Raw genomic sequence first — 55,606 nt, forward strand, 5'->3', positions numbered from 1 at the left:
TAATAGAAGAGTTTGGCAGAGTCTCAGGTTATAAGAAAAACATACAAAAATCACTTGGATTGCTCTACATCAACAAAAAGAACATCGAAGAGGAAATAACCAAATCAATACCATTCACAGTAGCCACCAAGAAGATAAAATACTTAGGAATAAATCTTACCAAAGATGTGAAAGACCTATACAAAGAAAACTACAAAGTACTACTACAAGAAACTAAAAAGGACCTACTTAAGCGGAAAAACATACCTTGCTCATGGATAGGAAGACTTAACATAGTAAAAATGTCTATTCTACCAAAAGCCATCTATACATACAATGCACTTCCGATCCAAATTCCAATCTCATTTTTTAATGTGATGGAAAAACAAATCACCAACTTCATATGGAAGAGAAAGAAGCCTGGATAAGCAAAGCATTACTGAAAAAGAAGAAGAAAATGGGAGGCCTCACTCTACCTGATTTCAGAACCTATTATACAGCCACAGTAGTCAAAACAGCCTGGTACTGGTACAACAACAGACACATAGACCAATAGAACAGAATTGAGAACCCAGATATAAATCCATCCACATATGAGCAGCTGATATTTGACAAGGGCCCAGTGTCAGTTAATTGGGGAAAAGACAGTCTTTTTAACAAATGGTGCTGGCATAACTGGATATCCATTTGCAAAAAAATGAAACAGGACCCATACCTCACACCATACACAAAAACTAACTCCAAGTGGATCAAAGACCTAAACATAAAGACTAAAACGATAAAGATCATGGAAGAAAAAATAGGGACAACCTTAGAAGCCCTAATACAAGGCATAAACAGAATACAAAACATTATCAAAAATGACGAAGAGAAACCAGATAACTGGGAGCTCCTAAAAATCAAACACCTATGCTCATGTTTAAGACTTCACCAAAAGAGTAAAAAGACCACCTACAGACTGGGAAAGAATTTTCAGCTATGACATCTCCGACCAGTGCCTGATCTTTAAAATCTATATGATTCTGTCAAAACTCAACCACAAAAAGACAAACAACCCAATCAAGAAGTGTGCAAAGGATATGAACACGCACTTCACTAAAGATATTCAGGCAGCTAACAGATACATGAGAAAATGCTCTCGATCATTAGCCATTAGAGAAATGCAAATTAAAACTACCATGAGATTCCATCTCACACCAACAAGGTTGGCATTAATCCAAAAAACACAAAATAATAAATGTTGGAGAGGCTGTGGAGAGATTGGAACTCTTATACACTGCTGGTGGGAATGTAAAATGATACAACCACTTTGGAAATCTATCTGGCGTTATCTTAAACAGTTAAAAATAGAACTGCCATACAACCCAGAAATCCCACTCCTCGGAATATACCCTGGAGAAATAAGAGCCTTCACACAAACAGATATAAGCACAATCATGTTTACTGCAGCTCTGTTTACAATAGCAAAAAGCTGGAAGCAACCAAGGTGTCCATCAACGGATGAATGGTTAAATAAATTGTGGTATATTCACACAATGGAATATTATGCATCGATAAAGAACAGTGATGAATCTGTGAAACATTTCATAACATGGAGGAACCTGGAAGGCATTATGCTGAGTGAAATTAGTCAGAGGCAAAAGGACAAATATTGTATAAGACCACTATTATAAGATCTTGAGAAATTGTATAAACTGAGAAGAACACATACTTTTGTGGTTACGAGGGGGGTGGGGGGGTGGGAGAGGTTTATTCACTGATTAGTTAGTAGATAAGAACTACTTTAGGTGAAGGAAAGGACAATACTCAATACACGGAAGGTCAGCTCAGCTGGACTGGACCAAAAGCAAAGAAGTTTCTGGGATAAACTGAATGCTTCAAAGGTCAGCGGAGCAAGCGAGGGGGTTTGTGGACTATGGCTTAAGGGGGCTTCTAAGTCAATTGGAAAAATAATTCTATTCTGAAAACATTCTGCATCCCACTTTGAAATGTGGCGTCTGGGGTCTTAAATGCTAACAAGCGGCCATCCAAGATGCATCAATTGGTCTCAACCCACCTGGAGCAAAGGAGAACGAAGAACACCGAGGTCACACGATAACTATGAGCCCAAGAGACAGAAAGGGCCACAGGAACCAGAGACTTACATCATCCTGAGACCAGAAAAACTAGATGGCGCCTGGCCATAACCGATGACTGCCCTGACAGGGAGCTCAACAGAGAACCCCTGAGGGAGCAGAAGATCAGTGGGATGCAGACCCCAAATTCTCATAAAAAGACCATACTTAATGGTCTGACTGAGACTAGAGGAATCCCGGCGGTCATGGTCCCCAAACCTTCTGTTGGCCCAGGACAGGAACCATTCCCGAAGACAACTCATCAGACATGGAAGGGACTGGACAATGGGTTGGAGAGAGATGCTGATGAAGAGTGAGCTACTTGTATCAGGTGAACACTTGAAACTGTGTTGGCATCTCCTGTCTGGAGGGGAGATAGGAGGGTAGAGAGGGTTAGAAACTGGCAAAATTGTCACGAAAGGAGAGACTGGAAGGGCTGACTCATTAGGGGGAGAGTAAGTGGGAGTATGGAGTAAGGTGCATATAAGCTTATATGTGACAGACTGACTTGATTTGTAAACGTTCACTTAAAGCTCAATAAAAATTATTTAAAAAAAAAAAAAAGACCATGTTCACGAGTTCACTGACCTGGATCCCAAGAGCCCTAAAATGCCCAAATGGTCAATACAATCTTTATAGGACAACGTGCCCCCACTATTAAAAAGAAAGCTTCAGAAAGTAGAAAGAGACAGAGGGTTAAAAATCTCTCTGCTAGTGGAATTGGCCTGCAAAGTTTACTCTAACCAAAATAAAGACCAAGAAAGAAAAAAAGTTGCAGACCAAAGCACCAGGCAGCCTCCCTAGCTGCTGCCTTGCAGGCTGAAGGCCACGCCCTGAGAGAACAAAAAAAAAAGAGGGAGACCAAAGCCACAGGAGCCAAGAAGGCCCCGCACCCCTTTGAAAAGAAAGCAGGGCAGCTGGTGTAAAAAGAAAGGACATTAAAAGTGAGCGTGTACAAAATAGCAAGTAAAGGAAGTAAAAAAGAGAGGTGACCCAGTGCCTGGTCATACTACCAGAAGGTAAGTCAGAGTGAGGGACGCTGGAGATAAGTCCTTCACCCAAGCCTTTAGTTATAATGAAGGTGGAGAGAAAACCTGTAAAGTTTCTGATAGATACTGGAGCAACCCACTCACTTCTGACCCCCTCTGCCCCAGAAAAAATAAAAAAGTTACCCCAGTGAGGCAGGCAGTGTCCATTGTGAGAATATGAGGAAAAGAGCACCCTCCCTTCCTACAACCTTTAGCCTCTTCTACACAAGAAAAATCTATAACACACTCCTTCCTTTATGAAAAACAGGTGACAGTTATAAATGGCCCTCACTACCGGGCCACCAACTAACTACAGGAAAGAAGTATGTTACCAAGGGTGAGTTGATCTAGATATCAGAGGTGCAGTAGTACCATAGGTGTGGGCCAACGAAATACTAGGGAGAGCGAGAATGTTCCTCTCGTTGTCATTGAATTGTTACATGGTATAGTTCCCTAAGGCTTAAGCAGTATCCCATCTGAGCTGAAGCCTGACAGGCACTGGGCAAAATCATCACCAGATACCTGAAAATTGGACTGCTCAGACTGTGTCGGCCACAGTTCAACACCCCTATCCTGCTGGTAAAGGAGAAAAAAACAGAGAATACCATTTTGTTCAGGATCTGTAAGCTGTCAACCAGGTAACCATCATAGTCAACCCTGTAGTCCCCAACTCCTATACTCTGCTGTCAACGTTGTCGTCCACCTTTTCCAGGTTTACTGTGCTAGACCTGAAGGATGCCTTCTTTTGCTTCTGAGTGGAGGAGAAAAGTCAAGAAATCTTCGCCTTCAAGTGGGAGGACCCAAGAACAGGAAAAACACAGCAGTTGTGTTGGCAAGTCCTGCCACAGGACTTTAAAAACAGTCCTACTCTTTTTGGAGCAGCTGTGGCTCAAGAACTGAGACAACTGACCTTAACCAATGGTGTCCTCCTCCAATACATAGAGGAACTACTCATTGCCAGTCGCAGCCTTGAACCGTTCATTGTTGGAAGCAGTTGCATGGAACAAGGAAAAAGAAACGCTAAATATGCAGTGGCCACTTTAGAAGAGGTTCTAGAGGCTAATGCGCTTACCCCAGGTACCTCTGCCAAGAAGTCTGAGCTCATTCCCATGTTGCAGGCCCTTAGAATTGCCAAAAGTAAGCGAGCAACTATTTATATTAATTCCACGTACATACTTGAGATATTGCACGCACATGGGGAAATCTGGAAAAAAAGAGGACTCCTGACAGCAGGAGGTAAAGACATTAAATATTCTCAAAAGATCTTACAACTTTTGACTCCATCAGCCTGAGACCAGAAGAACTAGATGGCGCCCAGCTACCACCAAATGACTGCCCTTACAGGAAATACAATACAGAGTCCCTGACAGAGCAGGAGAAAAGTGGGGTGCAGAACTCAAATTCTACGAAACACATCAGACTTAATGGTCTAAGAGTGAAGGGACCCCAGAACACATGCCCCCTAGACTCTCTGTTAGCCCAAACTAAAACCATTTCTGAAGCCAACTCTTCAGACAAATATTAGACTGGACTGTAAGACTTAAAATGATACTCATAAAGACTGTGCTTCTTAGTTCAAGTAGATACATGAGACTAAAAGGGCAGCTCCTGTCCAGAGGCGAGATGAGAAGGCAGAGGGGGACAGGAGCTGGGTGAATGGACACAGGAAATCTGGTGTGGAAAGGAGTGTGCTGTCACATTACAGGGATAGCAACTAGAGTCACATCACAATGTGTGTATAAATTTTTGTATGAGAAACTAACTTGAACTATTAACTTTCACTTAACGTACAAAAAAGATCTTGTAACTTTTACAAGCCATTTTCCTACCCACCCAAGTAGCAGCATCAAAAATGAAAATCCACGGTGACCAAGGGTAATTACAAGGCAAATACAACAGCAAAAAAAGTTGTAATGGAACAGAAACCTATCATAGCAGCCCTGCTAATTCCCCATTTAGAGTTACTGCCACCTGACCTCTATCCAGACTATTTCCAAAAAAATAAAGACATTGCCAAGCCCGGGGCGGGGGGGGGGGGGGCACTCTAACAAAGATAGATAGCTGTACACCCCCACGGAAAGATTTTCATTCTGTCAATACTCATATACCCTATCCTACAGAGAGCCCACCAGTCCACCCATCGCAGATGTGATGGACTGTAAGACCGGCTTAAGAGACATTTAATTAGAGCAAAGATCCACACTACTATTCCAGCAGTGGTAAGGAGCTGCCCCACCTGTTCAAAACATAATCCCAAGAACGCTACTAAAGAGCCCCCAGGGGTCCAGCAAACCGAGGGAATGCCTGGAAACGACCGACAAATAGATTTTACTGAGATGCCTTGAACTGCCAAGAATTACGAGTATCTGCTAGTCTCTATCGACATCTTCACTAACTAGGTTGAAGCTTTTCTTTACAGGACTAAGAATGCACTGAGGTTGTAAAGCACCTCCTGAACAAAACCATCCCTCGTTTCAGGCTTCCTGTCTCCACTCGCAATGGTGGCGCTATGGTGGCAACTGCCCTGGACATTAATTGGAGCTTATGCACAGCCTGGAGACCCCAGGCTAGTGATAAAATAGAACAGGCTAACCAGACCCTAAAAAGACAGCTAACAAAGCTGTGCCGAGACCAAGCTGGTATGGACAAAGCCACTGTCTATGGCCCTCTTGAGAATTCAGTCCAACCCTAGAGACAAACTAACACTTAGCCCATTTGAGCTATTAAATGAGCGTCCTTTATTAGAGAGCCCCAATATGACCAACACAGCTCGCCTTAACAGTGACCAACTTCCCTCCCTCCACAAAGTTGAAAATGTTCGAGTTACTAAATACTTACAGTCCTTTGGGCAACTCTGTCTTCTCTCCACAGGTCTGCACACCTAAAGATCCCACCTAAATCAGAAGTACCCCTGTACCCAGTCTGGTAATTAGGCCTTCCTAAAAAGCTTGGAAGTTAGAGCCTCTCCAGCAAAAGTGGACTGGTTCTTTTGAGGTGATACTAACAACTCCGACCTCCATTAAGCTTACTGGTCTCAAAGCTTAGATCCACTGCACCTGAGTAAAGAAAACTGTTCTACCAAACATCGAGAGACAAACTTGTCAAAACTGTGAAAACTGGACTTACAAACCTATTAAAGACCTAAGTATCTGTTTGCAAAACAGCCACCTGCATCGATCCAATCCCAAACTATCTTGTTCATTGTATTATATACACTGTTTGCCTTTTTCTTTCTTTATGCTGTGTTTAAACAAGTCAAACTGATATGAAGTTGAGAGCCCTCTAGCCACCATAAAAAATAGTAATGATTGTCGCATCCTTCTCCAAGAGATTCTCGTAGCCCAAGCTAAGTAAAAACAAACAAACAACTAATTTACTCAACTTTCCAACCTCGTTTCCCAGACAGATAATCTGAACTGTTGGATCTGCCATCCGCTCCCCACCTCCTCTGCTAATTTAAAAGTTCCCTAGAAGAGCACTCTGGAAACCCTGGTGGTGTAGTGGTTAAGTGCTACGGCTGCTAATCAAGAGGTCAGCAGTTTGAATCCTCCAGGCGCTCCTTGGAAACTATGCAGCAGTTCTACTCTGTTCTATAGAGTCGCTATGAGTCAAAATCGACTTGACGGCAATGGGTTCGGTTTGGTTTTTTGGCAGAAGAGTCCTCTCCCCTTATAAGACACATCAGACTTGGTTCACAATTGCCCAAAAGTGTAGAGTGGGCATTGGGCATAAGTGACCAACGCCCAAAGAAAAGGAGGGAATTTGGCAGGCAACCTCAGAGCCCGGCCCTTCTAAGGAACACCTGCTCTGGCTTATCCTCCTACACCAAGCAGAATAAGCTGCCCTTTCTTCTGAAATTGACCTTGACAAGATAACCACAGAACAAGCCATAGATGGCTTCAACACCCCTCTGGGTACAGACTTAACATCCTAATAAAAAGAAATCAGCCTCTTTCTCCATCCTGAGAAATGAAACCGTTGCCTATAAAAAAATGCATAGTCATTCTCAAGCTCTGAGCACCTGCATGAAGGTCAATCCTGAATATTCATAATGAATTTACATTACCTTGTCTGCTCTCTGTAAAAGCCCACCTCCCCAAGCTACCTGTGAGCTGTCTTGGAGAGAACAGTCCCAATTGCTCCTTTCCTTGTATAACGAAACAAAGGTATCTTTCTGGCTGTAACAAGTCATGCTAAGCAAAACCTGCGTCTTTCACCTGGCAACAACAATAGCAAAGCAAAAAAAGCACAAATAGTATTTTTTTCTTCAAGGGAAAAGAGTGAATTTTATTGTTGTGGTTAGGTGCTGTGGAGTCAATTCCTACTCATAGCAACCCTACACACAACAGAATGAAACAGTGCCTGGTCCTTCGCCATCCTCGCAATTGTTATGCTTGAGCCCATTGTTGCAGCCAGAGTGTCAATCCGTTTCATTGAGGGGCTTCCTCTTTTTCCCTGATGCTCTACTTTACCAAGCATGATATCCTTCTCCAGGGTCTGGTCCCTCCCGGAAACATGTCCAAATTACGTGAGATGAAGTCTTCCCATCCTCACTTTTAAAGAACATTCTGGCTGTACTTCTTCCAAGACAGCGTGTTGTTCGTTCTTTTGGCAGTCTATGGTATATTCAATATTCTTCACCAACACCGTAATTCAAAGGTGTCAATTCTTTGGTCCCCTATTCGTTGTCCAGCTTTCACATGCATATGAGGTGACTGAAAACACCACTTGGGTCAGGAGCACTTTAGTCTTCAAGGTGACATCTTTGCTTTTTAACACTTTAAACAGGTCTCTTGCAGATGAGATTTCAAATGATTGGCTACTCAGAGCAAATCCCATCATGGAAGTGATCACATTACATCAAATCTCATCGTGGAATTGATCACAAGATCATACGACTGCCAAACCACTTAGAATCGTAGCCCAGCCAAGGTGACAAACAACCTTAACCATCACAGTCCACCCCTTGTCAACGAGGCACTTGTACACATCTCCTTAAAGCATACATAATCTCTGAGCAAAGACACTTACAAAGTCATACTTGTGCCTAACATGATACAAAGACCACACATACACCCAAAAATGCACTAGCTCTGTTTATATATTTTATAAGTGAACAAAACAAATACTTGCTACACACACAAAACAGAAATACTCATGGTAATTACAGTCCTTTCTATTACTGCTATTCTTACTTCACAGATGAGGAAACGGATTTTAGAAACTTTCAAATGAGTTGTAACCACTTTCCATTTACTGCATTCACCAAGAGGTATCAGCCAGATACAACGGAATTCAGACCGAAGTGCGAGAGAATGTCGTCCGGCACGCCAACCCTCCGAGCTCCGAAGCTGAAGGCGACGGGGGAGCACTTCGGCACCTCGCCCCGGCCTCGCTTTCCCCGTCTAAGATGCAAGGCAACGGCAGCGCCCACCTCCTAAGGCCGACGCCTGGATAAACGGCAGGATGCAGGTAAAGAACTGCAGCCGCCTCACACTCCAGACGCAGTCCTAGCTGCCGGACGCCCAGCGGCGGGGACACAGGGCGCCTTCCGGGGAGAGCTGGTCGCCTGGCAACGCGCTGGCACTCCGCTCGGTCCGCAAGCTGTGGGGTGGAAGTGCGCCTGCGCAAACTCGGGGAGTGCTGGAACTATAATTCCCAGAATGCTCTACGAACTAACCGTAGTCTCCCCTAGCGGCTAAACACAAACAAAAACCTTACCCCACCGCCTCTCACGTGCCTTTCCTCGCCTTAACAAAAGGAATGCAGTTCTGGTGTAGAAAATGCTTTTCCGTGTATGTAAACTTTTCCACTTATATTGTGCTTCTCAATACCTTGGGACATCTTGCTGAACTACCAAGCGAGGCTACTAAGCAAGCCGATTAGGGCGCGCAGGACCCTGGGAAATGTAGTTCTGCGCGTACACTTCCGCGGTCGGGCAGCGTCCCCCTCGGCGCTGCGGGGCCGGCGGTGACTTCTGCGTCCGCACGAGTCCCGCGGTGACCCCGGCGATCGCCCCGACCCTCTCCAGGGCCTGGTCCAAGGGATGCCGGCGAGAGTTGCCTCGTAGTGCACGCGCCGTCTCCGGGCCTGGTAGGGTGACCTGGAGCCGAGTGAGAGGGACCGGGGGCTGCGAGATGCGGCGCGGCGGGCGAGTGGGCGGGGCCGGGCCGTGGGGTTCTGTGGGAGTGGGTGACGAGGGGGCTGTGGAGGTGGCTGTGAGACTGATTAACCTGGGGACACCTGAGGGACAGTTATTTGAGTGTCTGTAGAAATTAGTAATTTGGGGCTTGGCAGGGCCTGAGTGGTTGTGGGGCCAGTGTGGGGAATTGGTTGATTGGGGACTTCTAGGGTGGATCATTGGAAGGGGCCTTTGGGGGTCAGTTTTGAAGTCTTGTGGAGTTTAGCAATCGAGTGTTGGAGATGGGGCGGGCAGAGATTGGGAGTGAGGGAGTCACTGCATGCAGGCTGCCCTTGGTGAGTGAGGTGCGTGGATCAGGAGCCTTGGAGGTGAGTGTAGGTCATGGTGAGGGTTTGTATGAGTAACTAGGATTCTGGTGACCAACGAATTGGATATCTTTGCGTTAATAACTGGAGGCCATTGTGTATGAGTGACTGGGATGGCCAGAAATGAGTGGTCAAGGATCCTTTCTAGGCCACGTTTGGGGGCTTGAAATTGAGGCATCAGAGATTGGGGAACTGTGGGTCAGGGCAAGGGGGTCTCTATATAAACGGCAGGTCTGTTGGCGGTGGTGATTGTGAGGATGTGGAATAGTAATTGCAGGCCTTTTGTTGGGAGTCATTGCAGGGGGTGCCTGAGATGTCAGTATTTGTGGACAGTGGGAAGCCCTTTCAGAATGACAATTAGAAAGCCATATGGGAGTGTCAGTGGATGATGAGTGAGCATGGGGTGCATCAGAGAATGGGGTGTCACGTGGGGTGAATGCTTGGAGGCCCTGTGGGATAAGGGATTGTTTGGGGTTTAGTGATGGGGCTACTTTACGCAGCTTGTGGTGATAAGAAACAGTGAAATGTCAATAATGGGGGTTTTGCGAGAGCAGCGACTGGGTACCTGTTAAGGTGAGCGAGTGGATGTCTGTAGGAGAGAGTGACTGGAGTTCTGGGGGTGGGGTCCTTTGGTATGCAGCGTTTGGGGCACATTTGCGGTCAATGAATAGACAATCTGTGGAGATTATTAAATGGGGGCACTAGGGGGAGTCAGTGGGGTGTCTTAGGATCAGAGTTTAGAAGGTAGGCTCTTCATCTTTCTGAGCTCAGCTGAACATTACCTCCTCTGAGAGGCCTTCTGTGGCTGTACTGAAGGAATACTTTTCCTCCAGAGGCGGCGGTGGTTGTTAGTTGCGTGGAGTCAACTCTGACTCGTGGTGCCCCCACATGTGCACAGTAGAACCGCCCCACAGGGTTTTCAAGACTGATCTTTGAGAAGTAGATCGCCAGGCCTCTAAAGGTGCCTCTAAACCCACTGCCATCGAGTCGATTCCGGCTCATAGCGATCCTGTAAGACAGAGTAGGACTGCCCCACAGGGTTTCCAAAGAATGCCTGGTGGATTTGAATTGCCGACCCTTTGGTTGGCAGCCGAACTCTTAACCGCTGTGCCACCAGGGCTGGGTGGTTCAAACTGCCAACCTTTTGGCCCGTAGTTGAGCACTTAGCTGTTTGTGCCACCCAGGGACTCCATCCACACATTACTCTGTCACGTTATTCTTCTGAGCACTCTCACAGTTTGAAATTATCTTATTTACTTTGTTTCCCACTCTTGAATGTATTTCCTAGAGGACAGGGAAGTCCCACCCCTGTGCCCAGAACAGTGCCTAGTGCATAACAGGCACTCAGCAGCAGCTGCTTCCTTGACCAATAAATGAGTCTTTGGGAATGTGTGTATGTTTGTGTGAGTGTGTGCATGTGTGTGAGTGTATGTGAAACTTGGTGTGATTGAGAGTTAGGTGTATGTCGGGATACTGAAAGAGGAAGCCTTGGTGACTGCTTTTGGATGTTAGTAGAAATAGGCACTCACTCCCTTTCCCAGGAGAAATAGCAGATTTCTGAGGGGAAGGGCAGGCAGTATTTGTCCCAAGGTGGGGTGAGGAAGAAGCAACAGAAAAGCTTTCCTTAGACTTCTCGGTGCCTCTCTGGCTGCAAGTGTTCTAGGCTGCAGCCAAACCCTGCTTAGCCCCAAACCCACGCTTAGGCAGTTAGCTTCACCACAGCTGCAGTCTCACCTGGGGTCTCTGTTTCCTCTTATTACTGTTACTTCCTCCGATCTATGCTTTCCTTTTGCCCCAGGGCTGATTTGGGGGAAGGAAACCAGCACCCCAGGCTAATCCACCACTTTCATTTTGATCTTTACCCCTTTTTTGTTTACCATCTTGTCTAGAAGTGAGTTGAACTTTACTCCATAGCATCCTTGAAAATAATGTATTTCATTTAAGTGTCCCTAGGAAATATTGCTGGAGAATGAGTGAGCCATCATTGTATTTCCAGAATTTCTTGATGTCCTTGCAGAGCGGTTTGGTGTGGTGGTGCTGCCCAGTGCGGGTGTTTGCTGGAACCAGTGAGTTGGGTGGTTTCATTCTCGTGTGTATGGGTGAGACCCACTGTTGCTAAGTGAGATGCATGGGGTAGACCTGGCCCAGATGCCGGTCACACTCCATTGAGATCCACCAGTTGCTCACATTCCATCCTATTTCCTTCCCCACCACCGCTTATTTCAGTCTACAGACATTTGATCTGAGGCTTTAGATATGAGTTACCAACAAGACGAAGACAAGATGTAGGACCCCAAATTAGTTACATCATCCAAAATAAATTTCCACTGAGTCCACAGGCCATGGCACTCAGGAACAAGACAGTTTGCATGAGATAAGAGAGAAGAGGCCTCAGGACCAGGAATGCATTCTCAGCGTACAGACCTTTGAACAGAGGCTCTCCACGGAACGACAGGACGGAGAAGTCACAGCACACAGCAAGGACCCCAGGAGCAGCAGAAAATGATCAAGTCACAGGTGAGTTATTGGCTGACCCTTGGCAGTGGATGTGAGGAGGCTTAGCAGAATCACTATAACAAACATATTTAGAGAAAAAATAAAATCGTAGAAGATTGTCAGGAAAAGCACAAAGTGGAATAGGACCACACTAGAGTCTTAAATGTGGAACACAGATGTTTAAGATACAAGGTCCTTCACTGTTAGAGTTAAGCTGCAAGCTTTTCTTAGATATTCTAAGCAGCAGTGACACAAAGGGAAACAGGAGTAGCTACACGGTTTCTTCTGTCAAAAAGAAAAAAGGGAGCATTTACTCAGGAGAAATGATATTTCCTTACACATTGTTTTGATAGCTGTTTATATAGGCTATAGCAGACAAAGTCCTAAATAGCAACCCTAGAAAAAATGCAATAGAATATTTCCTAGGACTTTTTCTTAAAGAGGCCCTCAGAATAAGCTAAGGGGATAATTCTGAAGGACAACTCATTACACAGTTTGTCAGGATGCAACAGCATGCCTTGGGTATACAGTCGAGCTATATTCTAGTTTCAGGAACCTCGAAGAGAACTAAGTTATCTGGTATAATTGATTACTGCCAAGTCTTCAGGGGTACCCATAAAGATTGTATCAGTTGGAATTTTGGTACATTTTTTGTAGAAGGCAGTTCAGTGTTTTATATATTTTTTGCCCTTTGGGGTTCCAGCTTTATAAGGGAAGTGTTATGGATTGAATTGTGTCTTCCAAAAAATGGGTGTTACAAATCCTAACCCCTATACTTGTGGTTATAATCCCATTTGGAAGTAAGTGTTATAAATCCTAACTCCTATACTTGTGGTTATAATCCCATTTGGAAATAAGTGGCCATATCAGTGTAGGGTGTGTTTTAAGCCAGTCACCTTTGAGATAAAAAGAGCAGATTAGGCACGGAGTAGCAAGCAGAGTTGGGGAAGACAGATGCCACGCCACATGAAGATCACCAGAGAACCAAGAAGCAAGGACCTCCCCCAAAGCCAACAGAAAAAGCCTTGAATTCAGATTTCTCGCCTCCTAAACTGTGAGAAAACAAATTTGTTTGTTAAAGCCCCCACCTGTGCATTTCTGTTGTAGCAGCACTAGAGAACTGAGACAGGAAATATCCTATTAGAGTTCCATTCTTGGACTTGCCAGAAACCTCTTTCCTCTCTTCTGTGTCTTTTGTAGCTGTTGAGAGGAGAATGCTCAGATTTACCTGTGTTCAGGTGAAAGCCGTCCAGAGTGCTCCACTTACCTCTCTAGATTCCAGCTTCCACTTTATAAAAGGGCCTGGGATTGTTTCCATGCTCTCCCACCCTGCGTTATGTTATTGAGCTCTTTACAGTCACTCAGATGAACTGTGCTTGTTTTTTTATGAGTCGGAATGGACTCGACGGCAACAGTTGGTTTTTTTTTTTTTTTTTTTTGCTCATGCTACTACCTCTGGAATGTCCTTTCCTCCACAGCCCTGTGTAACCCGTTCGTGCTTTCCTAAGACCCTTTGTAAGCTTTACCCTCTTCTTATTGCCTAAATTAATGTCCACAAGGAGGCCTGGTGGTGCAGTGGATAAGAATTTGACCGCTAACCAAAAGGTCGCCAATTGGAATCCAACAGCCACTCCTTGAAAATCCTACAGGGCAGTTCTACTCTGTCCTATAGAGTCACTATGAGTCGGAATCAACTTGATGGCAACGGGTTTGGTGTTTTTTTTCTTTTAATGTCCACAAATCACTGCTTTTATGCCTCTTTTGTCCCTGTACTCTGTATATTCTTCTCTAACTCTGTATATTCTTCTCTAATAGCCACTCTGAAACCTTACTGCCTTTGCACGGGTAGACTGTTGGCCTGAAAAGACTAAGAAGTATTTGAAAGTATGAATTTTTTCTGCTCATCTTTGTATTTCTAGCACCTATTACAGTTCCTGGGACCCTAACTGCTTACCATATGTGTTCTAGAAGATATCTAAAAGAACTAGACAGTTCCTGTTGGGGAGCAGAAGCGCCCCACTGAGGGAGGAGAGTGTTTTCAGTATGTGGATGTGCCTACGTACCTGCTGTCTGTTAGTGGGTAGAGGCCAGGTCTGCATACAGTGCCTGGGGCAGTCCTGCTCAGCAAAGAATTGTTCCAAAGACAACCTATTCCAATTTCTTACTCAATGGATTGGTGCGGGGATGAATTCACAATGATAAATATTTTAATAGCAATTTAGTTTATCCCTCAAAGTATAATTCCAGATGAGTGTGTGTTATGGATTGAATTGTGTCCTCCAGAAATAGGTGTTGTAAATCCTAGCCTCTATGCCTATGGTTATTCCCATTTGGGAATGGCTTGTCTTTGTTTTGTTAATGGACAGGATTAGTGTAGGGTATGTCTTTTCTTTTTTTTTTTTTTATTGTGCTTTAAGTGAAAGTTTACAAACCAAGTCAGTCTCTCATACAAACACTTATATACACCTTGCTATATACTCCTAGTTGCTCTCCCTCTAATGAGATATCACACTCTTTTCATGTCCATCTGGCCAGCTTCTGCCCCCTTCTGCCCTCTCATCTCCCCTCCAGACAGGAGCAGCCTACATAGTTTCATGTATCTACTTGATCCAAGGAGCTCACTCTTCACCAGTATCATTTTCTATCCCATAGTCCAGTCCAATCCCTGTCTGAAGAGTTGCCTTTGGGAATGGTTCCTGTCTTGGGCTAACAGAATGTCTGGGGACCATGACCTCTGGGGTCCTTCTAGTCTCAGTCAGACCATTAAGTCTGGTCTTTTTACAAGAATTTGGGGTCTGCATCCCACTGCTCCCTTGCTCCCTCAGGGGTTCTCTGTTGTGTTCCCTGTCAGGCCAGTCATCGGTTGTAGCTGGGCACCATCTAGTTCTTCTGGTCTCAGGCTGATGTAGTCTCTGGTTTATGTGGCCTTTTCTGTCTCTTGGGCTCATAATTACCTTGCGTCTTTGGTGTTCTTCATTCTCTTTTGCTCCAGGTGGGTTGAGACCAATTGATGCATCTTAGATGGCCGCTTGCTGCCATTTAAGACACCAGATGCCACTCTCCAAATGTGGGGTATATCTTGAGTCATTGACTTTTGAGATACGAAAGAGATTGAACTAGCAAGTGAGAGAAGCAGACATAGAAAAAGACTGATGCCAAGCCACATGGAGATCTCCAAGGAACCAGGAAATAGAAGCTGAAGAGACAAGGAACTTCCCCCAGAGCTGACAGAGAGAGAAAGCCTTCCCCTAGAGCTGGTGCCCTGAATTTGGACATCTAGCCTCCTAAACTTTGAGAAAATAAATTTCTGTTCGTTAAAGCCACCACTTGTGGTATTTCTGTTACAGCAGCACAAGATAACTAAGACACCGTGTAACAAATTATCACAGACCTGAGAAGCTGAAAACAACAAACATCTCATCATTTCTGTGTGTTAGGACTCCGGCAGCAGATTACCCAGGTGTTTCTGGTTCAGGCTCTCTTACGAAGCTGTAATCAACATGTTGGACAGGGCTGAGTCCTCTCGAGGCACAATGAGGAGGTGATCCCCTTCCAAAGTCACTCACACAACTGTCGGCAGGCCTCAAGATTCCCCTTCCATGCTTATGTATGTGGGTGTTAGCAGGCCTCCATTCCTGGCTACTGTGCCTCTTCACAGGAGTGCCTAACAACACGGTGGCTGGCTTCCCCCAGAGAGCATGCCCAAGACAGAACCACAGCCTTTTTATAACCTGATCCTGGAAGTGACAGCCCATTACTTCTGCCCTATTGTAGTCATTCAAAGCAAGTTAGTAGTCCTGCTGACACTCAGGTGGGAAGGACTGCACAAAAGCATGATGATAGGAGTCAGAGATCATTGGGGCATCTTACAGGCTACCCACCACAAACAGAAAGAAAGCCTGTCTTCTACAAGATCTAATGATAATCACTATGGATCTAACAGGGATTGTGCTTTGCAGGTATCATTTGAGGATGTGGCTGTGGATTTCACATTGGAGGAATGGCAGCTGCTTAATCCTTCTCAAAAGAACTTATACAGAGATGTGATGCTGGAGAACTACAGCAATATAGTTTTCTTGGGTAAGAACACTCACCGTATGTAACTTATTATGTACCCAGTAACTGGCCTCTGAAGTGATTTTGGATTTAAGTTTCAGATATCAAAGATTCTTTAATTTCTGCACTCACCTGAAAGATTTTTATTCATTTGCTTTATCTAGTAGTCTTTTTTTTTTTTTCTTATTGTGCTTTAGGTGAAAGTTTATAGCTCATATTAGTTTCTCATATAAAAATTTATACACACTTTGTTATGTCACCCTAGTTGCTATCCCTATAATGTGACAGCACACTTCCCCTTCCCACCCCGGATTTCCCATGTCCATTCAACCAGTTCCTGTCCCCTTCTGGCTTCTCATCTCGCCTCTGGACAGGAGCTGCCCATTTAGTCTTATGTATGTACTTCAACAAAGAAGCACACTTTTCACGAGTATCATTTTGTCTTATAGTCCAGTCTAATCTTTTGTCTGAAGAGTTGGCTTCAGGAATGGTTTTAGTTCTGGGTTAACAGAGAGTCTGGAGGCCATGTCTTCTGGGGTTCCTCTAGTCTCAATCAGATCATTAAGTCTGGTCTTTTTACTAGAATTTGAGTTCTGCACCTCATTTTTCTCCTGCCCTGTCAGGGACTGTCTGTTGTGTTCCTTATCAGAGTGATCGTTGGTGGTAGCCAGGCACCATCTAGTTCTGGTCTCAGGCTGATGAAGTCTGTCATTTATGTGGCCCTTTCTGTTCCTTGGGCTCATATTTTCCTTGTGTCTTTGGTATTCTTCATTCTCCTTTGCTCCAGGTGAGTTGGGACCAGTTGATGCATATTAGATGGCTGCTTGCTAGCTTTTAAGACCGCAGATGCCACTTAACCAAAGTGGGATGCAGAACATTTTCTTTATAAACTTTGTTATGCCAGTTGACCTAGATGTACCCCAAAAACCATGGTCTCCAGACCCCCGCCCCCGCTGCTCTGTCCCTCGAAGCATTTGGTTGTGTTCAGGAAACTTCTTAGCTTTTGGTGTAGTCCGGTTGTGCTGACTTCCCCCATATTGTGTGTTGTCCTTCCCTTTACCTAAGATAATTCTTGTCTACTATCTAGTTAGTGAATTCTCCTCTCCCTCCCTCCCCACCCTAGTAACCATCAAAGAATGTTTTCTTCTGTGTTTAAACCTTTTCTTGAGTTCTTATGATAGTGGTCTCGTACAATATTTGTCCTCTTGCAACTGACTAATTTCACTCAGCACAATGCCTTCCAGATTAATCCATGTCATATTTCCTGGATTCACCATTGTTCTTTATCATTGCATAGTATTCATTGTGCAAATATACCATAATTTGTTTATCCATTCATCCATTGATAAGCACCTAGGTTGTTTCCATCTTTTGCTATTATCTTGGAGTTTTTTTAGTAAAACACTTTTCATATTCAAGAGTCCTTCAACTGAAACAGTTGGGTTCAGGTCCTCTGTATTTCCAATTAACAGGGTATCAAATTATCAAACCAAATGCAATTTTCAAGATGGAACAAGGAGAGGAACCATGGATAGTACATGAAGAAATGATAAGTCAAAACTTTTCAGGTGAGAAAGAACCAGGCTGTATGGGATGCAAAAAAAAAAAAAAAAAACCATTGCTGTCAAATCGGTTCTGACTCTTAATGACCCTATAGGACAGAGTAGAACTGCCCCATGGGGTTTCCAGGGAGCAGCTGGTGGATTCGAACTGCCAACCTTTTGGTTAGCAGCCAAGTTCTTAATCACTGCACCACCAGGGCTCTGTATGGGATGCAATGAAAGCTAAATCTCAGTTTTTTGGATGACAGGTTGGCACTTTTGAAAGGTTGTTTGCAAAACTGTATATAAAGTTTCTAAATTTGGGGACATGAGTTCTTCATGGTTTTAAATTAATACACTGTATGTCTGGTCTCCACATTAGGACTTGCCTTCTCTGTGTGGATTTACAATGAGATGTGCCTTCTCCAACCACACAGTGGAATGGATTGATGGCTGGTTATTTAGGACCTTACTTTCTGGGATAGGGTTCTTCTCCCTAGCTTCTCTGTCTCTTTTTCCTTTTTCTCCCCTGCCCTCCAATCCAGTCTTCTCTTCTTCAAGAATTCCTCAATTTTTCCTCATTTTAGTTGTCCCTGATTCCCTTCTAGTTGCCTTTAGTAATTTTTTTTTCCTTCCTCAAACTTTGTCAGATTTCTATCTTAACTCATAGAGGAAACAAAAGGTGACTCCATGGATATAGAATAAACATCTAACACTTAAACAGGGGAAGGAGATTCTGCCTCTCCCCTACTGCTACGCAGACTGGGGGCTTCTAGTGCATCTTTCTGGGGCATCTGATGCTTAGCTTCTCTAAGTCTTCTCATGCATTCTGTCCAATAGTCTGACAGGCTGAAGTCCTCCATGACCTGCTATGTGATATTTAAACTCATTTTATGTTAAAGAACCTCATAGTATGGCAACATCTTACCTACCTAGTTCTTTTTCTATACCCAAAGTCATGGTTAACTCTGTTTAAGCTAGGTTCTTCCTTAATGTCATTCCTACATTTTTCTCTGCCATCTGGGCCTTTGATTATAGTATGCTTTCCCCATTAACACTATCCTTTTCTTCATTTTGAGTTCTTTTGTCACCTCCAGTGAATATTCCTTGACTCCCAGTCTTTTCTGAAATTTCTGCTCAGCATTTGTATGATGGGAACTCAGGCCTGATCAGACCTTAATCAATCCAGAATTCATTAATAAGAGTCTAAGGTTTTTTTTCCCCACACAGAGAGATGGCTAGTAACGTATTCTTTTCTGCTCTCTATGGAATTTACATTGTATATTAAGTATTTTGCTAATTGATTGTTGTGGAGCCAGATGAGGACAGACTCTTATTCATCAAATATTTCTTTAATACAAAGGTTTTCATCTAAACCTTGTATCAGTTTACTCTGGAAATATGTGAAATTATAGATGTGGAGGCACCATCCATATGGTTCATTAGGTCTGGGTATGTGTAGTTTGGTAAATCTGTGTAGACAGTTTTTATGCCCCCCCCATTAATTGAGAACCACTGCAGTTGTGTTCAGTGAAAGGACTGAGAGGAAATAAGAGCCATGAAATACCTTATGGGAACCTAGAATTTCATTTCAGAATATGAAACCATATAAGACACTCAATTGAACATGAAGTATTTGTGTTAAAATTCAAAGTTGATTAGTAAGACTAATGATAAAGAAAGGTACTACTATACAAGTTCACCAATAGGTCAAAATGCCTATCCTACATGTATGAGGACTTGTTATGTGCGATGCAGTGGGGTGTGTACGTTTTGAAAAGCACAGACCTGTTCCCTGTCCTCATGGAATTTACATTCTAGTAGGAGAGAAAAGTAAAATAATTACCTATTTGATAAGTTATATGAAGGAAATAAGCAGGGTTTTTGTTAGTAAACCATCAAATGATGTTTAGACTTGAATGAGCTAGAAATTCCAGATAAAAGGAACAGCAGATGCAGAGGTCCTAAGGGTGAAAAGGTCTTTGTGGCCAAAGTAACAGAAAGGAATCCATTGTGGCTGAGGAGTAGAGAGTGATGAGAGATGAAGCTGAAGAGGTTGAAAGACACCGCCCGGTTACACCGGGCCGTGATAAACCATGACAAGAAGTCTGGATTTATTCCAAGTGTTTTTAAGGAGAGGAGTTTTGGCTGATATATGGAGACTAGTTTTGGACAGGAAGCAGGGATATCAGTGTGGAGAAGTGGAGTGAAATGAAGGCAGCAGGATACACCAGGAAAATGGGATTCACCTGTTTTCCTAAAAACATTTTATTTTTCAAGGATTTTTGATACAGTTGAATATCTAAACTTTTAAATCTGTAAATGAACTACTCCATTGTACTTTGATATCATTTATTATTTTGATAAATATATTAATTTTATTTAAAATTATTTTTCTTTTTATTCACATTTCATAAAACAATTTTTAACTCTTAAACAGATCTCATGCTATACATATCTACATATTACTCTTGCTTTTAATCTCCAAACCTGTTATTTCTATATTCTTTATCATCTCAATGAATAGCATTATCATCTTCACTCACTTAAGTCCCAAATGCTGAGTCCTTTTATTCCTCTATATTAGCAGCTTTAGTTGGTTCTTCCTTTGAAATTCTGATTATGTCTGACGATTAGGTGAGGCTTTTTTTTCCCCCCTAAAAAATTTACCCATCATAAAAGAAGTAGTTGCCTTGTACTTAAGACCTTACCAAATCTTTCATGTTGCAGAATACTTCCTGGGAATATTACCTCAAAATTGCTAATAAAGGATACCATCATAAAGTAAACAAACCTTTAAATGATCGCTTAAAAATATTCAATAAGTAGTAACATTGTGGAAATCACAAACAATTGTGCTTATAGGGTGAAAAAAAATCTGTCCTAATATTTTGCAAATAGATACTTGCTATTTCTAGTGATAAAAAAAAAATTAATATATATACACGCATATATGTGTTTTCATTGTATAGATTATTGGTTCAATTAAAAATGGTTGATTGTCAAAAAAACTAAGGGTCATGATGCTGAGCTCTGGAGAACTCTTGGATAATTCCAAAAAGTACCTCTAGTGATGATGAAGTAAATGATATCAATGAATCAGGTGATGATCTTGAATGTTTTTAAAATATACAGTTAATACAGAAAAATAATGTTTCTCATCTTTCAGGTCTAAAGTTGGTGTCCTACATTTACTCTGCATCATATCCAGTATTTCTCCTTTTATAGCATTCTACAGTGTATACTAATTGTGCTCTTTTGTTTACTTATTATTCTCAGTCTTCTTTACTGTACTGTAAGCCCTGTGATGGTAGGGTACTTCCTGTTTTCCTCCCGTATCTTCTGCTGCTAACAGTTCTGAACCATAATAGATCATCAGTATATTTTTGTACAAGAAGTAAATTAACCACCCCAGTACTCAATTAGAAATTGCTCCAGACTCCTTAATCTCACATTCACTGTTTGTTGAGTATATTTCATCTCTTATTTTACAAGTTTATAAACATTTATCATTTAAAAATGTTTTCATTTCTGTTAAATGCTTCAGTGACCAAAAAGTAGACACTGTATTTAAGGAATGTTTTAAACTGATATACTAGACTCCATTTCGAAATTTTTTTTTCGATAAGCATAATCATTGGAAAATTTACACAGTATGGTTCATTTTTTCCTTTTTAGAAGTCTGGCTAGATAATAATCACAATATGAGGCACCAGGATAATCAAGACAAGCTTAAAAGTATGGAGAGATGCCATGAATATGATGTTTTGGGGAAAATATTTCATTCAAGCATAAACTTTGCTCATTTAGGAGTGAGAGCCCATAAATATGGCACAGGTGGAAAAAGTTTAAAACATCCTTTCAATTTAATTATTCCAAAAAGTCACTGTGGAAGAATGCAACTTGATGATTTCAATAAGAAGTTATTATTCCATATCAAATCTGAGAGAACTCATGATGGAATAAAATACTGTGATTGCAATAAATGCAGACAAGCCAACAGTAAAGAGTCATGGCTTATCACAAACCATGTAATACACAGAGGAGTGTACTTATGCATGGAATGTGGCAAAGTTTTTAATAAGAGGTCACAGCTTATTATACATCAGAGAACACACACAGGAGAGAAGCCCTACCAATGCAGTGAATGTGGGAAAGCCTTCTCACAGAAGTCGTTGCTCACTATACATCAAAGGACTCATTCAGGAGAAAAACCGTATGGGTGTGGTGAATGTCAAAAAGCTTTCAGTAGAAAGTCTTTGCTCATGTTACATCAGAGAACTCATACAGGAGAGAAACCCTATGGATGCAGTGAATGTGGAAAAGCCTTCAGCAGGAAGTCACAGCTTAAAAGACATCAGATAACCCATACAATAGAGAAACCCTATGGATGCAGTGACTGTGGGAAAGCTTTCTCCCAGAAAATAAAGCTTATTACACATCAGAGAACTCATACAGGAGAGAAACCCTATAAATGCAATGAATGTGGGAAAGCCTTCTTTTGGAAGTCACAGCTTATTACTCATCAGAGGACACACACAGGGAAGAAACCCTATGCATGTAGTGAGTGTAAGAAAGCCTTCAGCAGGAATTCACTCCTCATTAGACATCAGAGGATTCACACAGGAGAGAAACCCTATGAATGCAATGAATGTGGGGAAGCCTTCATCAGAAAGCCACAGCTTATTAAACACCAGATAACTCATACAGGAGAGAAAAACTATCAATGTAGTAATTGTGAAGAGGCCTTCTTTAAGAAGTCAGAGCTAATTAGACATCAAAAAATCCATTTAGGAGAGAAACCCTATGGATGTGTTGAATGTGGAAAAACCTTCTTTGGGAAGTCACAGCTCCAAACACATCAGAGAACACATACTGGAGAAAAACCTTATGAATGTAGTGAATGTGGGAAAGCCTTCACTCAGAAGTCAAGCCTGGTATCACATCAGAGGACACACACAGGGGAAAAACCCTATGAATGTGGTGAATGCCGGAAAACCTTCAGTGAGAAGTCAAGTCTCATTCATCATCAAAGAACCCACACAGGGGAAAAACCCTTTGAATGTGGCGAATGTAGGAAGGCTTTTGCCTGGAAGCCACAGCTCATTCGGCATCAGAGAATTCATACGGGGGAGAAACCTTATGAATGCAGTGAATGTGGGAAAGCATTTGTTCAAAAAGTGCAGCTTATTAAACATCAGAGAAATCACACAGGAGAGAAAACCTATGGATGCAGTGATTGTGGAAAAGCTTTTTTTGAGAAGGCACAGCTCACTATACATCAGAGAATTCATACAGGAGAGAGACCCTATGAATGTGATGAATGTGCAAAGTCTTTCACTAGAAAGTCACACCTCATGAGGCATCAGAGAATTCATACAGGAGAAAAATACTATGGATGCAATGAATGTGGGACCACCTTAAACAGGAAGTCACAGCTAACGATACATCAGAAAAATCATATAATGTAGAAACCATATGAGGGCAATGAATGTGGAAAGCCTGTTCTCAGATGTCATAGCCTCTAACACTCCCCAGGAAAGTGTTTCTTACTACAGAAGCGAAACCTTATCAACGCAGTTATTGTTGAAAAGGCTTTCATGGGAAGTTGAGTCCCATTAAACAGAATTCATAAAGGACAGAATTCGTAAAAAGTAGAGAATGTAGAAAATCCTTCTCCCAGAATTCATAGCTAATTACACATAAGGTAACTCATCAAAGTGAAAGTCTTATCAATATTGTGATGGTACAAAAGCTTTCAGTCAGAAGTTCTCAGCTTGTTAAACAACTGAGGACCTAAACAGGAGAAAAACTATTGTTTTAACAAGTGAGCAGAAGATTTCATTAAGAAATGACAATTCATCATACACCAGCTGAGTCAATTCCAACTCGTAGGGACCCTATAGGATAGAGTAGAACTGCCCGTTGGGTTGCCAAGGCTGTAGACTGCTACATCTTTCTCTGGTAGAGCAGCTGGTGAGTTCAAGTCACCGACCTTTTGGTTTGCAGCCAAGTGCCTAACCACTTCAGGAAATGCTGAATATTGTATATTAGAGATTTCATACGAGGAGTAGCCCTAATAATTTGAACAATTCGATAAGCATGATCCCATTAAAATAATTCTACAAGGATATTGTGTTCACTATATGTAAATTATTACAAAAATTGACAACTCTAAATAGTAACTGTTTACTAAATGTGAAGACATCTGTCAGCCAAAAAAGACTGATAAGCACCAGATTTACTCTCCTGCCTTGAATAGCTAGAAACTATACAGTACATACGAAGTATGTACTCAAATATATGACAAGCACAGGTCTTTGATCCCTGGGAGAAGGGAAATAAGGTGAGGTGGGCCCTACAACTGCCTAGCTAACTGCCTGGTGGCAGTTTTTAGGTGGCAGTTCAGGAGGGGAACAGTCTTGCTAATTTCAGAAAACACGATTAGTGCAAAGAGTCTAGAATTTGCAGCAAACAGTGCTAAAGAGGGGGGGAACTTCCCAGAGAGAGAGCAAGTTCCAGAAATCTGCAAAAGGGTCCCCTTTTATTTGCACATGCATGAAAGGAGACTTCCTGAAACCAGGAAAAGAACCACTAGAAAGCATAGTCTGAACAATTCCGGGGCCCCACACAGAGCTGGAAATAGTTCCTGTTCCCACCAGCCAGCGTAGAAAGAACTTACAATGTATGAGGCATGAGGTAGAATTCTCAGAATGGTATTGTTTTAGTAGTGAGGCTAAACTATCCCTATATTAAAGGTTGCTCTGGACCCACCCTAACAAAGCTTAATCAAGCCTGTAAAGGATCTAATTGGTTCCAAGTAACAACTATACACTAGTGCAAAATCCAACACTATAAAGGAATACAACAAATCATAGCACCAACAAGGTACAATTCACAGTGTCTGGCATCCAATAAAACTTATTTGGCATACAGAGAAGCAGGAGCAAAACAGATCAGTAGAAACAGACCCAGAAAAGACGGCAGTGATGGAGTTATTAGAAAAGGATGTTAAAACATCTATTATCAATGTAAAGTGGAGGAAAACATGAACATGATGAAACCTGAGGTAGAAGATAAAAGAAGGGGTCCAGGTGGAACTTTTAGAGATGAAAGCAACAATATCTGAAATTATATATATCTACATATTTTTTTTTACATATATATATAGTGAATTAAGAACGGATGAGACATGGTAAAAGAAAAGACCAGTGAATTTGAACAGTAAGAACAGAAACTATCCGTGTGATGTGCAGATGGAAAAAAGACTGGAAAAAAGAAAGAACAGAGAATGAGTGATATAATACACATATAATTGGTAGTCCTGGTAGGTACTGAGAGAGAAAGGAGCAGAAAAATATTTAAATAAATAATGACTGAAAAATCCCAAATGTGATGAAAACTATAACCCTACTGATTCAGTGTGCTTAAAGAACCCCAAGCAGAAGAAACAAAACCACACTAAGGCACATTTTCTGAAAACCAGTGATAAAGAGAAAAAATTTTAAGTGCCTAGGGAAGAAAAAAAAAAAAAATAAGACACAATACATATAGAAGAACAAAAAACTAAGAACACTTCTTGTCAGAAAGTTTTCAAACTAGAAGACATTGGAGTAAACATCTTTAAATTACTGAAAGAAAGAAAAAAAAAAAGGGGCGGGGGGAAGGCCCGCAGCCCTAATCCTATAACCAGCAAAAACATTTTTTTTAATTGAAATGACTCTTTCAGACAAACAACAACCAACATAATTCATCACCTGCAGACCTGCCTGCAGGAAATATTAAAGGAAGTTCTTTGGGCAGCAGGAAGGTAATACCACATGGAAATCTGGATTCTACACAAAACGGTGACTATATAGGTAAATATAAAAAAGTTCTTTTTCTCATTTCAAAATCTTTTAGGAAGGTAGCTGACTGCTTGAAGCAAAAGTAATAAAAATATATTTGGGGTTTATGATCTATTTAGAAGTAAAATGTATGACAATAGCACCTAAGTATGACGCTTTCAAAATACTTTGAATAGACTGCCTCCTCTGAATCAGAAACCTGTTTCCTCACAGCTCAGGTTGACTTGTGTTTGTAGCAACTACACAAGAGAATTTAATGTATTATGGGTCTTTGTATGTGCTGACTATGCTTTCCTTCCCCAGACCTGTTCCCCTCTTCTCTGCTGTGCCCCCTCAAAGGCTGTCTTCTAGAGGCTGCTTCACCGGGTTTCTGCTTATGTTTGAACAATGGGAGGTAGCAGTAAAAGATCAGAGGGTGAGAGAGAGAGAGGCTGGGGTATTTATGACCCTTCCCTCGCAGACAGTGGTTTAGGCAGTGTCTGTGTTCCTCTGTGGCTACAGCTCCCCTTGGACAGCCCCTCTCATATGGTTCTAGATCTCACCATCTTTCAGTCAACAGCATTCCCTTTCCTTGCTCTCTATACTTAAGGGTGATAATTGCTTCTGGTTGTTTGACCATCCCTTGTTGGTTTCCTTAATTCTGAACACATTTCTTGAAATAGTCCCTTCATTAAATTTTCTTGAGTTAACTCTTTGTGCCATTTATTTCCTGTGCCATGTTTTAAACGATGAACATTTAAGACAATTGTGAGCATGGTACTGTTAACGGGTACCTCACAGAGCCTAGACTGACATCTACCAAGACTTCCCACACTGAATGAACATCAGTGTTTTCTCTTTGTATTTTAACAGTGCAGGTAAAGTTATAACTGATTACATAGTTCTCTGTGCCCTTTTTTGCTGTATATGTAAATGGTCTGGAAATTATTACCATCTGCTACATATGTAAATAGGCTTGCCATTATTACTCAACTCCTTGTCAATAATAGGAACCAGAAGGTTTTTGAAGGCTTATATGCTACCTCTGAGTTGGCCAAACAACTTATAAAAGCACGGTTATTTCTGTTAAATATCTACCGACAAGAAACAACAGGTACTAAGTGAAGAAAGGCATGATGTACCATATTTCTCAGTACTCTAATTTTAAAAAGCTGTGCTATACAATGAAAATATCCTCAGCGCATATCCTGCTGTTTTTTGTTATGTATAATCCATGTAATCTGTAACCCATGAACAAGATTTTCCAATATGGTAACATTTCCATTTTGGTCGGAATTACTGTAGAGAGCCTCTTCAGATCCTCCACACGGTCTTTCCCAGCAGGTCCCTCACAAAGACTGTACAAAAAGAAAGTCAGCTCTTCAAGGATACACCATAGTCCCCTCACTTTTAATCTCATAAAGCATACCAAAAAGGCCCATCATTTACCAAATATCACCCTAAGAACTTCACTCCTGCATATCCTTTCTTGACTACTCACTCTCTCCTATTGGCATACAAACCTCATCTGAAAGGAAATAATTACCATGTAGCTACCCGGCAGTTTTCCTCTCCTGGTTGAGTTTGCATTTCAACTTTCATTTTGAAATAGGCTCTTTATACAGGTTTTCCTCATTGTACAGCTCCGAGAGGCACCATTTACATTGTACTCTGTGTTAACAAAGTTGTGGAACTCTCTGGCCTGCCTTTAAGGCATTAGCGAACTAATAAATCTTTTGAGACTTGGGCATAATTGGAATACAACACTGTGTCCATCACCTGTAATCATTTCTTTGTAATAGTGCTATATGATGTATATATGACAGCGAAATGGTTTCCACCATCAGGACTCCCCCCGGCTCCTTTTATTTGCCACATAGTGAAGACACGATGAGGCACTCACTCACTCTCATTATTGTAGAAAAACTTATTTACCTCATGATGCCTGTCTGCAACTTGGGAACAGCCAATATAACGTCTCATGGCCAGCTCAAAAGAATGAAATTCAACTAAGCTATTGTCTGAAGTGGAGGAGTCCTGATGGCACAGTGATTAAGCCATAAGCTACTAAACAAAAGGTTAGTGGTTCAAACCCACTAGCTGCTCTGAAGAAGAAAGATGTGGCAATCTGCTTTCATAAAGATTACAGCCTTGGAAACCCTACGGGGCAGTTCTACTCTGTCCTATAGGATCACTATGACTCAGAATCAACTTGGCAGCAACAGGTTTGGTTTTGGGCTTTGTTTTATCTAACATACATTCTCCACCTTACAGTTTCCCTCTGAGTCATCTTTCTCACACACCCCAGTACCACAACAATGCACGTACCTTAATAAGCAGTGGATTTGTTTTGAGGCCAAACCTATGAATTTGGTGATACTATCTAATAGTTTTTCATTTTCTCTTGGGATCTTTGCAACTTAGAACACAATTATTACTCATCGTATCCAGGTAGATTTGACATCTTGCCATGGAGACTGTTACTTTCAGAAAGCTACGATTAAATAAACCAGAGAACACGAAATTTATGTAATAATCCCTAAGTCATTAAAGGTGCCCAACAAAGAGAGTGTTGCCATAGAAGCCTTTACCGTGAAGATGAAAGGAAGAGAAATACAAGTGAAGGGACGTTTATAATTTGAGGTTCTCATTGAAAGCATTTCTGTCATTAAAAATACTTGTGAAAAACAAATGAAGCTCAGATTTATAAAAAATGGTGGGGAGCTGATGAACTTTTAAGTGCTTCTCAGAGAATAACCATGTGAGGAGATCATTCAAGCCAGGGACGACTTCCACTACAGCCACCCAAATGCAGCACAGCTTTATCCCCAAACCATGAAGCTTTCACGGCAGCTCCCTGGGGACATAAACAAGCTACCTAGGATGTATTCTCCTGTGTATGCTGTGAGTGTAAAACGCTGTCAGATGGTAATGATGCTGTGTTTCACATCCGAGGAGAAGGTAACTAGCTGCCTGAAGAAGACTGGAATGCTGTCCATCCTAGGGGAGGAGCACCTGTGTGTGGCTGCCATTGTCCTCACTGACCACTGCATCTTCCTGAGATCAGGGCAGGCAGGGAGAGCTGTGCTAGCTCAGACCTGCTGATGCTTCCTTCTGTGCTGTTTAAAAAAAAACTCTGTACCTATATGTTTACTGAGTAAACTATTGAATGAATTAATATGTGTGAGTGTAGTCATTGCAAACAATTTACAAATAAATGCTGGCTTGCATTCTAACTAGGCATCCCGATATAAATATGAATTTTCGTCAGTTCCCAACATTTTATAACCCAGATACCCCTAAAACACCAAGAGAAAAGCACCTCATGTTTCGGCAGGAGTTACTGGTGGTGGTGGTGGTCTTTGGTACTCCTCCCACACGATAATGGTGAGACCTAATCCTTTTTAAATTGAGAACAAGAGAAGAATTGTCACTTGTTTTTATCAAATATATACATGCATATAGTTTAAGAAAGAACTTACTTTACGAAGTTTGTTCTGAGAAAACTGCGCTTTCCCCCTTCTCTCGCCCGTGTATCTGGAGCGTGTCATTGGAGGATCTGTCTCGTGGCAGTTGAGGATTTGGCTCTTTTACTTCTTCCACACATGCACACTCTGCCCATCCCCTCCTGCTCCCAAAAACAGTCTACGGTTAGAGCAGTATTCAGTACTGACACAATATAATTATGTAGACAATTTCTCTTAGAATTTTGAATTTGATGTTATATTGTCTTCTAGCTTCCGGCATGAAGCATTTCTGGTCCTTTGATGTGACCTGATTTTCTCCCTGGGAACTTAGTTGATAATTCTTTTTGTCCCCAATGTTGATATGTCTCAATGATATGCATATGTTTTGATCAATTTTCTTTTGTTTTTAGGAAAAACATTTCATTTGAAAATAAAACTTATGGAAAAGTTGCAAGAATAATACATAGAACAGCCTTTATTCGTCTACTGTAAACAGTTCACCTCGTGTGCGTTATTCCTGCATGTTTTCTCTCCCTCCATCCCGCCCATGTACATATGTGTGATGTAAGAGTATGGCATCCATCATTGCCCTTTACCCCTAAACACCTGAGTGCGTATTTCCTCAGAGAAAGGGTAGTCTCTTACCCTACCCCAGTGCAGTTATCTACTAATTTAACCATAATCCAATTCCATTACTTAATCTATTGTCCATATTCCAGTTTTTTGCAACTGACTCAGTAATGCCCCCTCCTTTTTAGCATTTCTCTCTCCCATAAGAGGATTAAGTACTGCGTTTAGATTTCATGTCTCTGGAGTCTCAGACAATCTTAAACATTCCCATACATAGCCTTTCATTTTTGACACTGGCATCTTTAAGAATACTGTCTCTCCCTGTCTTTTAATATTATGTTCCTCGTTTGGGGTTGTCTGATACACCTTCATGGTTACAATATGGTAATGCACAGTGTTTTGTTTTGTGTTTTTGGCAAGAATACTCTCTAGGGGGTGCTGTGTACTACATACTGGATTTCACTGAGAAGCACATAATATTTAGTTGGAACAAATTTTGGGAGGTTTAAAAGTAATGAGGGAGGTCAGGTTATGAAAGCCTAAATCCTCCATTATAAAGGTAGGTTTTGGACCTGGTAGCAAGTAGTCTGTAGAGTACCAATTTGTCATCCAATAAATATCCAGTTCCCCATAATTCTATCACCTAAAAAAAAAATAAAATAAATTTTTTTAATAGTTGTAAAATCTATTTATGATGCTGTCTGAAATCAGTGGTTTCATCAGGAGTAGAAAAATGATTATTGTCCTAATTCTGTAATTTCTTCTACATTTAGCAGTTTGCATTCTTCTATAAAGAAGAGTTTTCCCACACAGCTAGTGTTGTTTGGTTATTCTGAAATACAGTTTCTACTGGAAATCAGGAGAAATGCTCCAGATTTTCCCTTTAACTGCCAATTTTCAGAGTAAAATGTAACAGAAAGAGAGAAGCTCACAAACCCAGAAGATAAAATAATTCCAAGAGAGGCAGGAAGGGTGAGTCAGGAATAAAAATCAGGGCAAACGTAAAACAATAAAATAGTCTAAATACAATCATGAATTACATAAATGTGATTGGTTTGAGCATACCAATTAAAAGACAGAGTTTGTCACATTGGATTAAAAAAAAAAAAAAGCAAGACCCAGGTACACACCCCATTACATAAAAGAAACACTTTTTTTTTTTATAATTTTTATTGTGCTTTAAGTGGAAGTTTACAAATTAAGTCAGTCACACAATAACCCATGTCCACCTTGCTACACACTCCCAATTACTCTCTCCCTCCACTCTCTCTTCTTGTGTCCATTTCACCTGCTTCTAACACCCTCCACCCTCTCATCTCCCCTCCAGGCAGGAGAGAAACACATTTTAAATGTAATGACGTAGATTAAAGGATGGAAAAAAGATACACCATGCAGAATCAAAGAATGCTAACATCAATATCAAATCAAATAGACTTTAGAGCAGAGAATATTAACTGGGATAAAAAAGGTCATTACATAATGATAAAAGGGTTAATTTACCCAGAAGGCATAACAACCCTGAGTGTGTATGCCCCTAAAAAGAAAGCTTTCTGAAAACACAAAGGGAAAATGAAATAGCTGAAAGAAACAGACAATACACAGTTATACCTGAATACTTCATCTCTAGTAACTGGTAGAAGTAGAAAATTAGCAAAGAACTGATCAACACCATCAGTCCACTGGACAACAAACGCCGGAATTTACATTTTTTTCAGGTGCATATGGATAAAGAAAGCTATATCCTGGGCCATAAAACGAACCTTGAAGAACTGAAATCATACCAAGTATGTTCTCTGACCCTCATGGAATTAAACTAAAATTCAGTAACAGACAAAACTACAAAACCTGGAAATAATGGAAGACAGAGCCAAGGGAGCACTGCAAAAGGTGGTAGGAAGCTGACCTCCTTTGGGACCCCTGAACTGGAGGAACAGTACAGGAGTAGGAGATAGTATTTTCCCCCCACCTAACAGAAGGAGAAGGCCACACTGACCCAACATTTCCAACCCCACCACAGAAGGAGTCCAGGCAGGCTCATTGCACCACCGCCCTCCCCAGTAGAATGGGGATTCCTCTGACAACCACAGGCACACCTGATCAGCAAGGAGTTCAGTCAGGAGCCTCCTCCCCTACCCCCCAAATAAATGGCCAGGAGAAGTGCCCTCCTTCCCCACAGAGCCTGAGACTTTCCTCCCCTGCTAAGAGATACTGAGGGGAGTGGGAGGGGAGCAGGTGGGGGAGTAACTGGCAAGAGAGACCCAGCTACAGCAAGCAGCTCAGTTGGGAAGCTTTTACCCTGCAGGTTTTGTGGGCTTGAGGAGACTTCCTTCCCCAACCTGGAGGTCCCAGAGCAGGTGATCTGGGCTGGTGGGAGGGGTCCAGCTACAGCAAGTAACCAGGCCTGGAAAGCCCCTGACCAAAGGCACGTGTGTGGGTGGGTAGACCTGGCATGAGGGACTCTGTCATAAGGGTCTGGGCCATAACAAGCAGCCCAGCCCAGGGACACCTCTGATCCCATGGGTCTGGGAATCTCTTCCCTGCCCAGGGACATGGGGCAGAAGGACACCAGCAGGGAGATTCTACCACCCCTCCCCTACTGAGAGACATCTGGCAACCCAGACTAGGGAAACCCCTATTTACCCCCTGAGGCAGCACCAGCAGGGACCAGTGGGAACCAGGATAAACCAAGCAGGCCAACATAACATTGCAAATGCTCTGACAAACTGCAACTGGGACCACAACTTACAAAAATAGGCCAAGACCTGCATGCTAAAACTAAACAGGGTGACTGCTTGTTAAAGCAAAATGCTGAAATAGAACCCAGAGTTTCCTAACAATAGAATGTCCAGGATACAAGAGAAAATCACACTAGAATGAAAAAAGACAGTAATTTCATCCTAACACTGAGATCAATCAGATATTGGATTATCTAATAAGGATTTTAAAGTAGTCATCACAAAATGCCTCAATAATCAATTACAAATTCTCCTGAAATAAATGGAAAAAAAAAATTTGGCAAAGATAGAATTTGTAAAAAAGGACTGTAAGAAAATTATACAACTGAAAAAGTGTATGCTGAAAATTACAAAATGTTGATAAAAAATATCAAAGCAGATCAAATACCCAGCAATCAGAGAGCACAGAAAATAATTATGGTGTATTCATAAAATGGGACAGTAAACAGTAGTTAAAATGAGTGAGCTATATCTACAATCATCCATATATAGGCAATTATCAAAACGTAGTTGAGTTAAAAAAAAAAAAAAAAACAGGTACGGTACTACATCTTACCTACCGCTCCTGTGAATTAAAATAGAACACATCACTGCACACAGGCTGCGTGCAGTAAAACTGCAGACGCATTGAATGGAAGGGCGCTGAAGATGGAGCGTTTCTCTCTGGGCTGGGGAGGGGTGAAGGAGGGGCTAGGAGACAGATGACCAACTAACGAGGCTAAACAACAACTGGCAATGTCACAGTCATCCCCTTAGTTAAAACACTCTAAAGAAAATACTAGTCTTTAATAATTTGGGGTGACAGTACATTACTGGTGTTGGACTGTTATTCTCAGTACTTTTGTGGTTTTAAAAAATGTGTAAAAATTAAATGGAATTAAATAGCGATGAGTTGTCTTGTTCTTGATTTTAACGGGAATGCTGGTACTGCCCCTCCATTGTGAGCCTCATTAAGTGAAAATAGCATTCCAATTTTAAGGTAAAAAAAACAGATCTACCTTAAAATCTGTCAAATGCATCTTTAACCATCTATAAAGATGATTATATGGTTTTCCTCTCAACATATTAATATGGCGAATTTATTAACCCCCATTGCTGCCAATTCTGACTCATAGTGGCCTTTTTTTTACTACTGTACTGCCACATAGGCTGCAAACTTGATGAAAGCAGACTGTCACATCTCTCTCCTGTGGAGTGGCTGGAGGGTTTGAACCACCGACCTTGTAGTTAGCAGCCCATTGCTTAACCACTGCACCACCAGGGCTCCTTGAATTTATTAATAATTTTCTAATACTGAAGAATTTTAGAATTCCTGGAATGGAACCCATTTAGACACAGTGTATTTTTAACAAATACTTGGATTCGATTGTTAGTATTTTCTCTGTTTCTGCATAAACATCCATAGATGATTTGTACGCTTTTTTTTTTTTTCCTTTTTTATTCTCCCTTTGTCAGGTATTATATCCAAGATATCTTGGTGTGGTAATATGAAACAAAAGACTTCCTTCTTTCTACATTCTCTGTAACAGTTTATTGTTAGAATGATCTGTCTTTAAAGATTCGAAAAATTTACCAGTTAAAACACAAAAGTGCTTTCAGGTGGGTATGTCTGGAAAAGTTTTCCATTTTATCAGTGGTTATTGTTCTGTAAGGTTTTCTATAAAAACCTTGTATTAATTCGAGTTTTGTAAATATTTCTTAGAAATCATTCATACTAATTTCAAACTTATTAGTATAGAATCAGACAAATTTTTGTGCTCCAAATCTTGTCCGTGTATCAGCTTCCTAAAGCTGCCCTAACAAATTACCATAACTGTGACTTAAAAAACCCAGTGCTGTCGAGTTGATTCCAACTCATAGCGAACCACTGAAAACAAAAAAAACAACCCAGTGCCCTCTAGGCGATTTCAACTCATACTGACCCTATAGGATTAGAACTGGTGGATTTAAACTGTCGACCGTTTTCGTTAGCGGCTGAACTCTTAACCACGGTGTCACTAGGGGTGTGGCTTAACCACTATGGTGTGTTCATTTCTGTTTTTCATTCCCTGTTCTGTATACTTGTGTACTTTTCACCTTTTTTTTTTTAATTTGGAATTTTAATAAATGAGAAACTGTTTTAATTCTCCTGGAATCCAGATTTCTGAGTCCAGGGAATCTGGGTGACCCACCCAGGCCATTTGCCCTTGGGTGTCCTTTTGAACCCTGAGCCTTGAAGAAACTGGTTCCTGGGGGTCACCTTTGAGTCAAACAATGGTCTAGATAAATTAGTAACACCATTTTGCCTTGGACATTGTGCTCTTTTGAAGAATTCTGTCAGTTTTGGGAAATAGACTCCAAGGGTCAGACTGGGAGCTATGTTTAAGGTAAATTGATAATTATTTTAATTGTTCTTTAAGAAAATGGAGTATGAAAATGCTTCCTGGCCACAAATTTATCAGTTCTGTTCTGACCTTTTTTTTCCATATGTCAAAAACCTAAATGTGCAGAGAAACACCAAAAAATTAGTGTAACGATATATTTATTGTGAGTAAATACAATTCGAATCAGGCAGTGTCAACCCAAATGTATTGGGAAGTTACTCCAAGAGAGGACACTGAAAGTGGGTTATATAGGTCACTTTATGTTAATTGCTCAGGAACTAGCATCAAAGCACAGTGCAGGGCTTCAGGATCCCTTGGTTACAGAGTCACCAAGGGTACGCTATACATCCTAAAATACAGCCTCTAGTCAGACCCTCTGTCTTTTCAATGACTTCTTGCTTTCTTCATGTATGATGTCCTCAATGTCATTCCACAACTCGTCTGGTCTTCTGTCATTAGTATTCAACGCGTCAAATCTATTCCTGAGATGGTTTCTAAATTCAGGTGGGATATACTCAATGAAAGAAAGAAAAGACCAAGAGAGATGTCAGAGGAGACTCTCTGAAACTTGCTCTCGAACATCGAGCAGCTAAAGCAAAAGGAAGAAATGATGAAGTAAAAGAACTGAACAGAAGATTTCACAGGGTGGCTCAAGAAGACAAAGTATTATAATGATATGTGCAAAGAGGTGGAGATAGAAAACAAAACGGAAGAAGACACAGTGTTTCTCAAGCTGAAAGAACTGAAGAAAAAATTCAAGCCTCAAGTTGCAATAGTGAAGGATTCTATGGGGAAAATATTAACGCAGGAAGCATCAAAAGAAAATGGAAGGAATACACAGAGTCATTATACCAAAAAGAATTAGTCAATGCTCAACCATTTCAAGAGGTAGCATATGACCAGGAACCAATGGTACTGAAGGAAGAAGCCCAAGTTGCACTGAAGGCATTGGCGAAAAACAAGGCTCCAAGAATTGAGAGAATATCAACAGAGATGTTTCAACAAATGGATGCAGCACTGGAAGTGCTCACTTGTCTATGCCAAGAATATGGAAGACAGCCTCCTAGCCAACCTACTGGAAGAGATCCATATTTATGCCTATACCCAAGAAAGGTGATCCCACTGAATGCAAAAATTATCAAACAAGATCATTAATGTGACACGCAGACAAAATTTTGCTGAAGATCATTCAAAAGCAGTTGCAGCAGTTCAACAGGGAGCTGCCAGAAATTCAAGCTGGATTCAGAAGAGGACATGGAACCATGGATATCACTGATGATGTCAGATGGATCCTGGATGAAAGCAGAGAATACCAGAAGGATGTTTACCTGTTTTATTGACTATGCAAAGGATTCGAATGCGTGGATCATAACAAATTGCGGGTAACATTGCCAAGAATGGGAATTACAGAACACTTAATTGTGCTCATGAGAAACCTGTACATAGATCAAGAGGCAGTTGTTTGGACAGAATAAGGGTATACTGATTGGTTTAAAGTCAGGAAAGGTGTGCACCAGGGTTGTATCTTTTCACCATACCTATTCAATCTGTATGCTGAACAAATAATCTGAGAAGCTGGACCATTTGAAGAAGAACACAGTATCAGGATTGGAGGAAGATTCATTAACAACCTGCGTTATGCAGATGACACAATCTTACTTGCTGAAAGTGAAGAGGACTTGAAGCACTCACTGATGAAGATCAAAGACCACAGCCTTCAGTATGGATTACACCTCAACATAAAGAAAACAAAAATCCTCAGAACTTGACCGATAAGGAACATCGTGATAAACAGAGACAAATTGAAGTTGTCAATGATTTCATTTTACTTGGGTCCACAATCAACACCCATGGAAGCAGCAGTCAAGAAATCAAAAGACACATTGCATTGGGCAACTCCGCTGCAGAAGACCTCTTTTAAAGTGTTGAAAAGCAAAGATGTCACCTTGAAGTCAAAGGTGCGCCTGACCAAAGCCATGGTATTTTCAATCGCATCATATGCACGTGAAAGCTAGACAATGAATAAGGAAGACCGAAGAACTGATGCCTTTGAATTGTGGTGTTGGCAAAGAATATTGAATACATCATGGACTGCCAAAAGAATGAACAAATGTGTCTTGGAAGAGGTACAACTGGAATGCTCCTTAGAAGCAAGGTTGGCAAGACTGTGTCTTACATACTTTGGACATGTTGTCAGGAGGGATCATTCCCTGGAGAAGGACATCATGCTTGGTAAAGTACAGGGTCAGTAGAAAAGAGGAAGACCCTCAATGAGGTGGACTGACACAGTGGCTGCAACAATGGGCTCAAGCGTAACGATTGTGCGGATGGCACAGGAGCGGTTTAGTGTTTCATTCATGCATAGGGTCACTATGAGTCAGAACTGACTGGATGGCACCTAACAACAACAACAGTCAGTCCCTGGAGTTCCTGCTTCTCAAAGCTGGCTACACATAGCTAATTTTTCAAAAGAACCAAATGCCTAAGTCTAATCTATCTCCCTCAGCTGCTTACTGTAGAGGGTCATCGAAAAAGAGGAGGACCCTCAATGAGATGGATTCACACAGTGGCTGCAACAACAGGCTCAAGTGTAACAAGGGCTGTGAGAATGGTGCAGGACTGGGCAGTGTCTTCTTCTGCAGTACCTGAGGCTGCTGTGGGTCAGAACCGACTCAATGGCTCCTAATAACAAGAAGCTGCTTACTAGGCTATTGTTTGGCCTGAGAGTGACTCCAGAGAACTGCTTCCTTAAAGGCTCAAGGTTCAAATGGACACCTGAGGGCAAATGGCCTGGGTGGGTCACCACAATTCCAGGAACCTAGAAATCTGGATTCCAGGTGACTCAAACCGGCTTTGCCACGTGGCAATGCTGATAAGATTTGGTATGAGAGTGTTTCGAGGTTCTCTCATTTTCGGAACATTTTTTACTCTGTAGCCGAAAAGTTATTTGCAAATTGTATAATAAACGAACTCAATTTCTATTATTGGCTTAATACGATTTTTGTTGTGACATGACTTATCTACATGTGTCCAAAGAACTGGATTTACTTCGTCACTTTCAATTCTGATTCACTGACTTCTGCTTTTATGTGTTGAAATTATTCCTCTCCCTCCCATAAGTTTATTTGTTTTTCTCCTAATTTCCTTAATGCCTAATTCAACTACTTACATTCTTTTTATTAAGGTAACCAGGAACTCTATTTTCTACTACGTTATCTAAATTTCTTACATCTACAGTCAGAGGTGAGACGCTGCGTTTCCCCTTGATCTTCATCGACCACCGTCCGCCAGTCGCGCGGGCCCGCGACGCCACAGAGGACGACACGTTTGGCCCCAAACCTCGGTCTAAAAGCCGCGAGACGTGCCCGTGTTTATGGTGCGGCGCCGCGGTGCCCTCGGGGAAATGTAGTTCTATGGCGAATGGGCCTCTGGGAAGTGTAGTTCTAGGGCAAAAAAAAAAAAACCAAACTCGCTGCCATCAAGGTAATTCCCTCATAGCAGTTTTTTAATCCTATAGGACAGAGTAAAACTGCCCCACAGGGTTTCCAAAATCTTTGCGGAAGCAGACTGCCATATCTTTCTCCCGCAGAGAGGCTGGTGGGTTCAACTGCAGACCTTTCCGTTAGCAGCTAAGCACCTAAAACACTGTGCCTCCAGGGCCGGCAGATGTAGTTTTGCGGCGACATCTAGCAAGGCCGTCCGCCTGGGCGCCACCGGGCGGAGGCGTAACGGGGTGTGGGGCGGGGACAGGCCGCGAGCACTGACTCGCTCGCAGCTCGGTCAGGGGAAGACCCGCGGGGGCGGCTCCGCAGAGCATGCGCGGACTTCCGGCCGGTGGGGGGAAGGGACAGCGTTGGGGGGGGGTCAGTGGGGTGGGGGTGGGGGTGTGGGGCGGGGGAACGGTTATGAACGATTAGGAATGTGGACGAGCTCTTGGGGGTGGCGGAGGGGTCGGAGACTCCGAGGAGCTGGTGGTTAGGCCTTTGTGGGGGGAGCGATGTGGTGAGTCACAGAAAGGGCGGGGACTATGGATTTTATTGATTGGGACTTGACAGCTTGGTTGGGGTCCTGTAGGGGTCAGTGACTGGGGGCATGCGGACCAGTGATTGGGGTTGCCAGTTGAGGTGAGTAATTGGGAGCCTGTACGGTGAATGATGGGGGTGGGGGGAATAGGCGTGCCGAGAGGAGGTATGGAATAGGTTTTGTTTTAAATGGTTGGAGTTACTGAGGAATGAGTGATTGGGGTCCTGCTAGGGCCAGTGTTTGGGGTCTGTGGATCTGTAATCATGGTGTCCGTGGGCGATGATTAGGCAGCTTTAGGGGTAAGGGATGGAGGTATGCTCGTTGTTGGTGCTTTCAGGGTACCTGAGGGGGGGTGAATGATTGGGGACCTGTGGGCCTGAGTTGGTCTAAAGGTGTCAGTGATTTCAAGGTGTGAAGATTTGGACTTGGGGTGCATCGTGATTGAAGTATACTTGGAGAGCAGAAATTGGGTGTATGATAGGATCAGTGAAGGGCAACTGGAATTTGCTCTTTGGAGGGGCCATGAGATTTAATGTTTGTGAGGTGAATAATTGTGGTTTTGTGCGGTTTTGGGATTGGTGGGGTCTGTGAAGTTTCAGTGAACAGGAAGATTTCATTACTGGAGGGAAGATTTTTTTTCTCACTGAATTATTTCTGTGCCTCAGGAATGACTGATTTGGGAGACCTATTTTTTTTTTTTATGGGGGTTAGTTGGAAACCCTGGTGGCATGGTGGTTAAGTGCTATGGCTGCTAACAAAGAAGTCGGTAGTTCAAATCCGCCAGGCGCTCCTTGGAAACTCTATCGGGCAGTCGTACTCTGTCATATAGGGTTGCTATGAGTGGGAATCGACTCGACGGCAGTGGGTTTGGTTTTTGTTTTTATGGGGGTTGGTGAGTCCTGGGGCGTAGTGGTTAAGAGCTTAGCTGCTAATCAAAAGGTCAGCAGTTCGAATCCACCAGCCACTCCTTGGAAACCCTAGGGGGCAGTTCTACTCTGTCCTATAGGGTCGCTATGAGTTGGCATCGACTCCAAGGCAACGAGTTTGGTTGATTTTATGGGGGGTAAATATTATTATTTTTTTTAGGTAATGGGGGCAGGGCTGGTGCTGTATGTGTGATTAATTGTAGGCTCATGCGGGAAATGAGTATAGGATGTCAGTTTATGTCAGTGACTGGGCCTCATGGGTGAAGAATTGGGGATTATTAAGGATGAATGATTGGGGAACTTGTGGGACTCAGTGACTGAGGAAGCCTGGGAATGAATCACTGGGAGAGTAAGTGATGGGGTGAAATGGTGAATGCTTTGGCAGCCTGTGAATGGAGGCCAGAGACTGGCAGTGGGTAATTGGAGTGGGGTAGGCTGTAGGAATGCCTGATTGGGGATACAGTAGATCTGGACAATTGGGGTGACATTTTGTGGGAACAATAAGGGTGAGTCATTAGGAGGCCTATAGGATTATTACTTTTGAGGATCAGTCTTGGAAATTGTGGGTGTATGCAATAGGGTTGTATGAGAATAGTGATGGGGCCAAGTGGGTCTGAGTGATTAGGAATTGCAGGGCTTGTGGGAGGTTATGACTGGTGGCAACAAGTAACCAAAGGGCCTTTGCAAGTGATTGACTGGGGAGCTGTGGAATTGACTGGGAGGGCTTTAAGAATAATGACTGACCCTCAGAGGGTAAATGGTTGGGGACCAGGGACATCTTGATGGCAGATGTTGGCTGGTCTGTAGGGGTTAGTGAATGGATTGTGGGGAAAGTAATTGGGGGCCTTTGGGCATGAGTCATTGGAGGTGCCTCCTTGGTTAATATTTAGGGAGGCCCTGTGGGAGCTGATGATGGGGCGACTCAGAGGTAATGAATGTGGGTGTGGTGGGGCAGGAGTGAGGGGTTAGGATTCCTTTGTGGGTTAGTGATTGAGAACTGATTGGGTGACCTATGATAACAGTCCTATGAGTTTATTTATTGGCCTGAACATATGTTCACTATGTAGTGTAAAAGCCAGTTCAAAATTTTTAAAAAACCATAAGACCACATTTTGTAATAATGTCAGCATGGTTTCTATCAGCTTATAAGAGGTGCCTTTGAAGTAGGAAGATTATGGATAATAGTTGTTGATTTAGTTTGTGTGTACTTTCTGATTTCTGTACCATTATTTCATGTGATAATAACAACAGTAACTAGTACTTACTAAATGTTTATGTGTCAGTCACAGTTCTAAGCTCTTTTTATGTATTAACTAATTTAGGACTCTAGAAAATTGTGAGGCTGAAATGAAGTTTCTGGTATTTTGAGAAGAAACTGTTGAATTATTCTTTTAATGAATTGTTATTTAATTTCATGGCTGCATTTAGAAGTGAAATTAATGTTTTCATTTCTTATTTGCTATGTTACATTCACACACACACAGTCTCTTTCTTCCTCACAGTCTCACCCTTGCTGCCAAAAAAATCAGGTAGAGATTCTTCAGACATTCCAGAATGAGGTGCTGACTTAGTTATCTCGTGCTGCTATAACAGAAATACCACAAGTCGATGGCTTTAACAAAGAGAAGTTTATTCTCTCACAGTCCAGTAGGCTAGAAGTCCAAATTCAGGGCGCCAGCTCCAGGAGAAGGCTTTCCCTCTCTGTCGGCTATGGAGGAAGGTCCTTGTCATCAGTCTTCCCTTGGTCTGGAAGCATCTCAATGTAGAAACCTCAGGTCCAAAGGACGTGCTCTGCTCCTAGCACTGCTTTCTTGGTGGTATGAGGTCCCCCTATCTCTCTGCTGGCTTCTCTCTTTTGTATCTCAAAGAGATTGGCTTAAGAAACTATCTATCTTGTAGATCTCAATAATGTAAGTGCCACTAATCCATCTCATTTCATCATAGTGATAGGATTTACAACACATAGTGAAATCACATAAAATGGTGGATAATTACACAATACTGGGACTCATAGCCCAGCTAAGTTGACAGATATTTTGGGGGGACACAATTCAATCCACGGCAGGTGCTATGGAATCTTATGTGAGACAAGAGCTATGGAATTCAATGGTAGGCCTCTTACAGACCATACAAGTTTATACTTCAAAGGCATCCCTACACAGGCAGGTCTGTATTTGGATTTTGCCATCTTTCTCTTAGTCCCACTGCATGCAAGGCAAGGCCAGAGGGCTCTAATCGTCCCTTCCAAGCGCAGAAACAAGGGGCGTGTGTGTCATTTCAGGTTGACAGGTTGATGGGGTCTTCATTGGCAAAGTGAGATTTCAACATATGCATTCAGGCTCCAGAAACACTTCTCTTGATCATTCTACTGCCTGCTTCTTATTATGAGTAAAAAAAAAAAAAAAAAAATTAGTAGGCACTTTTATTTCAGTGGAAACCCTGGTGGCATAGTGGTTAAGTGCTATGGCTGCTAACCAAAAGGTCAGCAGTTCAAATCTGCCAGCCACTCCTTGGAAACTCTATGGGCAGTTCTACTCTGCCCTATAGGGTCGCTATGAGTCAGAATCGACTCCACAGAAATGGGTTTTTTGGTTTTTATTTCAATATTTCCTTTAATACTTACATTCCACACGGTTCCTATTTCCATCACCATTTAAAAAAAATTAAACAACCAAGCCCAGTCAAATGACTTGCTTAAAATCACATAGCTGGCAAATGAAAAAGCTCAACTTGAACTGTGTTTTATTCCTTGTCTCATTTTTTTCTGCTTTGCTTGAAACACATTTTACTGCCAAGTACCTAGGTATTCTGTACCAAGGGGTCTTGTCTTGAGGAAATATTGGCAGAACTATTGAGTAAATCTCAGAGGTGATCATGGAATTAACGGGGTTTTGATGTTTAGAGAGAGCACTTGGGTTAAATGCTATTAGTGCTGTGGTTTCCATCTGCCCACTCCAGTATTTTGGGTCCCTGTTAGCTCTGTTTAGAATCTATAGAAGACCTGGTCTGGGCTTCAAATGAAAGTGTTTCTGTCAAAAAAAGGGAGATTTAGGAGGCTGCCTCAACTAAACAGAACTTGCAACTGATTAAACAGATTCCAGCTCCCAGGAACTAATTGGCTTATTTGATATAAAGAGGAGATTCCAGGACCAAAGATTCATCCTTGGTGAAGAAAGTCCTGACCTTAGACCTCCAACCTGGGCATTAGAACAGAGTCCAGAAGACTCACAGCATAGTAGAGTTGCTGGCCATTTCCCAAGAGCAGCAGAAAATGACCAAGTCTGAGGTGAGTGTTTGTTAAACAGTTTTTTACTGTGGCAAATATTTAGGTAACAAAACACCTTTTGTTTCAATGACAGGTACAGTTCAGTGACATTGAACAGACAGGTTCATCATGTCATTCACCCCAGCCTGAGTTTTTATTTATTCCTCACTTGGAATTCCCCACAATTTACCCATTTAAAGTGGATAATTTAATGTTTTTTAGTAAGTTTACAGGATTGTACAACCATCACTATGATCTAATTTTATAGTATCTTCTTCCCCTCAAAAAGAAACCCTCTACTCATTAGCATGTACCCCCATTCCTTCCCCTTCGTTCTTCCCCCCAACTCTAGGCAACCACTAATATACTTTCTGCCTCTATGGATTTGCCAGTCTATGTATCTCATATAAGTAAAATCATACAATGTGTGATCTTTTGTGACTGGTTTCTTTCACATAGCATAATATTTTCAAGGTTCATCCATATTGGAGCGTGTATCAGTACTGTATGCTTTTTTATTGTGGAATAATATTCCCTTGTGTGAATATACGACATTTTGTTCATCTGTTCTTTAGCTGCTGGACATCAGATTGTTTCCAAATTTTGGTCATTATGGATAATATGACTATGAACATTTGTGTATGTTTTCTATTCTCTTGGATTATCTTTTCACTTTCTTGATGGTGTCCTTTTAAGCACAAAAGTTTTTAATTTTGGTAAAGTCCAACTTTTTTTTTCTTTTATTGATTGTGTTTTTGGTGTCATATCTAAGAAATCATTGCTTAATTCAAGGTCATGAAGATTTATACCTTCTAAGAGTTTTATAGTTTTAGCTCTTACATTTAAGTCTATAAATTGCTTTGAGTTAAGCTTTTAAAATGGTGTGAAGTAGTAGTCCACATTCATTCTTCTGCCTGTGGGTATCTACTGTCCCAGCACTGTTTGTCACAAAACATCGTCACAAAATTGTACATGTAGAAACTGTTGAATTGGTATTATGTTTTGCTGCGTACACTCTCAATAAAAAAAATAAATAAATAAAATTTAAGGAAAAAAATCAGTTGACCATAAATGTAAGGGTTTATTAGTTTTGGACTCTAAAGTCTGTTCCACTGATCTGTATGTCTGTCCTTTTGCCAGCGCTAAACCGTCTTCGTTCCTGTAGCTTTGTAGTAACTTTACAGTCTGGAAGCATTAGTCCTCCAACTTCGTTTTCATTTGCAAGATTGTTTGGCTATTCTGGGTCCCTTGTATTTTCCTGTGAATTTTAGGATCAGCTTGTCCATTTCTGAAAAAAAAAGCATGCTGGGATTTTGATAGGAATGGCATTAAATCTGTAAATCAATTTGGGAAGTTTAGCCATTTTAACAAAATATTGGATCCATGGACGTGTAATGGAAACCCTCGTGGCGTAGTGGTTAAGTGCTACAGCTGCTAACCAAGAGGTCACCAGTTCGAATTCGCCAGGCGCTCCTTGGAAACTCTATGGGGCAGTTCTACTCTGTCCTATAGGGTCACTATGAGTCGGAACCGACTCGATGGCAGTGGGAGTGGAGAAATGTAATATTGTTCCATTTATTTAGATCATCTCTAATTTTCCAGTGATTTTAAAGAAAGGCTATTAGAGTCTTTGAATGAAAGTTAAAAACATAGATTAAAAACTAATACTGGGGAGAAATATATTCTTACAATGTAAGATTAAGATATGGATGAAACAGTATGGATTATAGTTTGTAAAAATTGTACAGGAATACATATTTATTAAAGTTGAGCAGTTTTGTTTGTGATATTTCCATCAGCTTAAAACACAAGGAAAAACAGTTACATTATTTTTATTTCTGATATTTTAAAATGTATTTTTAAGTTTCATCTATGTTCTTATAGAGAGCTGTAGCTCATACATTTTACTGCTGGCTAATCCAGTGTCGCTGTTTATCTATTTTTCTGTCAATGAGTATTTGAACTGTTTTAAATTTGCTATTTTAAACAATGATGCTGTGAATAGGCTTATACTTGTCACCTGGTATATGTGGGCAAGAAGGTTTCTAAGTATGGGTTGGCAAACTTTCTCTGTAAAGAACGAGTTGGTACAAAAAAAGACCAGACTTACTGGTCTGGCAGACTAGAAAAACCCTGAGAGTAAGGCCCCAAGACACCGTTTTAACTTGGTACTGAAGTCACTCCTGGGGTTCACCCTTCAGTCATTAGATAGGCCCATAAAACAAGACTAAATGGGCACACCAGCCTTGGGGCAAGGACGAGAAGGCAGAGGGGACAGGAAAGCTGGTAATGGGGAACCCAGGGTTGAAAAGGGGAGAGTGTTGAGATGTTGTGGGGTTGGTAACCAATGTCATGAAAAAATATGTATATTGTTTAATGAGAAACTAATTTGCTCTGTAAACCTTCATCTAAAGTACAATTAAAAAAAGAAAAGAAAACCAGGTCCTGGCCATTTGTGCCCTTAAGGGGCAAACGAAGGACTCAAAAAACGGATGGTAGATATTTAGGCTTTGCAAGCCATAAGATCTCTATAACAACTACTCAGCGCTGCTACTTCATCCCCAAAGCAGCCACAGATAGTATATTAACAAATTTATCTACCAGTGTTCCAATACATTTCATTTACAAAAACAAGCACTGGGCTGGGTTGGAGTTGGCCCATGGGTCATAGTTTGCTGACTCCTGCTCTAAGGTATAAACATAGAGAATGGAATTACTGAATCATGGGAAAATGAATGTTCACCTTTACAAGATAATGCCAAATTGTTTTACAAAATCTTTGTACCAATCTACACTTTACCAGCAGTGTGTTAGTTTCCATTCGTCTACATCCATATCAACCCTTGATAGGATAAAGTGTTTTGCCATTCTAGTGGGTGTAAATGGTAACTCAGTGTAGTTTTAATTGTACCACCTATGTGTTTCTGTCATAGTGCCATCATAGCCGTGTATAAATTTGACTTGCTATGCAAGATTGAGTCGGAATCGACTCGATGGCAACGGGTTTGGTTTTTTTTTTAACAAAAGATTGAAAGCTCTTTTGAGGGAAAGATGTGATTTATTCATCTTTGTACTGACAGCACCTAAAGTAGTACCTAACACATTTTTCAATAATATATATCATTCTATGTTTTTTAAAGAACTTAAAGTACAATAACAGGACTTTGTATAAAATTTGTTTCTCAAATAAAGTATAATGAAAGACTAGGTATATGATAGACAGTCTATATAATGAACCCTGATAAAAGTGGTCAGAATAAATGTATCAGTTAAGAATGCTTTCAGTTATGAGTAATGGAAGACCTATATAATGGTAGCTTTAACAATATGGTCATCCTCAATTTTCTCCTGTAAGACGCATGCAAGTAGGCAGGCTAGGGCTGCCACAGCTCTTCACTGGTGTCCTGAGAGATTAGAATATTGCTAATTTTTAACTTGGCCATACTTAATAAGTTGCCTTTCTATCCACACACGTATTGCTCCATGGTTCAGCATGGCTACTGCAGATCCATGTATGACATCGGTATTAAATGCAGGAAGGATGGTGGAGGGGGGCAAAGGGCCCTATTAGTATCTATGTTTTATCAGAAAAGCAAAAGCTTCCCCAAAACTCCCATGGAGACTGCTTGCTACCTGCCATTGACCAGAACGAATCAGCAGAACATAGTCACGGGGCTCAGTCTAGGTGTAAGGGAGACTAAAGAACCAAGTTTCTGACAAAGCGTAGTATAGTACCATCCATATTTGCTTAGAAGAGTTAAGATTCATTACCTGGGACTGGACACATTTTCACTTCTAAAGTAAATAGGATTCTGTTGGCAAGAAAGAAGGTGGGGTAGCGACTTTGAAGGCAACCAGTGGTTAAATTATCCAGTGTGAGTGTCTTCAGATTTACTGTGAACACGCCCTTTCAGGGATCGTTGTCATTTGAGGATGTCTCTGTGGACTTCACATGGGAGGAATGGCAGCTTCTGGACCCTGCTCAGAAGAATTTGTACAGAAATGTGATGTTGGAGAACTTGAGCAGCCTTGTGTCACTGGGTAAGGACAGCTTCCTGTTGACTCACTCTGACCAGTCATTGTCCTTTCCTACTAATTTGACAAAAATTGTGTGGCCTTTGAAGTATTTAAGACTTTAAGAATTCACAAATTCTCAGTCCTTTTTGTTTTCAGAGTGTTTTCCACACGTATATCCCAATTGAAAGACCTAAAGCCTCTGAAGCTTAGATTTTCATTATTCTTCAGAAGCCTAAAGCCCAGGCCACTGGACTCAGGTCCGGTGTGGTTTCCCATGAACGGGCTTTCAAGTTATCAAACCAGATACAATCTTCAGTTTAGAGTGAAAACAGCCATGGATAATAGATGGCGGTATCTCTAGTCAGAGCTTTTCAGGTCTGTGGTTGATAACCTATCAGATGTGAGGCTGTGGAATTTAAATACCAGTTTGATTGTGATCTGTGAATACTGACGTTTTAGTGAAGGGTTGATACCTTTGAATTGTTTAGAGAACTCTTCTTGAAGTGACTCAAGACTGTTGACACAAGCTTCTCAGATGCAGAGACATAACAACATACAACATTTACACATATTTGAGCAATATGGGCGTTTTTGCTTTGATTTTAGAGTGAGGTATGCCCCCTTATCTGCACTTAGGAGCTGAACCATGCCTTTCTCATGTATGTTGTTGTTGTCAGGTGCCATCGAGTCAGTTCGAACTCATAGCAACCTTATGTACAACAGAGCGGAATACTGCCCAGTCCTGCGCCACCCTCATAATTGTTATGCTTGAGCCCATTGTTGCAGCCACTGTGTCAGTCCATTTCACTGAAGGTCTTGCTTTTTTTGGCTGACCCTCTACTTTACCAAGCATGATATCCTTTACGATTATTAATGGATGTTTGCAGCTATTTCTTCTTATTTTGAGTCCCGCCACATCAGCAAATGAAGGTCTCGAAAGCTTGACTCCATCCATGTCACTAAGGTCAACTCTACTTTGAGGAGGCAGCTCTTCCCCAGTTGTATTTTGAGTGCCTTCCAACCTGAGGGGCCCATCTTCTGGCACTATATCAGACAATGTTCCGCTGCTATTCATAAGGTTTTCACTGGCTAATGCTTTTCAGAAGTAGACTGCCAGGTCCTTCTTCCTAATCTGTCATAGTCTGGAAGCTCAGCTGAAACCTGTCCTCCATGGGTGACCCTGCTGGTATTTGAGTACTGGTGGCATAACTTCCAGCATCACAGCAACATGAAAGCCCCCACAGTATCACAAACTAACAGATGCATGGGGATTCTCATGTATAAGACCCTGTATAGTCCTCTTTCCTCTACCCCACTGATAGGTTTCTTTTCTTATGCACTCAAGGATTCATTTTCTTTCCTCTCGATTTTCTAACTCCTCCCATTTTTAAATGCTTCCTATTGCTATTATATACCCACATCATTTTTTCTATTCTTTCTTTGATTCCTTTTATGAGAGTCCATTCCTTCTATGCCTGTAACCAAAGTGATAACTTTGAAGTCATCATTCCCTAACTTCTAGTGCAACATTTTTTGCCTTTGATAGTGTTGATCATAAGGAAATGAAACCTTACCTTTGTTTAGAACAGATTCTTCTGTCTTGGCCTCTAACAGCCTATTCAGTCCAAGCTGTGTTGTTGTTGTTTCTCCCTAATCAATTATCAGTTTCCTACCCCAGTTCATGAGAGGGCTTTATTTAATTTCAATTCCCAAACTTTTGTGCCTGATTATTTCCACAGTTACAGTTCACAAGGAGGCAGTGGTGGTTCAGTGGTAGAACCCTTGCCTTTTATTTGGAGACCTGGGTCTGATTCCTGGCCAGCGCACTTCATACGCAACTACCATCCATCTGTCAGTGAAGGCTTGCATGTTGCTATGATGCTGAACAGGTTTCAGTGGAGCTTCCAGACTAAGACAAACTAGGAGGAAAGGCCTGGGAATCTACTTCTGAAAATCAGCCAATGAAAACCCTATGGATCACAATGTCCAATTTGCAACCCATCATGAGGATGGTGCAGGGTTTGCAGTGTTTCATTCTGTCATGCATGGGGTTGCCATGAGTTGGGGGCCAGCTCTACAGCAGCTAACAATAACAACACAGTTTATAAACGCAGTTTTTCAAGGAGTCACAAGATGTGTTTATTGTTCTTTCTAGAATACGGGAACATTGATGATTATGTAGCTTGGCACCAGGAACTCCAAGACAAGCTTAAAAGATTGGAAAAGGATCACGGAAGTAATGCAAATGGAAAGTTATTTCAGTCAGGTGCGAACTTCACACCTTTAAAGCAAAGACCTGATATGTATATGTCAAATGGAAAATGTTTGAAATATCCATTAGATATATTTACTCAGAGGGGAAACTACAGAAGGAAGAAGTCTGCTAAGTTCAATGGATATGAGAAGTCATGGCTCTATACCAAATGTGAAAAAACTCATGCTGGATTAAAGTACTATGAATGTAATGAATGTGGAAAGGTCATCAGCAAGAAGTCACAGCTGATTGTACATCAGAGAACTCATACAGGAGAGAAACCCTTTAAATGCAATCAATGTTGCAAAGCCTTTTCCCAGAAGTCACACCTTGTTACACATCAGACAGTTCACACAGGAGAAAAACTTTTTGGATGTAGTGAATGTGGGAAAGCCTTCTCTCGCAAGTCACATCTCATTACACATCAGAGAATTCATACGGGAGAGAAACCCTATGAATGCAATGACTGTAGTAAAGTCTTCTCTCAGATATCACAGCTCATTATACATCAGCGAAGTCACACAGGAGAGAAACCCTATGGATGTAGTCAATGCGGAAAAGCCTTCCGAGAGAAGGCAAGTCTCAATAAGCATCAGAGAATTCATTCGGGAGAGAAACCCTATGGATGCAGTGAATGTGGCAAAGCCTTCCGAGAGAAGTCAAGTCTCAATGATCATCAGAGGACTCACTCAGGAGAGAAACCATACGGATGCAGCGAATGTGGCAAAGCCTTCAGTGGGAAGTCACTCCTCATTAGACATCAGAAAACTCATTCAGGAGAAAAACCCTATGGATGTAATGCATGTCAGAAAGCCTTTATTTGGAAATCACAGCTCATTATTCATCAGAGAACTCATACAGGAGAGAAACCCTATGGATGCAGTAAGTGTGGAAAAGCTTTCTCCCAGAAATCACACCTCATGATTCATCAGAGAACTCACATAGAAGAGAAAACTTAAGAATATAGTTAATGTGAGAAATTTTAAAGAAAGTAATCACACTTCTTTCTATACCAGATAACTCATTTATGGAAATCCTATGAATGCCTTGAGTGCAGCAAAGTCTTTAGGTGGAAGTCATGCTAAACATCAGGATGTCAAGTGGGAGAGTAAGCCTATGAATGCGGTGAATGTGGTGAACAGAGTATAGGAAACCACTCAACAAATAGTCTAACCTATTGAAAATCAGGTTATTCATACTGAGGAGAAAAATCATGACTTAAGTAAATACAGGAGGAAAGTATTTTCATAAAAATAATATTCAAAAGAACTTCGGTTTCCAACTGAGATACTGCATTAAATATAATATCCTCAATTCTAAATGGTAGGCACATGGAACTTTTAAAACCTGTATATAAATTCAATAATCATGACAGCAGAGTAGGAAACATTGCTTCAGAGGTATGTAAGGCATATATTCCTGAGGACAGCTACTTGGAATCCCTGGTGGCATAGTGGTTAAGTATAATGGCTGCTAACCAGAAGGTTGGCAGTTTGAATCCACCAGGCGTTCCTTGGAAACCCTATGGGGAAGTTCTACTCTGTCTTATGGGGTCACTGTGAGTCAGAATCGACTCAGCGGCAGTGGGTTTGGTTTGGTTTTTGGTATAGCTACTTATGTATTTTGATAGGATATATGAAATTAATATAATTATGAACATGATATATATCATGTGTTTCAGAGCATGACACCTGTCATGGTTTCTACATACAAAATGTTTTACCTCATACCATAACAATATTAGCCAGTTCTATAAAATGACTGACTTATTATTTAACATGTAGTTAAAATTTTTTTTTAATTACCAGATACTTTCGCCCATGTAAATGAATTTGAGAACATTTACTGTGCTCTTCCTTCAACAATAGAAACTAGCATTTTTATAAAGTCTCCCGCTTTTTTTTTTCTCCCGCTACCTGAGTCACTAGTTCTTATACAGAATTATTGTTTATATTACATACACAAAGGCAAGAATACACGTTAAGAAGTGAGCAAATGAAAGATGGTCTGAATTGTATTACTCGTCATCTTAAATATATACAAAATGGAGGTGGTGAAAATAAAAGACCCACAAAGCACATTCTCCTGTTCTTCTCAGTGAGGCTTCTGTGTAAGTTCAGGTGTACATAGATTAAAGACAATGCCGCCAAGAAACCCTCTGTATTTTAAGTTAGTATGTCATCATGTTATACTGTCCCTGCTCATGGACAATGGTCTTTAGAGTCTTTATCCAAGAGCAAACATTATTTGCAGATGGGGTTGTGTTAAAGGTTACAGTTAGGGTTTCGGTTACCAAAGTATTGCTTTTGGGGATGACTTTGATCTCAAATTTCTTACACATCCCATATGCGGTCTCCATCGTTCTCAAGTATCATATGAGAACGCTGTGGACTTGCTTTTCAGTTAGGGTTCAGCTTGGAAAACAGAAAGTAAGTATTTAAAATTGGGGGAGTTTAACAAAGGAAGTTAGCTACATAAATGATGAGAAGCCAAAAGAATGAGTGAAGCATTCCAGAAGTTAGCAGCAGTAATTCATTACTACCAGTAGGCTGGAGAAATAAAGGGAGGAGATGGTGTTACCGGAGCCCAGGGTCATCCAGTACAGGCAAGAACCATGGTGGATCTATCCAGGAAGAGCTGGAGCCACAAAGGAGATGCGGCCATTACTAGAGACACTACCTGAGGCACAGATGGGAAGAAATAACCTGACTTCTCACACCCTCAATCCTCTACCAGCACTTCCCAGTAACCAAACTCAACTAGAGACAGCTGATATAGGGGGCTGGACTGCATCCCCTAGGGCAGATTCCCCCTGCCCTGAGATCAGAGGAGGCAGGGGAAGGAGAAGAAATGAATCTGATGACTAAGCAGACCCAGGATCAGGACAGTTCATCCATTTTGTTATTCAGCACTCTTCATACCTTTCTGTAACACTTATATAACATAAATAATTTTGTGTTTCTGCCTATTATGAATCAACTATTCATCAAAGATACTCTCACCCTTCCCCAATAAGAGGAAACATAGAGCTCCATAAGTCATTATTTACATCTCAACTCCAGAATCTCTAGCTGCAACGTGACTTTACTTGATCTCATATCCTATTAACTATAAAATTAAACCTCACCAATGTTCCCCATCAAACAAAATAAGGAAGGGAAAACTTTGTTGACATACAAAAATATGCACAGCAGGTACAGTCATCTATACTTCCCATGAAATTATGGTTGATATTTTCTCTGTAGCTTCCTTCTGCTACCTGTTCCATGTTGTCTTAGTCATCTAGCACTGCTATAACAGAAATACCACAAGTCGATGGCTTCAACAAAGAGAAATTTATTCTCTCAGAGTCTAGTAGGCTAGAAGTCTAAATTCAGGGCATCAGCTCTAAGGGAAGGCTTTCTCTGTCAGCTCTGGAGAAAGGTCCTTGTCATCAATCTTCCCTGGCCTAGGAACTTTTAAGCACAGGGGCCCCAGGTCCAAAGGACGCATGCACCTGGCTCTGCTTTCTTGGTGGTATACGGTCCCCCACTCTCCACTCGCTTCCCTTTCATCTCTTGTAAGATAAAATGTGGTACAGACCACACACCAGGAAAACTCCCTTTACATTGGATCAGGGATATGGCCTAAGACAGGGTATTACATCCTACTCTAATCCTATTTAACATAATCTAATCTTGCCTCATTAACCACAGGCAGAGATTAGGATTTACAACACATGGGAAAATTACATCAGTCACAAAATGGAGGATGTCTTAGTTATCTAGTGCTGCTGTAACAGAAATATCACAGGTGGATGGCTTTAACAAAGAGAAATTTAATCTTTCACAGTCTAGTAGGTTACAAGTCTGAATTCAGGGTGTCAGCTCCAGGGAAAGGGTTTCTGTGTTTGTCAGCTCTGGAGGAAGGTCCTTGCCCCAATCTCCCCCTGGTCAGAGAGCTTCTCAAGTGCAGGGACCCCAGGTCCAAAGGACGTGCTCTGCTCCTGGTGCTGCTTTCATGGTTGTGTGAGGTCCCCAACTCTGCGTGCTTCCCTTTCCTTTTATCTCTTGAGAGATAAAAGGTGGTGCAGGCCACACCCCCCGGAAACTCCCTTTACACTGGATCAGGGAGGTGACCTGAGTTAAGGGTGGTGTTATAATCCCACCCTAATCCTCTTAACATAAAATTACGATCGCAAACTGGAGGACAACCAGAGAACACCGCGAATCATGGCCTAACCAAGTTGACATATTTTTGGGCAGGACACAATTCAATCCATGACACGTCATGCTTGCCCTCAGTCAGCAGCTGGCCGATCAAGGTTTGCAACCTTGTGAGCTAATCCAAGTCTTCATTCCTAAAGAATCTAAGTTTCTAGTGGTCCTGTCCTTACAGGGGTGCTTTAGTCTCCTATTGAACTTTGCTATCATCCATGGAACTATTAAGAGGCTGGCCAGTGAAACTGCTAGGTTCCATGCATAGTCTACACTGTACCAACTGTGTAGCAGCAACACCTTAATTTCTTGGATTCAACACTCCTGCCTATTAGTGGTTGTAACTTCTCTGACTGTTGATTCACTGCCATGAGTTCAAGATACCATTCTTAACTTCCAGTGTCAAAGAACTGTGTGTCACTTGACAGAAGCAGTTCTTCCTTGAGAAACAAAATCTCTAACCTGGAGAAGGTTGCTGGGATGGAAAACAAAAACTATGAGTGAATTATTATTTACATGTCCACCTCTTGCTTCCCTGTGTATTACAGCTATGGGAGAAATGGTTTGTATCAGTTGATGGTTCAAAGCATACAGTGTGTCCTATAAGACAGCACCCCAACCTTACCAAGTATGCCAGTTCCTAGCAGAATTACTGACAATAGCCAAATACTAGAAACAATCCAGATTCAACGGGTAAATGGATAAAGAAAATTTGGGATAGCCATACAATGAAGTTCCTCAATAAAGATGTGCGACAACATGGATGAGGCATGAAAGAAGCCAAACATAAAAGACTATATATTGCTTTTATATGAAATGTCCAGACAAGGGAGACAGAAAGCAGATCTGTGGTTGCCTTAGGCAGGGGACTAACTGCAAATGCCACGGAAGAACTTTTTGGGATGACAGAAATGTTCTAAAACTGGATTTTGGTGTTGGGTTCATATCTCTACCAACTTACTAAAAAATCATTTTTACAATGGGTAAGTTTTATGGTATATGAATTACACAATAAAACAGTTTTAAAAATAGAACTAAAGAAAGAAGTAGACAAATGCATAATCATACATGGAGACCTGAACTCCCCTTTCTCAGTAGCTGACAGAACAACTGCACTCCCAAAAATCAAGGAAGATGTGAAAGATGTGAACAGTTCTCTGAGTCATCCTGGCCTAATTGACATTTATCGTCCTCTACACCCAAAATCTAAAGAATGAACATTATTTCCAAGTGTATATGGAACACTCACCAAGACAGACCATATGCAAATCCATAAATCAGCCCTCAGTGTATTAAAATCACATATGTTTTCAACAGAATTACATTAAAAATCAACAATAATTCATCTAGAAAATACCAAAACACCTGTAATTAGGCAACACATTTCTAAATAACACACAGAATAAAGAAATCAAAAGAAAAATCAAAATAGTTTGAACTAAATGGTAATGAAATCACAACATATCAAAATTAGTGGAATGCATCTAACACTGTGCTTAGAGGGAAATTTGTAACTTTAAATGCTTATATTAGAAAACAAGAAAAGTAATAGCAATGCTATAAGCCTCCAACTTAAAGAGCTAGAAAAAGGGAAGCAAATTAAATCCCAAGTAAATCGACTGGAAATAATAAAGAAAAAGCGAAAGTCAATAAAAATAGAGTACGAACAATAAAATCCATAAAGACAAAGTTGGTTCTTTGAGCATATAAAACGGATAAACCCCTATCTAGACTGATTAAGAGAAATTAGAAACTCAAATTGCAAACGACCGGATGAAGGAGACATCATCACTACAGATCCTGGTGATATTAAAAGGAACGTTCTAAAGAAAATACCGTCACACTCTACTATGAACACTTTAAACTTATGATTAACAAAAGTTAAAAAGCTAGTGAATAATTAGAAAATACATGGTATATATAGTCATCTATGAATTTTCATATATTCGTATTTATGTATGACACACACACACATACATGTAAGCCGGTAGTGTGAGAAGTTGCCTGACTTCAGGAGGGAGGAGGAGAATCGGGACCACCAGTATTAGCCCAAAGCCGATTACCATGAGGTGGAGGTCAGGCATACCTCCACTCTTCATCCTTTTTACCAATTCTGACACCAGCTGTCCTCCCCACAGCACTCTCTACTTCTCTGCTGGGTTCAATAATCTGTTGCAGTGGCCACACAGAGCTCACAGTTACGTGGTTTATTAGGAAAATAACAGGCTACAATTCTGGACTGG

General features: G+C 41.4%; 2 protein-coding genes across 4 annotated transcripts; both read left to right on the forward strand.

The window, feature by feature from the left end:
* Positions 1-9,046: 9,046 nt before the first annotated feature.
* Positions 9,047-28,721, forward strand: ZNF605 (zinc finger protein 605). Of its 3 annotated transcripts, none has more exons than XR_007514885.1 (5): positions 9,047-12,145; positions 16,084-16,204; positions 17,653-17,748; positions 21,400-25,580; positions 27,469-28,721. XR_007514885.1 is itself a non-coding variant. In XM_049865865.1 (4 exons), the coding sequence occupies exons 1-4, from the start codon at positions 12,131-12,133 to the stop codon at positions 23,190-23,192; spliced, it is 2,025 nt and encodes a 674-aa protein (XP_049721822.1). In that variant the 5' UTR covers positions 9,047-12,130; the 3' UTR covers positions 23,193-28,721. The 3 variants fall into 3 exon arrangements, 1 of the variants encoding a protein (XP_049721822.1); XR_007514886.1 differs by having other exon boundaries at positions 28,503-28,721; XM_049865865.1 differs by having other exon boundaries at positions 21,400-28,721.
* Positions 28,722-38,146: 9,425 nt separating this feature from the next.
* LOC126065628 (zinc finger protein 84-like) lies at positions 38,147-54,322 on the forward strand. The gene is made up of 4 exons (XM_049865866.1): positions 38,147-38,165; positions 42,726-42,917; positions 46,811-46,937; positions 49,069-54,322. Exons 2-4 carry the CDS (start codon positions 42,903-42,905, stop codon positions 50,124-50,126), a joined length of 1,200 nt encoding a protein of 399 aa, XP_049721823.1. The 5' UTR covers positions 38,147-38,165; positions 42,726-42,902; the 3' UTR covers positions 50,127-54,322.
* Positions 54,323-55,606: the final 1,284 nt, after the last annotated feature.

Source organism: Elephas maximus, chromosome 22, assembly GCF_024166365.1.
Source record: "Elephas maximus indicus isolate mEleMax1 chromosome 22, mEleMax1 primary haplotype, whole genome shotgun sequence".
In the NCBI taxonomy this organism is placed as follows: Eukaryota; Metazoa; Chordata; class Mammalia; order Proboscidea; family Elephantidae; genus Elephas; species Elephas maximus.

What these genes read in the sequence shown, in the direction of transcription:
- ZNF605 (XM_049865865.1), top strand. An exon ending in CAGCAATATAGTTTTCTTGG is followed by an intron (nt 16,205 to 17,652) that starts GTAAGAACACTC and finishes TCCAATTAACAG; the next exon opens with GGTATCAAATTATCAAACCA. An exon ending in GATAAGTCAAAACTTTTCAG is followed by an intron (nt 17,749 to 21,399) that starts GTGAGAAAGAAC and finishes TTTCCTTTTTAG; the next exon opens with AAGTCTGGCTAGATAATAAT.
- LOC126065628 (XM_049865866.1), top strand. An exon ending in GAGCAGCCTTGTGTCACTGG is followed by an intron (nt 46,938 to 49,068) that starts GTAAGGACAGCT and finishes TGTTCTTTCTAG; the next exon opens with AATACGGGAACATTGATGAT.